We start from the raw sequence: 72,089 nt of genomic DNA on the forward strand, positions 1-72,089 counted from the left end.
CAGCAAACAAGCGGCACCATCGGCGCCCCCCCCTACCAATGCCCTCTCAAGAGCGATGGGAGGCTATACTGGTCAGCTAAGACCCTTTGATGCAAGTTCAGACCGCTGAGAAGACTCATAAGGTCGCCGAGAGCCATGGACTCGACGCCATCTAAGTGTAGTGCCCCATATCGTCATATCGATCAATGCTGACAATAAATGTTTTCCAATCAATTGTCTTTTTTCAAGCTTTTTGTGCGTGTTTGTGAGGATATATGCGCCTTTCTAGCTTAAAGTGATCAGTATAGACATGTAATGATATAATTCATCTGTCGAGAAAATCGGGACATCGACTTGACTCACTGCTCTGCTGACATAACCTCGAGGTTTGAGCCAACTCGCTTCTTTCCGGAGTACGCCGCCATCCATATTGTAGCCATCTCTTTTTGGTTCCAGTATTTATATATTAGAATTCGCTGTCTCTTTGGAGATCATTCCCTTCGCAAAATCGTTCATAGCGACTTTGGAGTCAATAATTATGGTTACAGTTTTGGTGGTGTCTAGCGCCATGTTCCCCTTCATGGATCACTGCCTTGTCGTGGCGGAGGGGCTTGCGAAACTCGATGAAGTCGTGAGCTCTGCTGTGTAGGGCCACCCAAGATAGACAGGTCACGGCAGAGAGTTCTGACAAAATGTGATTCACTGGAGAAGGTAATGGCAACCCACTCCAGTATTTCCTGCCAAGAAAACCCTATGGCCAGTCACAATACCATTATCGATATGGCGCCGGAAGATGAGCCCCCCAGGTTGGAAGGCGTCCCACATGTTACTGGGGATGAACAAAGGGCGATTCCTAGTAGCTCCAGGACGAATGAAGCGGCTGCGCTAAAGCGAAAAGGACGCTCAGTTGTGGATGTGTCGGGAAGCGACCGGAAAGTCCGATGTTGCAAGGAGATATATCACATAGCAACATGGAATGTAAGATCTATGACGCAAGGTAAACTGGATATCGTCAAGCGAGAAATGGACAGATTGAACATTGATATCTTGGGTACCAGCGAGCTCAGCGACCATTATGTCTTTTATTGTGGGCACGAATCCAAGGGAAGGAATGGGGTCGCTCTCATAGTAAACAGAAGAATGGGCAAAGCAGTGCTAGGGTACAACCCCAGAAACGACCGAATGATTTCACTTCGGATCCAAGGTCACCCTTTCAACATAACAGTTATCCAAGTCTATGCACCGACCACTGCTGCTGAAGAAGCTGACGTTGAGAGATTTTATGCGGACCTACAATGCCTTTTAGACCGCACCCCATCATCAGACGTCATTTTTTTCATAGGAGACTGGAATTCTAAGGTCGGGAGTGAAGAAATATCCGGAATTACAGGCAAGTTCGGTCTTGGCGCGCCAAATGAAGCTGGGCAGAGGCTAGTAGAGTTCTGTCAAGAAAACAACCTGACCATAGCGAATACTCATTTTCAACAGCACAAGAGGCGCCTGTACACATGGATTTCACCGGACGGTCTGTACAGGAATCAGATCGATTATATTATTTGCCGGCAGAGATGGAGAAGCGCTATACAAGCAGTAAAAACAAGGCCTGGGGCCGATTGTGGCAGCGATCATCAGCTTCTTGTTGCCAAAATTAAGCTTCGATTGAGGAAAACGCAGAAAACTAGAAGGCCTTTCAGGTATGATCTGGATCAGATTCCATTAGAATATGCTGTGGAAGTCAGGAATCGATTTCAAGAATTAGATCTAGAAGACAAAGAGCCCGAAGAGATGTGGACTGATGTTCGTGATATAATACAAGAAGTTGCTACTAAGGTAGTTCCAAAGCAAAAGAAATGCAAAAAAGCAAACTGGTTATCTGAAGAGGCTTTGCAAATAGCTGAGGAAAGGAGGATGGGAAAAGGTATGGGGGAAAGAGAAAGATACAAGGTTCTCAATGCGGATTTTCAGAAAATAGCAAGGAGAGATAAGAATGCCTTCCTGAACATACAGTGTCAAGCAGTTGAGGACAACAGCCAATTAAGGAACACAAGAGCTCTGTATAAGACAATCAAAGATATCAAAGGAAGCTTCTGTGCTAAGCTGGGCGTGATAAAGGACAAACGAGGCAAGGACCTCACAGAAGCCTCAGAGATAAAGAAGAGGTGGCAGGAATACACAGAAAAACTGTACAAGAAGGACCCGGATGTGCAAACCCAACATAGGACGGTTGTGATTACTGATCTCGAGCCGGGCATCCTGAAGAGTGAAGTTGAATGGGCCTTAGCCAGCCTTGATAAGAACAAAGCTAGCGGAATTGATGGTATTCCCGCTGAGTTGCTTCAAAACCTCAACCACGACGCTGTTAACACACTGCATACATTATGTCAAAAGATTTGGACAACCCTGCAGTGGCCGCAGGATTGGAGGAGGTCAGTTTACATCCCCATTCCAAAGAAAGGCAGTGCCAAAGATTGTTCCAACTACCGCACGATCGCGCTTATTTCGCATGCTAGCAAGGGGATGCTAAAAATCCTGCAAGGTAGGCTGCAGCAGCATGTGGATCGGGAGCTTCCGGACGTGCAAGCTGGGTTTCGCAAGGGCAGATGAACTAGAGACCAAATTGCCAACCTTCGCTGGATCATGGAAAAAGCAAGAGAGTTCCAGAAACCCATTTACTTCTGCTTTATTGATTATGCGAAAGCGTTTGACTGCGTAGATAACAGCAGATTGTGGCAAGCTCTCCAAGGGATGGGAGTTCCAATTCACCTCATCTGTCTCCTCAGGAACCTTTATGAAGGGCAAGAGGCCACAGTCAGAACTGGGCATGGTCTTACTGATTGGTTTCCGATTGAGAAAGGGGTGATGCAAGGCTGCATACTGTCGCCCTGCCTATTTAACCTATATGCAGAGTGCATCATGAGGAAGGCCGGTCTGGACGAGTCTTCAGCTGGAGTGAAGATTGCTGGAAAACGTATCAACAACCTTAGATATGCGGATGATACCACTTTAATGGCAGAAAGTGAAGTGAAACTCAAGAGACTTCTGATGCGCGTACAAGAAGAGAGTGAGAAGTTTGGGCTTAAACTGAACATTAAAAAGACGAAGATCATGGCGTCTTGCCCTGGAGCATCAATGGACAAGAAGTGGAAGCTGTGACAGATTTTCTGTTCTTTGGCGCCAAGATTACCTCGGAAGGAGACTGCAGCCATGAAATTAGGAGACGCCTCCTTCTGGGAAAGAGAGCAATTGTTAGCCTTGACCGCCTAGTAAAGAGCAGAGACATTAGTCTGCCAACCAAGATCCGTATAACCCGTGATATGGTCTTTCCAGTTGTGATGTATGGATGCGAGAGTTGGACTGTGAAAAAGGTGGACCGCCGAAGAATTGACGCGTTTGAATTGTGGTGCTGGCGAAGACTCTTAAGAGTTCCTTGGACTGCCAGAAGATCAAATCAGTCGATATTGTCGACCATAAACCCTGACTGCTCATTGGAGGGTCAAATTCTAAAGTTAAAGCTCAGCTACTTTGGTCATCTGATGAGAAGAGAGGAGTCGCTGGAGAAAGATTTGATGTTGGGAAAGGTTGAGGGTCGCCGGAGAAGAGGTAGGCAGCGAACGCGATGGTTAGATGGCATTCTCGAGGCATTGCAGATGAAGCTATGTGATGTTAAGAAGATAGTGAGAGACCGGAAAGCGTGGCGTGACATGGTCCATAGGGTCACGAAGAGTCGGACACGACTGAACGCCTGAACTGAGCGCCATGTTGATACTGCCTCTGCCGCCGTCCATCAGTTGTTTTTCCTTAACCTGTCATTAATGTTTTACCCAAGTCGTTCATACCCACGACTGGAATGGAGTAGCCTCCTTCGTGTTCCGCCGCGTCTACACAAACGGTGTAATCAGAGCTTTCGAACTTGGCCTCAAGGGTCTTTGATCTTGCTCTTCTCCTTCCTTCATAAAAAGTAGGGTTCATGTTTTTGGTCGCGGTTTAATAGTAAGTGCGTTCGTCACTTTGGTACCTGTGTATTTTTTCCGGGATTCTACCTCGTATAGCTAGGTTACCCAGAATCTCCAATCCCGTGGATGTGGTGGCGAGCTTCCTCATCTATGCATTGCATAATTTCGCGGGGGTATTGCAGACCCCCAGTTTATGAAGTCTTTCTGTAGGGGTCCAGTGGTAGACTTGGTGCTGATTTGCATGCCTGGATCATGAATCCTTCTATTTTGTTCTTTTCTGCCAGCCCTAGCTTAAGGTCGGGACTGGTATACATTGTTCTGCTTATTACAAAAGTCTGCACAATTCGGAACAATTTTTTATATTTGACCCCCGTCTTTTGTTGGCTATACGCTTTATCAACCTAGTCGTCATGGTAATGATTGGGGGAGTTGATTCTATGCAGCATTTCCTCCTACTCTGTCAGAAGTTCGCACTTCAGAGAATGACTCTCCTGAAGGTCCCTCGCTCCAGGTTAGGTCTCCCCTTTTCTCCACCAGTGTTTATATTTTGGTGTGAGTGCCAAAGAATTTGCATTGTGTTCAATATGCGGAATCCTCCGTTATTACATAATTGCAGGTGTTAGATGGAATTTCTCTTTTTTTTCTTTATTTCCTGGCTTTGGTTCATACCATTTCACAAGAACACAACACGAATAACACAAAACAAAGTACATATTGGAAGGTCATCATCAGCCAATGTCAGGCTGGCTTCGTCTCAGTACATTAAAACTCCCGCAACGACAGCAAAGGCTCTACCCTTGAGAGCCATTCAATTTCTTCGTCATCTTTTTCCACCAAAAATGTCTGCTTGTTATTTTATATTCTTCAATTGTTTTTCATCAATAAGTTTTCAAAATTTCTGATTGGTGCTATTATTTTGGCCAAAATAGACTCTTCAGCAAGTTGGTAATCCATTGAGTGTAGACAGAGAAAAAAAGACAAAAACGTATGAAGTGCACATACGAGCGATCGTTTGTGTATTTTATACGTCCTCGTTTTTTTGCGCTGTCTACACTCAACATCTATTATTTTGTCATAATCACCTGTGAAAATTTTCATGCATATAACAATACACCTTGGCCGATTCCCCCAAGCCGCCACATTTCAGAAGGTCACGAAGAAGAAAGAAGACAAGATATTAAAGAAGAAGAAAAAAGCTCAGAATTCAAGAGAGGCAACGCTAGGTACGTCAACATGGCTGTCATACTAATTTCTGCATAATTCCTTCTTCAATCCTACTGTGACCCCAGGCACAAAGGTCGACGTAAGTTTACGCATGTCAGGTGCATGGGGGAGCCTTTTAGGGAGGCTGTAAAGGTGCTTCGCCGGCCTGGGTATTCACACGGGGGAGCGTTTCGGGGAGGGGGTGTAGGAGCACCGCTAGCTGCGGCACCCCCTCCGTGTTCGCGCATTCACACGGGCGGCGGAGTACGAGAAGGGGGTTACTATTGCCAGATGACAAAGGCTCGGCGCTCGCCGTAGAGAGCGCTCATCTGCGCTGTCAGCTCCGCTCCTTCGCCGTAGCCGGTTTCAGTGCGAATTTTGGAACTTTGAACTCGGGTAGTATGGATGGGGCGGAGAACGGACGAGGAAGCCGGATATTGGATTACGATGAAGTAGCGAAGATATTTAATATAAATATCACATCAGTTCAAGGTCAATATAAGAGCATAGAGACAAGGTAGGCATTCAGAGCCACTACAGGTACCGACTAGAGCGCAGATCCTCACTCTTCTTTACATTATTACTGAGTCCCTAGACGAGGACTGCAGTTACTTCAAGAATGAAATGAAGTCAAATTATTTTATTTGTTTCGCTCAATTATACAACAAACGACCAAGAGCAAAAGGCTACCTGCTGCAGCTTAAATATTCTCTGTGTCCATTCTTAAGGCTCCGACCGCGCTTGAGCGTTCGCGGGATAGTAAGATAATTCTAGTTTGTACATACAAAGCAACGTATTATAACACCGTAATTACACACCGCATATGTCAACCGCATTTTACGCATCATGCACGCACTCAATTTAGCAGGGAAAAATGATACATGACATTTGCTGCAAAACTAAAGTAGAGTGCGAAAGAAAGGACGTCAAAACGTCAAGGAAAATTTCATATCAGGCAGGTCAGGTCTCACAGATAATTGCATCTTTTTCTATGGTCATGCAATGCTTCGCAAGAATGTTCATTGCATCGGAAAGTTGCAGCACAATGATTGCGTAGATTAGTGGTGCAGCAGAGTGGAACGGATTAAAAGAGGTGGCTTTGCACTTGATGAGCAGGGGTAAAACGAAATAAAGGGAACATTTTAAGCATACAATAAATGTTACCAAAAGAAGAGCTTTATGCATGCATGAAAGTCTCAGGGTGTGCAAGGGCGCTGACAACACGATGGTAAGTTATGAAATGACGCATCAATCTTCACATCCGATGGCAAGTTAGCAATTATTCGAGCAGTGAGCTTTTGTGCGACATATATTCTCATCATTAACTTTGGTTATTGCATTCCAGACGTGAAGGCTGCACGTGATAAATGGCGGAAGGAAAACTAGATTAGTATTTTTATTGTTGTTTAAAAACCATACTTGCGGTGGACATTGGATGCCGGATGTTTTATTTTACCATAAACACTCTATACAGTATTATGCATTCCACAAGCAGAGACGGTGGCATACCACCCTCCAAATTGCTATGATCTTCTATACAAAGTACTCAAGATTGTGTTATTGTACTTTGCACAACCGACATGCCGGAGTAGTGGATGTTCTTCAGCCATAAAAATTGAAAAGAATATTTCTTCTTAGGTCGAAATAAGCTTTGGCACAGCAAAGGAGCAGCCCTCCCTACTACAACCAGCTACAACGAGCTTCGCGCAGAACGCGACCCGTGAAGGTGCAAGGTGTAAGGCCGCGGATAACCCTCCTCCCGGTGGGAGCTTTTGTGCTAGCCGACAAAAGGCCCATCATCTCGAACGGGCCCCCGGAAGCCGGTTCCGGCGCTCGAAGGCGATTCATTTTCACAATCTCTCGGTAGAGAGGGGTGGGTTTTTCCATCGTGTGAATACCCCTTGAAAAGGCGACACGTTTGTTTCGCGCAGAACCACGGCAATTCTTTAATTTTTCATTAAAATTTCTTCCGGCGCTATTTTTCCCCTTCCATGCAACAGCACCACGGCGGTTACGGTGTGCAGTGCAATCGCCGCTTACCTTTCGCCTCAAAATGGACACAGAGACCCCGGCTTTCTCCACCCGCATGGAAGAGGAGGGAGCTCCAGCCCTAGTCGTCGCAGAACAAGGAAGGCAGGGTGCATGCGACGTGAGTCGGCCTTGATCACTCTCCTGCGGGAAGTAATTACGAGCACAACTGAGCCTAAAATTGGCGCCTGCGTATATAATGCATTCGCAATGTTTTGTTGTCTTCATTTGCTTTCTATACCGCGTGTGTGCTCTTAAAGCTGTGATGACAGAGTTGTTTGACGCATTGCCGTTTTATACTTTTGTGAATAATATACAAGTCTGTGAATCTACTCGCAAAGTTGTGCGCATATTTCAAAAAGCACAATAGAAATCGGAATCGAGAAACTCCTCCCACCGAGAGCGACCGACTGTTTGAAATGCTCGCGTGACGTAACAATAGAATAGACGGCAGAGCATCGTCTGCAATATAGGCTGCAATATCAAAGGACACGTCTCTTTATCTTCCGTGGATGATTGTCACAATGGTCGCCCCTCATGGAGAAGTGCTTGAAGAACACGCTAGTGCACAAAACAATACAGAGTAAGGTTTATTTTCTTCGGCATAGTTAAAACATGGTCACAGTTGGCTGCGCGGTTAAATTCCTGAACTTATCGTTGCACTGATATGCCGCACTACACTGGCAACAATGCAACGACGCGTGCGCAGCCAAATGTAGCCTATCGCCATTCTGTGAGGTTTTCGGCCCGCCACGCCATAGTAACTAACCACGAATCGTCGTGCGATCTGTTTTGGTCATATCACGGGACCATCCGCTGATAAATTCCATCGACGGGAAGGGAGATCGGAGGCTGAGTTAGAACTTGACACCCGATGAGTTAACGGCCTAAACACCTGTTGTTGCTTGTACCTTAACCACGTTACTAAAAGGAAAACAAACAGGTACACTTTATATGTTCCCCCTTCTCATCAGCATTGGCCTTGGCCAGGAATGTCAGCCGGCGTCGAACTGCCAACCCGTTCCACGACGACTAGACCTAGTGCGAATACGCGTGCTTCGGGTGTACAGTTTCGCCAATTACGGAGCACGCATTCACACGTTTTAGCGGTTGTATGTAGCCATCGAGTGTAGTCTTGGCAGTAGTGACCCATAAACTATGACTGCTTACCGCACAAAACGAGTGTACATTGAGCGGAAGCTTTGCTGTGATCCTGTCTGGCGAGCGCAGCCAGCAGCTATTGGCGCCGTTGTGGCAGGCACCCGGCGCATCGCAGGGGACGTAACATCCATGGCGCTTCTTTCAGCACTGTTTTATTTTGTAAACAAATAAAAGTGCAACTGGTGTGCAAAAAAGTAGATGGTTTTGGGGTTACTAGCTCAGCTTGCATTTTATGCTGTGCGAACGAGCAGCATACACCCAGTCATGTACAAAAGCTACCGTAAACAAACACGCTGGGGGCCCAGTCGTAATCCGCGAATCGGCGCATTCCTGCGGAAGTTTAGGGTTCACACAATTACCACTAATTGCTTTATGTTCAGGCGGTATCCCTCACAAGCCACTCGCTCGAAAAATACAAGACGCAAGGTTATGCTCGGGAGTTGGTCGCTGTCGCATGCGCGCGGTTGTGAGAGAGGCGAGACGGAGAGGGCGGCGGCTGGGAAGTGTTTGTTCGGTGCGGGCCATGGAGGAAGGAAACAACTTAGGAGAGGCCCTTGCCATTCCCAATGCATTGCAGAAAGTGTGGCGGAAGTGACGTTAAAATTTGGGGTTAGCCAAGTCCGGCCATTAGCAACGGCGACGCTGTTGCTATGAAACCTCGGGCCACTAGCAACAGCGTTGCTAAGGGCCCTAGGTACGCGAACTGCGTAAACGTCGCAGAGAAAGAGAACGCGGAGGGTAAAGGAGGAGGAGAGACGCTGCAGCGTCCGGTCGCGGCGCGGCTGCGCCGACTTCAAAACAATGACGTCTGGGTCTCTTCTAAGTTCTTTCCTTCCTCCATGGGTGCGGGCAGTGAAGCCCATTGGACTCGTTTTGGGTTTCACGATGGCGGGACAGGCGGTGGCGGCGTATGCTCTCATCGCTGTCCATTTCCAGTCTGCGCATAGTGCTGCAAAAATGCTTTACCAGCCAAAATAATTAGGCTCGACTAACACGCGCATATAACAGCAAGAGGTACCGCTTCGTTCAAGTCTTCTCTTTTCCTCTAATGTCCGCTAGGTGTGCTCTCGCGTCAACGTATGCTTGTTTGGGGTTTCCTCTTATACGGTTTGGAAAGAGCGATCGGAAATAGCTCAGCAATCAGCAAAACAACGCTAACACTTACCATATTTCGCGGCCCACATGGCGGAAGGAACGTTGAACATATGTCATTTCTGTATGCAGGAGCGCTTGTTGGTAAAGCAGGCTCACTCTCATAACAGGCGAATAATACTCTTCTGATTGTATGCTTAAATAATACAGCTAGAGCCTATCGATTTCGACTAACTCGGCAATCTCAAGATGGAAGCCCAAAATAAGTTCGCTGAAACTAAGGTCGCATAATATAGTGAAGGCTTCTCAAATGAAAAAGAGAATATGCAAGTAAAATATTTTGGTGAAGAAAAAAAAGCTTTAAACAGCCACAGTCCACAACATGCATACAAGAGTGCAGCCGACGCCGCGAATAGCAGACGACATGGGAATATGTCGTTCTGACGTTAGCAGTCAATGGTCGCCAGGCAAGGAAGCTGCTTTCGAATTAATAAAACAAGATGTAATTAAAAAATATCTAGCGCTTCGAATGAGCTCAAATTTCAACGAATTATAAATTAGGGTGTCTGGAGTGAAATTCAATATTCAGTTTATGTTCAAATTTTAGCTCTCATGACCCCTTTAAGAAGACCGTTGTAACACTTAGGGTTCTTGCTGTGTGCATTTGCTACAATATTCCTAACGCGCACACGGTACACCTGTCGCTTTAGAAATCACCACACATAAGAGTGAGATAACTCCTGACAGGCTCTCCTCTTCCTGGAGACTGTCATAAGTGGCTGTTCCTGGCACAAAGTATAAATAAAACTATTTAGTTTGCTTGACAAGACACCATCAGTTTGATGTTTGATCTTTGGTACTCACGAAAAAACTTCTACTTTGCCAATGAAGCGGTTTTTTCTAGCTAAGTTTTTCCAGTTTGGTTACTGCTTAAAAGTTTCATTTAGTGCGAAACAATATTCTTGCCGGTTGCCTCATGCTCAATTTTCCGCTCTATAAACTAACTTACCATTACGAATCTTGTACACCGACAAATGTACTCACTCCCCTTGACTCCGAAGCAATGATCAATGCCACAGACCCTTCCTCGAGTCTCTCGAAATGAAGACAGTAATGATGGCGCAGGATTGCTTCTTGAATTTGTCGCTTCACAGTGGCTACACCTGATACCAAGAATAAAGGGTTACGCACCACAAATTAGCCGAAACTTTGTCTTCAATCTGCGCAAGTTATTTGGAGCACTGCTCCAAATAAGTTTCAACGTTGCAACGTTTAAAGGTCATCAATACAGGTACTTGAAGAAGGGGTAATCTAGCGCAGTCGTCACTAGCGTGCCGTTACTTCCCTTTCTATGTATGGAAGGCGCCTTTTATCGTAGGATCTGTAGTTCGCTGATAGGCGACGTGCTTGTCGGTGTTTTGGTCTGGAGACGACCCATAGAGCTGGAATACGCAGGTTGCACATAACTGTGTCATTAGTCAGAGAAAGGGGGAGCATGACTGATTGTAATTTAACCATATGTGACTGGTAGATTAATGCCTGTGTCTAAGCATGCCTACTGAACATGAATATGTAGCCTCAGCTGGTTTAACACTGACGTCTGAAACCTGACACGGCATCAAATATAATAAACTGCAGCAGTGGCGTTGGCGCACAACCGCTAAGCCGCTCGCGCCGTACTTTTCTAATTCTTGCGTCACAACAAAATGGATGAAAGGCTCAGTCAACTTTGTTGTTCCGCTGCCCCTCTTCTCCCAGTGCCGGTGCGTGCTCCTCACAGCATTCCTTGGATTCTCCGTTGTCATCTTTGCTGTCGTCGTCGTCTACTTCTACTTCTTTCCCGCTAAAGAAGAAAAAGGTTCGCGACTTTGCGGTGACGTCACAACCTTTGGCGAGAGCTACCTGAAAGGTGAGATGTATATGCGCTGCCACTGCTCCAGCGGCCATACAAAGCAGAACATGCGGGCTTTTATTTCGCACGGGCCTCGTGTTGCTAATTATTTATTGTTCCATCTTTGTGCTCTATTTTCTTCGCTACCGCACATCGCCGGAAACTCGCGTATTAGTTCAGATATCAGCGAACAGAAGGAAATTTAGAGCTGGAGCTCACTGCAACTGAAGAAGAAGAATTTCTGCGAATAGTTCGTCTCCCACTCTAGTCTCCGGTACCTCGTACAAATGCAGAATGATGTGGTCGCAAGATCCACAGCTACTCACATTCTTCACAGCCATGTTTGGTGTTCTTTCCTTTAACGCCACAGCGTTCAGCCTTATGTACTGCAGGAAACGCATCATTGATGCCGTGCACAAAAAATTACAAGGATGCCTCTGGCAGGTGCCAGTTGGCAGGTGACTTTGACGGGTGGTTGGATGTCACGTCACCAGGGAAACAAAAGTCTAAGAATGTTATCCCATTAAAGCACACATGTCAACGGTTGGAAGCCCTGCCGCCAGCTAGCTTACAAAGTATCCAGCAGATGTAACACTGCCCGCAAATGGACATTTTTACCCCACAAGATAACGTCTAGTTTCAAGCTATTGAAAGCCGATCTACGGCGGGCGCAGGAGCTCTTTACCACAAGGGTATCTGTTGGGTATGGCGTCGTCGCACTCGACTCTTAATTGGCTAGACGACTGTTGTTGCGACGCTTTGCCTTGGGGACCACTTTCTGTTCTCAATAACGAGGTTAACTGACGACATTTCCGACAGTGCAGTGGGAAGGCTTTCAGCATAAAAAAGGAAACACCCCAAGATAATGGAAATATTAGTAGACAATCTTGTATATGCATTTGGTTTGTGGAGTTTTATGTCCAAAAGCGACACAGGCTATGAGAACGCCGTAGCGAAGGGCATCGGAAATGTCGACACTCCAACGCAAAGGCGCGCTTTGCTTTTCGCCTCCAAGAAAAAGCAGCCGCTGCAGCCAGGATTCCATCCCGCATCCATCGGCAAAGTAGTCGAGCGCCCTAACCACTGCACCAACATGGCACATCGTACAAGTATATATATATATATATATATATATATATATATATATATATATATATATATATATATATATATATATATATATATATATATATATATACACAAAAAGTTGATGACAGCTGATAAATAAATGTAAAATGAATCACCAAGACTTTAAAAACAAAACGGTGGATTTATTTCGACGTTTCGACCGGGGTCCGGTCTTTTTCAAGAATGAAATACAGATTACACGGATCTTCCTAAAACCGTTAACAGAGAGAATGAAAAGGGGGAAGGAAACGGGTGAGGCAGAGATGTTACCTGCCGCGGAGACAACAAACAGTATACACACGCAGACCTAGAGAGAGGGGAGAGAGAGGGGGAAGGGGGGACGCGCCCGGCGTAGCACGTTTCCGTTCTTCCTTCTACAAAGAAAGAAGAACGGTTTTGCCATTTGTGAGCGAACATGGAGCGACCGTGCCGCCGGCCCCATCACCGGTGTGTTCCCTCACGGCGTGAATACAAAAGCACAAAGAATGAAAGCATCCAAAGTGGCTCCAGACGCCGCCACACATGACGCATGAAACAGGGGTGGTACACAGATTAAAACCACATGGTAAGGCTCATACAAGGAAATGTCAGGGCAAAACCCACGGATAAGTGAGCATATGCCACTGTTACAGCAACGGAACTATTACTAACAGAGGGCACGCTAGAAAAGCTTGGAAGAGGAGAAATGCAAAGCAAGCTCTAGAGAATTGTAAAGTGTCACATAAAACATAGTAACAAAGACGGATAATAATGGACAAGATACATTTAAAGCACAAATGTCAACTTCGAAATAAATCCACCGTTATTTTTTAAACTCGTAGTTATTCATTCTACATGTATATTATATCGTTATGGAGATAGTGTTTAGAAAAGCCAGGGAAAGGAAGAAAGAAGAGGAGCTCGAGATGTGCGCGCTTTGTGTGACCTTGATTGTTGTCTGGTTTGTGGTTTCCTGTTGGGCGATATTGTATCCGTATGTTCTTGTGGTCGGCGGCGAATTACATTGAAAGCATGTTGGTGAAGGTCCGGTTGGTTCGCTCGGTCAGTCACTTTGTTTGATGGTTTTAAGGTGTAATCTGTTGAAAATGCATTGTGCACAAGTGAAAGAGATATTCCACAACATTTGCGGCAAACTGGGAACCTCGGCCAATGATCAACGCTCCTGGTGGCGCACGGCGAAATATATCAAGGTGTAAAAGGAAGAGTGAGGCCTGGTGTGCTGTAGCCGACGGATGAGCTGCCGTTTCACAATAACGCATGTGATAATCAGTGCAAATAATTATCAAGTGGTTACATTCTTGAGATTTGGGAAAGGGCCCCAGTAGGTATACGCCGATCTGCTCAAAAGGAGATCTTTGCGGCTTCACAGGGCGTAGGAGACCAGGGAGAGCACCAGTGGGACGTTTGTGACTGAAACACTGAATACAGCAACCACATACTCCCAATTATTTCCCGCATTCGTGGCTAATAGAAACGTTCTTGGGTGCGTGCAGTGTCCTCACGGATTCTAAGTGTCCCGAAGTGGATAATCACGCATGGTGCGTTAAACAGAGCATCGTAGGCTCTGAGGAACCACCAAAAGGTAGCAGAGGCCAGTGCCACAATAATCCTTGTACAATTGTACAAAGGCCGCCACGTACACAAAAAGGACAGGAAGCTACAGAGTCCCACGCAGTGGTAAAGAATGGATTCAATTTCTCGTCTTGCCTATGTTCATTGCTGAACTTGCTGGCATCAGGGAACGGAAATAATACCACGGTAATGTAGTCGTCAAAGTTGTCGGCGTCACATTTTGTCGTCGCAACCAGCAAACATGAGAAACAGTCCGCATAAGCGTGCCGGCGCCCGCTTTTGTATGGCACTGTATAATCAAGTTCTTGCAAACAGATTGCCCACCGTGTAAGGCGGCCTGGCGGATCGCAGGGGTTGATCAGCCAACACAGGAAATAATGATCAGTGACCACTGTGAATGGGTGTCCGTGCAAATCTCGCCCGAAACCGCTGAACTGCGGAAATAATCGTGAGGCACTCTTGCTTAGTAATTGTGTAATTGTGCCCAGGTTTACTTAAGGAGCACCGGGCGTAAGCTATAACATGTTCCTTGTCTCAATAACACTGAATAAACACAGCACCGATGTCAACACCACTGATGTCAGTACGCACTTCGGGGGGGGGGGGGGGGGGCACAAGGGTTCAACTTCCAAAGAATCACACGCGATGTTAGCAGAAACTTTGGTTGGCGAAAGAAAGAGTCACAATCAGGTGACCACTTTTAAAGGGTGTCTTTGCGGGGAAGGCACGTGAGCGAGTGAGCAATGTCAGCGGAACGGGAAATTAAGCGGCGAAAATAGTTCTGTTATATACTGAGGTTTTGGAAAAGACTCAACTGCCGCGGTCTTCTGTGGGTCTGGTCACACTCCCTCCCGATCAACAAGTTGGCCAAGAACCAAAGTCTGCCGTTCACCGAAGCGACACTTCTTCGCATTCAGTACGAGAGCAGCGTTTTTCAGGCAGTCCAGATGTTCATTATTCTCATGAAATTTCCGGCCAAAAATTACGACATCATCGAGGTAGCACACGCATACATGCCATAATAAGCCACATAGGATGGCATCCATAAATATGGAATGTTGCAGGAGCGTTGCACAGCCCGAACGGCATTGCATTCAAACAGGCCTTCCGAGGCGTGATTAAAACGGTCTTCTGCTTGTCCTAAGGGTGCCAATATCCAAGGCACATATCAAAAGATGAAAAGTATGACGCGGTGTAAAGGTAATATAGGGCGTCATTGATCCGGGGAAGAGGATACACAGCTTTCTTGGTTGGTTACAGCATTCAGACGAAGATAGTCCACGCAAAAGCGCCATTTACGATCTTTTTTATTGACCAGAATGACAGGGGCAGCCTAAGGACGGCATGACTGAAATAATACCTTTGCGCACCACATGCCAAACCTGTTCACTGATCACCTGGCGTTCTGCTGGGGACACCATACCGCTTTTATCGAACTAGCTGTGAGTTATCTGTATCAATGCGGTGTCGGGTGCGTGTCAGGGGAATGCACCGTGAACCACCTGTCTCCCAAAAGTCAACGATGAATAAGTCCTTGAAGAGTAAAGTTCCCAGCGTCTCAAGCTGTTCGCTAGTTAGAGATTTGCTGATCATTCGGCACAGTTGGGATTCAGGAGCTGGAGCAGAAGTAACTCTGGTAGGCGTCATCATCATCATGTTTATCAGCCTGACTATAACCACTGCAGGGCGAAGACCTCTCGCATATTTCTCCAATTAACCCGGTACTGCGCTAGCTGCATCCACTTGACCCCTGCGAACTTCTTAACCTCAATCGCCCACCTAACTTCTGCCGCCCCCTGCTACGCTTTTCTTCCCTTGGATTTCACTTTGTTACCCTAAGCGACAATCGGTTATGCTCTCTTAGCACTGCATGTCCTTCCCATGCCCATTTCTTCGGAATTTCCGCTAGAATGTCAGTATGTCTAAAATGTCAGGAGTGTCTTTATCGAAGCCACTGAGAGAGCAGCATCACCTTATCTACACGTGACAATCTTTATATTCATGGGCAAAGCCCCTGGTTGCGAACAGCAATAATGGCCCACAGGCGTGAGCCACACTTGACCACCGACATCACGCAGTGAAGAAGAACAATGAGTTTCTAGGCACAGTTGTAATGAAGCATCGCCACCGTAGCATCGAAGGTGTCGGAAGCATGACTAGGGTACAACACTGGGACGCACACCATAGAAAGGGTTAGTATATTGGTTTCCTGAGATACACAAAACACATCCGCCTGCTTTGAGGACTCCTCTAAGAGCCCAGGCAGAAGGGAACTGTCAACGCAGAGCTCTTCGGAGCAACAATCCACCGTAGCGCTGCACATTTGCAAACAATCAGTACAAATGATCATGTGAAGTGTACATCGCGAAAGAACTCCAAACTTCGCTGTAAATATAATTCCGCCAAGGCACACCATAGCCCATCACATTCCCAAAGGGCTCAAGAACTCACCACCTGCACCATGAAAGTTCACATTTCTCTCTCATATAAACATAACTTTACGGTCTAAGTGTTCTTCAAGCGGTGAACTAATAATAGAAATGGATGCACACGTACCCACTAAAGCCATTGTCGCCACGCCGTCGACAAGCACAGAAACAGCATTCTTTAACATTATAACAGATGGAGGAATTTCAACAGGGAACGCAGTCTCCAGTGGCCGCGCTGACTAGTTTTCCGGCACAGGTAATATAGACCGCAGCCATGGCCGTGATGCCGAAAAGCGGCGCGCAGAAGACAGGCGTTGGTGAGAAGCTGCAGTCGGAAGCAAAACAGTAATTGCGTTTTCCATCCGTCTGCGGAAACTCGCATGAAGACAGAAACCATTGCCAAGAAGAACTGTAGAAACGGTTACGTGGCTGAGCTTGGTTGACGGAGCGATCGTAGCGGTTTAGTGGGCGACTTCGGCAGTAACGAGCATTGTGCTCTTCAATGCCTCAACATTGGCAGACGGGTGCTGTGCGGCTAAAACCTTGTTTCATGGAAGGCTCTATTGAGGCAGCGGCCATTTGATAGTCGAAAGTATCCGCGGATCTTCAGGCTGGACGCCGGGAAGAGCGGGCAGGTGGTGTTGACGGACGGAAATCATAAAGTGGCTCGTTGTGCTGCGAGTAGTGCGCTGTAGGAGATTCGTAGCGAGACGGATGATTATAGCTATCGACCCTGGCCGTTAGGCTGTAGGCGTCACTCTGCGCCGCATTGACGAAGTTCATACCAGGCATCAAGGGTGCCTCTCGAGGAACGGTAACGTCAGCAGGCACGAATGGTGGACACCACGCAGACGACTCGAACCGCTGTAGTTCCTCGCGAACTATTTGCCGGATCGTTGAGGACAAGTCCGGGAAGATGTTTTCAATGCTAGCCACAGTTGGAACGTTGGTTGGAAGCCGACTAAATTTTGGCTTTATGCGACGAGTCTTCAATGTCTCAAAACTGCGGACGTGGCGAGAGATCAGAAACCGTGTCCAGGGCATATTTTGTTATCTAGAAATTGTAAACATCGCCAACGATGCCTTTCACCAAATATCATGCTTTACCTTCCTCGGTCATCTGAGCATTCATTGCTTTCCAGAACTTCAAGACCTCCGCTTATAGGTCGTGCATGTTTTTCCCGGTAGCTGAGTCCTGTGTGCGAGCAGCTGTTCAGATCGTGTTTTCCGCGTATGGCAACGCCAAAGCACAGGCGCAATTCGGTGACAAAATGCTCCCAGGTTGTCAGAGAGTACTGATTGCTTTCCAACCGGACTAACCCGATATTTGTCAGAAAGAAAACCACTCTGTCTAGCTTAGCGGCGGCACACCATGATTTGTAACGGCTCACCCGTTGATAGTGGGTCCCCTATTCGTAAACGCCCTCGCCCGCCGCTCCTGTGAAAGTCCGAGGCTCCCGATGGTGTTGAGTGAAACAAGCTCCAGAGCCGGCAGGGCGGTCTCCAACGTGGACTGCAGCGTCACCGTGAGCTGCTGGCCGGTCATCGGCAGGTTGCATGGTTCTGGTGAGTGGCTCAAGACACAAGGCGACGACTCCTGCGATGCTCTAGTTCTAACTGCATTGATTGTGGAGCCTAGGATTTCACCCAGCACCTCCACCATAATGTCTCGCCCGTAACGCGACCATGGAGACGTTCTGAAGATTTTGACAAGCGAGGTTCACACAGCCAGCGGACAGTGACGCAGGCACCACCACCCAAGGTCCAACGAAGCGCGCAAACCTCGAACTCCTCTTCTCCCTTTTCCTGGCTTTTCTGAACGCATATATATTGTGACGCCCACAAATGAAAATAAGAGGAGATGAAGTCGATGAAGAAGCGGCTCGTGCTGGCACTAGAACCTTGCTCATAACATTTTGGTGAGAGGCGCTGTGTAGATGTTCACCAGAAAGCCCAAAGACGAATTTCCAGCTTGAACTGCGCCGAAGTAGCCGCCTTGCCGACATGGTGCCATCTGTGCCTACGATGTCTGTTGACAGCGATGCTCCGAGGTTCGTGCCTAGCAGCTCATGGCAGCATCACCGGGAGCCGCGTACGTTCACGGGCTCATCCAGCGAAGACGTGGATGAGCTCATCTATTACCAGCGGATGAGCCTTTACAGCATGTTGGACTCTTCCGCCTAGCTAGCTAAGGTAGTCTTCGCGCTTAACGACACACCCCTAACGTAGTACAACAACCACGAGGACACTTTCACCACCTGAGATCGCTTTGTAGAGGAGATAAAAAGCGCTTTGGAGATTCTGATGCGAAGAAGCGAGCTGAACAAGCACTCTCTCAAAGAGCTCAGCTTCCTGGCGAAACATGCCCCAAGTTTATCGAGGATGTCTTGAAGTTGTGTAAGCTTGTCTCTGCTCGCATGACTTAAGATGACAAAGTTGGCCATCTGCTTAAAGGGCTTACCGAAGATATTTATAATTTTCTTATTGGCATTTCAATCATTGACTCAATGGCTGACGTGATCCAGCACTGCCGCACGTTCGAGACACTGAAAATGCGGTGCATAACACCCAAGTTCGGACGTGTGGCTGGCGTGACGTCGGTGGCTGCTGACGTAACATTGTCTGACGGCCTGGCCTCCACGATCTGTCAGATTGTTTGCGAAGAAGTGAGCCGCTCGCTAGAACTAGCTGGGGGTTCTTCAGTGCTCCCTCGTCGCATCCGCCTTGTCCGCCTCCTACAACCGCCTTTAATGCAGCAGATTTCAATGAATACCGGGGACCGCAACAGCTGCGGCAGAGCAATATACCGAGGTCACCCCCAAGGCAACAGACCCGCTACTATCAGCCGACACTAACCGGCATGACAACGGTCGACGCGATGCTATCAGTGGCAGCTACTTTCCTTCGCCATCTTTTCCTAGACCTCCTGTGTGCTATGGCTGCGGCAAACCTGGCCACATCTTAAGATGATGTTCTCGCCGCCAAGCATGCCGTTACGGCTACGTCTCCATGAACTATCCTGAGTGGCCCTTCTCGTCGTTTGCACTACCGTCCTGATTCCGGGGACCAATGGCAAGCACCTTTGCGGGATCTTGCCCCGGCATCGAACAGAAGCATGGCACCACCTCCAGCTTCCCGCGCGCGCCGTTCTCCATTGCCCCAGCGCCGCTCACCGCCACTGGAAAACTGGTCGGCGCGACCGATGGTGGGTGAGGTCGCTGGACATTCGCTGCGAGAACAGATACCCCCACTTCTGCTGATGTTACGGAACTTATTCTACGTTTTAGTTGATGGTGTAACTATGATGGATTTAGTTGATACCGGGGCCACCGTATCCGTTATGAGTGCTGCTTTTAAGCGCCGCCTCGGAAGAAAAGTCGCATTTAAGTGAGATAAAAGTGCAGTTTTTGGTGTCAGTGCCGAACCATTGCTTGCTGTTGGAGGGTACAATGTCTTGTGACCCAGGTTGCGTGTTCTGGGCCAGGTGGTTGTCGGAGCAGTTGCAAGGACGAGGCGCTGGAAACCCGACTTTCAAGTGAGATGGGAAAACTTTTATGTACAGAATGTATGATGAATAAACAGCGCTACAGACTAGAACGAAGATTAAGAAGTAAACAGGACGGGGCCTGACTCGAAACGGAAGTTTATTAAAAAGAAGCAGTATAAATATCCAAGCCAAGCCTGACTAAACCCCACATTAAACAAAAACCAAGTCATGATGACCCAGCACACATACCATGTTCAAAAAACCCAGCCTCATAATCTGTAAAGCGATTGACAGTTCACTAACACATGTTTCACCTAATCGCATGACATGCCTGGCCTCAATGATTTCCCGGTTAACCTGTGCCGGACGGGCCTCCGCAATACGTGTCTGTGCTAGAAAAGGATGGCAGCCATCACACCGCTTACAATGCGTACCAGATTAGAGCATCTACCAATCTCTAAGATCTCGTGCTCTCGTAACCAAACATTAATACACCTGCCTGTTTGACCCACATACACTTTATCACAAGATAACGGAATCCTGTATATCACTCCTACTTTACATGGAACATAGGAAAACTCATGCTTCACCCGACACATGTTTCTTTCCCTGACTTTTTTCGCTGCTTTGTTCTTAACTATGTTACACAATTTTGACAGTTTATTTGGTGCCAAGAAAACCATATTAATGTCAAACATTCGGGCTACATTTTTCAAATTGTGTTATAGACCATGCACATATTGCAGGGCCCGATATCGTTTTGTATCTCTCCGTGCAGCCCTCTCTTGCTCTGGTGATCCTGCTCATGACTATTTTACCTTTTTTATCAGTTTATCACATGTTCTAAATATTGTTACGGACGAAGGAGGAAGAAGAGGGCAGTGGCGCGGGCAGAAGCGAGCGCGCTAAGCCCGCTCACAGATTCATACAACGTCATCTCATGACCATCGAGCATCTTCTCTCTGTCCTCTGTTCTCGTGTTGTAATTGCTTGCCGCCACGTAACATTTGGTTGGAGGTGTGGCGTATGTCATTCCCGTCCTCTCCTTGGAGCATCGACGCCTTCTATAAGCCGGGATCATCGACGGAGGGCCCAGGCACATCGCCGAGCAGCTTCGCCCCAGCCCTTCAAGCCCAGACCTGACCAACTACCACCGCCCACCCCCAGCCCGGTCCTGAAGACAAGGAGAACAGACAGACCAATCGGAACCGAGACGAAGAACCCGAAAAACCCGAATTACCCGAAGGAACCGATGACCGATGGACACGAGCACGCAACCTCCGCCCAAGCTGCCCAACGTGACCTCGAGCCATCGGCCCCATGGACTCTGGTGACGGATGGTTTACAGCTCCAGGGGACGCAGATCACCCATGCATCAGACATTGTACCGGCAAGCCGTTCTATTCTTACTTCTTCCTCTTCAAGAATCCAGACACGCCCATCATCATGTCATGGAATCATCATCGGTAAACTTCCTCGTCTACGATCGGGACGATCTCTCGGTGGCCCCGTGTCATGTTACGGACGAAGGAGGAAGAGGGCAGTGGCGCGGGCAGGAGCGAGCGCGCAAGGCCCGCTCACAGATTCATAAAACGCCATCTCACGACCATCCAACATCTTCTCTCTATCCTCTGTTCTCGTTTTGTCATCGCTTGCCGCCACGTAACAATATGATGATACTATGATGTGTGATTAATATAATATTTATACTGTATTTTTCAATAAACATCAGTTACGAGTCAGCGCCCGCCCTGTTTGCTTCTTGATCTTCGCCCTAGTCTGTAGAGCTGTTTATTCATCATGTCACCGTACCAACTCGCCCAGATGTCTCTTGTATTACAAAATTTACATGGTAGCCTTTTTCGTCGGAGAATGACTAGAGCAGCAGCCTCCGTTGTATGACACCCTACACACACTTGTTCATTTTTATAGGGTGGAATCCCTATGTTCCATAGATGAAAGGCAGGTCAGTTTATGAGGGAGTGTCTATGTCACCTCACTTTCCCGCACTCTCACACACACGCACCAACACTGCTTGCAATCGTTGGTGTATTTGGAGGAGGAGGCTGCGAGGGCGATGGCAACCTCTTCTACATGGGTTGGTGACTGGGCCTTGAGCGTAAGGCCATCTACTGTTTTGCCCTTGTGGATGACCGCGGCTTTGTACCAACCCCTAGGGTTCGGGCCGGAGACGTCCACATAGAAAACTCCTGGTTTGCTTCCTCCTCCAAATACATCATAACCTACTCGAGAGGGACTTGTCGGAACGTCCAGACAGGGTGGGCTGCCCACCTAGCTGCCCACCGAGATTCGGATCCCGCTTACCGATCTCTCGTTTGGGCTCCAGGTCACCAAGGTTTTCAAGGAAATGAGGCAGCCGACGCCGTCGCCCGCGCGCTCTCTCCGGGCATTGCCCACGGGACCAGACGTGGACCAGGATTTTGATTTCAGCCCAGTTTAGGAATTTAAAGAAATATGTGAATATTACAGATCCACGCACCACTCTTCTGACCCCGTGCAAAGGGCTGGGGAAGGCTAACGAGCGGGTGCTCCTGCGCCTGCTCACCAAAACAGTGTTGTGCCCGGATACTCTAAAACATTTTGATCCGCAATTCGACGGGCTGTGCTCGCACTGTTTGGAGGTGTCTGACACCTACCACATGGTGTGGGACTGCCAGAAAAACCCATCTTTGCCCCCTATGCTCAACCCCACCCGAGAGAACTGGGAGGCGACCCTGTCCGGCTGCTGCACCCTAGAGGCCCAAAAGGTCTTAACGCAGCGCGCCCGGGCTGTGGCAAACGCCAATGGAGTGCCTGTCTAGGCATCCCACCTAGTGTATATACCTCTATGTAATATATGTTTTCTCCACCACCACCAATCATTGACATGCCCCCCTGACAGGTTCTGGCTTGAGGGTGAGGAGGTGGCCGTCTAGATGCTGTAGATGACATCAGCCGCTTGTCTCTGTGCAGGATTGCACCTGGGCTGAGTCATCGGTCCTGTCGTCACCGGGCTGCATTCAGCGAGGCCACTTAGCCGAAAGCTGCTCCCGTGACTCACCACGGGAAGAAAGGAAAGAATGCACGCCCGCTCACAGTAGCAAGGCTCGACACTTGAAAGGACCAGAATTTGGTCGTTTACCTTCCTTTCGTCCTACTGTAGACGTGTTGGCGGGATCCCTGATTGCCGCCGCGTGACAAACAAGTCTGCCGCCGGCCGGTGCCAGGTGCCATGGCATCTGACAGGCGCCTAGGTTGGGTGCTCATAGCCAGACGATCCTCCTCCGCTCTGGCTTGGGAGGGGTCAATGGCACCTGCTTCCCGTCTCGATCCTTGTCGCCGTTCTTAACATTCGACGCGGTGGTCTCCGCCGTTCGTCCGATCACAATAAGTGTTAAAGTTTCTTATGGGGTGAAGTGTTCGGTGCAGAAATGGCAGTTCTCACCCGATCAATGTACGACGTCATCCTTGTCTCCCACAAGCATGTCACAAGCGTGGCAGCGGGGCAACTTCACCCCATGGCACCACCCTGTGCACCATTTGAGCAAGTGCGCGTAATTATCTTTCGCCCATTTCCACTATTTTATAATAGGAACCGGTGGATCTTTGCCTGGACGACCTCACTTGATACTGTGAGACGGCAGCCCTACCCACGGCCAACCCGCATTAAGTCTCCTTCTTTGTATTGCGGGAGATAGTTCTTCGCCACGGACCACCACGAGTTATTATCAGCGAGCGTGGTCCCCAATTTACCGCCGTCGTCGCGGAGGAGATGCTCCGTTTATGTTCCTCTCATCTTTGCTATTCTTCGCCTTATCCTCAAACCAACGGTCTAATTGAATGCACCAGCCATACGATAACCATCATTTTGTCTATGTACGTGGACGCAAATCAAGAGAAGTGGGACATTACTACCGTTCATTACCTACGCTTTAAACACCGCCCGTCATGAGACCATTGGCCATAGTTAATTTTTTCTGCTCTACGCTAGCCACCCACAATATACCCTTGACACCATCTTCCCGTTTTCAGTCACTAGTGGCGAAGATACCTCGGTAGCCGGAAGAATCTGATTTGCCGAAGAAGCCCAACGGCTTGCCCGCATTCGCATTTTAGCGTCCTAGGATCGCTTGAAAGCACGGTACGATGCCCACCACCGTCACGTCATTTTCTAGCCTGGAATCTCGGTCTTGCTGTGGCGGCCTATCAGAAAGCGGGGTCTGTTACAAAAGCTGCTGTGCCATAATGATGGACAATTTGTCGTTCTTTCCCAACTTAGCGAGTTCAATTGGTTTGGTTTGGCTTGCGGAGTTTAACGCCCCAAAGCGACTCAGGCTATGAGAGACGCCTTAGTGGAGGACTCCGGAAATTTAGACCACCTGGGGTTCTTTAATGTGCACTGACATCGCACAGGACACGGGCGCCTTGCTTTTTGTCTGTACCGAAAAGCGGCTGCTGAGGCCGGGATTCGATCCCGCGTCCTTGGGAACAGTAGTCGATCGCCGTAACCACTGCGCCACCCCGGCGGGGCAGCGAGTTCAATTATCGTATCACTCGCCTCAACAAAACCGACCATCGCTCTGCGAAATGTGAAGTCGCGCATGTCGTCCGTTTCTAGCATTATCGATCACGTGACGATGTGTAAGCCGCCCAGCAGGCTTCGGCTGCGTCGGGCAAAGTGTGACGCCCAGAAATGGAGACAAGAGAAGATGAGGTCGACGAAGAAGGGGCTCGTGCTGGGACTCCCAAGTGGACACAGCTATATCTTCGACGTTCGGCCTGTTTCAGATATAAACCTCGCTCGTAATGTTATCACTTCAGTCGTGACAATATATATTGAGTACGTAACACCCCCGTTACGTACTCAGTACGTAACGGGGGTGTTTATTTGTCGTCTAAAGCGCTGCGAATTCCCCAAGGAACACCAGCACACACCACTGTGGCTTCTGTTTCTTCTTCTCCCCAGCCTCTTCCTTTCCTGATGCCCCGAAGCACGTGACACTTCCCCCTGGCAGATGAAGCCCCATGGCAAGCAGTTTAAGGAAGGTGCCGGGGATGGAACCTTTTTAGCCGAGCCGCATGCACCACCTGGGTCCGGCGTCAACATCGGCCACTTTCGGTGCGGCGTGAAATTACATAGTTCATGTCACTCAGGCGCTCCAAAACGACAAAAGGGCCGCTATCGCGAAACAGCAGCTTCTGGGCTAAACCACGCTTTCGCAGCGGCGTACACAGCAACACTAAATCACCGGGCAGATAAGAGACATGTGGGCGTCGGTTTTCATAACGCTCCTTCTAATGTTCTTATGAGTCCAGGATGTGGAGGCGGGCAACGCGGTGAGCTTCTTCTGCTCGACATGAAGTTGTGGCGATAGAAGGCTCGTTGTGGAGGGGAAAAGGAAGGATGGTATCAAGACAGCTGCGGGGAACTCGAGCATACAAGAGGTAAAACGGACTGTAGCCAGTCGTTTCATGCTGTGCAGTGTTATACGCGTATCTAATGAAAGGGAGGATTTCATCCCAGTTCTTGTGATCAGAGTCCACGTACATTGCCAACATAGTGGTCAGAGTGCGGTTGGTCCGTGCCACAAGTCCATTCGATTGCGGGTGATACTCTGTTGTATCACTGTAATCGAAGGGGCAGAGACGAAGGATTTCTTCGATAACTTTAGCTGTCAATTGGCGCCCACGGTCACTGATCAGAACTTGAGGAGGGCCATAGCGCAGGACGAGAAATCGCAGAAGAAATAGGAATACTTCCAAGCAGTGGCTGAGGGTATTTCGGCTGTTTCTTAGTATCGAGTGAGATGGTCAACACAAACCACTCTCCACCGGTTACCGTTCGAAGATCGCGGAAAAGGACCCAAGAGGTCGATGCCCACATGCTCAAAGAGTGTGGTCGGAGGCGCAATAGGGTGCAGTGGTCCCGGTGGACGGGAAGTAGGGAGCTTGTACTGCTGGCACTTGACACAACTGGCTACATAGCGCTGAATGGTTTGATGCATTTTCGGCCAGTAAAAGCGTTCCTGTGTGCGATGAAGGGTCCGGGCGACACCAGAGCGGGCCGACGTGATATCGTCGTGCATCATTTCAAGAACGGGAATACGGGAGGTTATCCGGCACGGCGAGAAGAAAGCGTGCACCTCCGGTGTTGAAATTCTTCATGTAAAGCAGGCCGGCACGAACACAGAAACGCGCATCTCTGGACTCATGAGCGGCAGAGAAGAGCGGTGTCAAAGTCTAATCGTTGCGTTGTTCTGTCTGGAACAGTTGAGGGTTAAGAGGTTAACATTGCCGAGATAGGCGCCAGATAGTCATCAAAGTTGTCATCATCACTATCAGTTGACGAAAACGGCAAACGTGACAGAGAGTCACAGTGAGGTTAACCTCTTGCAACCGCAATGCCCACCGAGCGATCCGGCCGCAAGGGTCACGAAGATTTACGAGCCAACAGAGCGAATGGTGGTCAGTGACGATGATAAAAACTTTGCCACATTGGTAGGAACAAAATCGAACCACCGAAAAAACCACTGCGAGGCACTCTTAACGGTGTAGTTACGCTCCGCCTTGCTCAACGAACGACTAGCATAAGCTATCACGTGCTGAACGGTGCCATCACGCTGGATGAGCACTGCGCCAACGCCCACGCCCCTAGCATCGGTGTGAACTTCGATGGGGGCAGAAGGACAGAAGTGATGTAGAATAGGTCCTGATGTCAGAAGGAATTTGAGGTGGCGGAAGGCAGAGTCGCAGTCAGTAGTCCAATTGAACGGCGCATCTTTGCGCAAAAGGCACGTGAGTGGGTATGCAATGTCAGTGAATCTGGGCACAAAACGACGAAAATAGGAACACAGTACTAAAAAGCTCCGAAGCTGCTTCACTAACTTCGGTGCTGTAAAGCTGGTTGCAGCCGCAATCTTCTGAAGATCTGGCCAAACACCATCCTTATCGACCAAGTGACCAAGAGCAATTGTTTGGTGTTCGCCACAGTGGCACTTAGAGTTGAGGACGAAGGCTGCTCTCTGAATGCAATCAAGAACGATGGCGAGGCGGCTACTGTGTTCCTGAAAGGTCTTGCCGAAGATCACAACTTCGTCCAAATAGCACGAACAAATTTTCCATTTGAGTCCGCGCAGAATGGGGGTGTCCATGAATCGTTCCAACGTGGCAGGCGCATTGCACAATCCAAAGGGCATTACGTTGTACTCATAGAGACCACAGGGTGTCACAAATGCTGTCTTTTTTTGTCGCTTGGGTTCATCGGTATCTGCCAGTACCCCGATCTCAAGTCTACCGAGGAGAACTATGACGCCGAATGAAGACAGTCGATTGCATCGTCAATACGTGAAAGCGGATATACATCTGTTTTGGTGACAGCGTTAATGCGATGATAGTCCACACTGAAACGCCATGTGCTGCCTTTCTTTTTAACGAGAATAACTGAAGTCGCCCAAGGACTTGAAGATTCCTGGATAGCACCATGTTGGAGCATGTCATGAACTTGTTCGTCAATAAGCTGACGTTCGGTCGGAGACACGCGATAAGGCTTCTGTCTGATCGGGCCAGAGATTCCAGTATCAATCGAATGATGGATGCGAGAATTTGGAATCAGTGGCTGATGATCTCTGGCGAAGTCGAAAACCGAAGCATGCTTGGAAAGCAGGTCAACCAAAATTCGGCGCTCCTGCGCTCCCAAAGATGTGTTTATCATTGCCTAGATTCGAGACTCTGCGAAATCGGATATTTTCTCTTCAGGAGCATGGTTACTTAGTACCGCCACGTAATTCGACACACCTTCCTCGTAATGAGCGAGCCTCATGCCGCGAGGCAACACGGCTGGCTCATCTGAGTAGTTTACAGTCCATAGCAAGGTGTAGCCTCTGGTGACTGAAACTATGCAACGAGGCACCAAGACACTATTCTTTGCACAGGCCAGTGCTGTAGGTTTCACTATGGCGTCGAAATCCTCGCACTAATTCGTGGATAAAATAACTTGAATTAATTTTCTGGACATCGCAGGTACAAGTGTATCTTCAGACACAGACCGCTCCTAAATCGAGCGATGAGGTTTCTACAAGAGCCGACATCTACTCAGCATTAAGCGAGATCTGTCGACTACAGCAGTCTAACGCTGCACCACACTGTTGCAAAAAGTGTACACCTAGAATTACTTATGCATGGTACGAGGCAACACAGTGAATTCGGTTCAAAACGCTTGGCCACAAATCACAACTTTCGCATAGCACACACCGAAAGGCACCAATGATTCACCGCCAACAGCACGGAATACCACAGCTTGATTCACGCTAAACATCACTTTATGTCCTAATTGATTCTTGAATGCTAAACTCATAACATAGACTGTTGCTCCAGTGTCAAATAGGGCCATGGTGTGGATGCCGTCAATGGATACTTCGAGTTTGTTCTTTAACATAAATAGCGGCAGAGGTATTGGGAACGTTGAATTTCCGCCGACATAACCCCCATCAGCCGCGTCTTCTAGTTTCCCGAAGGGGAAGAACGGCGCCGAGGAGACGGAGATTGTCGCTGTCTTTGGGTTGGCGGCGTCAAGCTGCGGTCCAAAGAAGGCGACCCGCTTCGCATCTGTGCCGGGCGGTATGTATCCAGAGTCGGTGTAGGATGAAATTCAGTGTCGAAATGATCAAAAACGTTGGGCAGCGGGCAATGATTTTGTGGTAGCAGGCCCCGCCGCCGGCAATACCGGGAGATGTGTCCGGTCATGCCACTGCTATAACACACAGATTTCTGGCGCCAACGGTCCGAGTAAATGCGTCAGTGGTTCTTCAGCCCATCCGTGGCTGAGAGGTGCTTACATTGTTATGCTGTCTGCTCTTGCCAAAGCGTGACGCATTTAAAGCCGGAGTCCAGGAAGTTGATGGGGTCACGGGTTCTGCTTGCAGCGCGCAACTGTCGTACTGTTGTTCGTCCCGGCATGCAGAATCTTTGTCACGCAACAATTCTTCCCGCACGATTCGGCGTATTAGATCGGCCATGGACTCCGGAGCACTGACATCAACGCTCGCAGGAGATGTGACGTTGGCCAGTCGTCCAAATTTAGGAGTGATGCGGCGCAACTTCAAGGTTTCGAAAGTGCGGCAGTGTCTGATGAAGTCAGCTGTAGAGTTCAAATTGTCATTGCTGAAAAGAAAATCATAGACATCTACAGCGATACCTTTGAGCAAGTGCCCCACTTTATTTTCTTCGGACATTTGAGGGTTTACAACCTTTCACAATTTCACAATATCCTCGATATATGGGGTGCCAGTCTCACCAGGTACCTGGGCTCGCTGCATCAACTTATGCTCTGCGCGTTTCTTCTTCACGGATCCGTCGCCAAAGCACTCCTTTATCTCTTCTGTGAAACAATCCCAGCTGGCAAGTGAGTCTTCATGGTTATCAAACCAAACTAGAGCAGTGCCTTCCAAGAAGAACACTACATTCGCTAGTTTCACGGTCGCATCCAAATGATTGTACCGGCTCACCCGTTCTTAGTTAGCCACTCGTCGACGTCCTCGTCAGACTTTCTACCAAATGTGCGCGGTTCGCGGTAGTGCTGCCAGTTGCTTACCGCAGGTGTTGTTCGATCAGCGTCGCCGTCTTGAGCCATGTTAGATGGTAAGGGTGGCAAACCAACGAGTCGGCTGCTTCGTCGAAGACGAGGGGATCCGTGTTGATCTACAGCGCAAACTCCACCGCAACTGTTACGTACTCATTACGTAACGGGGGTGTTTATTTGTCGTCTAAAGCGCTGCGAGTCCGTCAAGGAACACCAGCACACACCACGGTGGCTTCTGTTACTTCTTCGTCTCCCCAGCCTCTTCTTCCTTTCCTGACGCCCCGAAGCACGTGACAGTATATTATATATATATATATATATATATATATATATATATATATATATATATATATATATATATATATATATATATATATATATATATATATATATATATATATATATATATATATATATAATGTTTTCATCGCAATTTGTTATACATGGTGCAGACTACCGGAAAGTTTATTCTTATTCCATCTTGCCATCTCAAATGGGCAACCGAGTTGGCAGCTTCTCCCTACTTTCTAATACTATTTGATCACGTTAATTCGCACAACCCTTCGAAATCAGCGCTTGAGCAAGGGTACTGCCAGCTAGCACATGCCAGTCCCATGCCTGCGATGTTTTTTCTAATGCCGGCGGCGGATTTTTTAGTAACATGTACTTTAACGACATCGTGTTAAACTGCTGGTGCAATACCGGATAGTTACGGAGCCCTGGCAGCGAAAGGTATGGTTGGTTGGTGGAGTTTAACGTCCCAAACGACTCATGTTATGAAAGACGGCGTAGTGGAGGAGTCCGGAAATTGCGACCACCTGTGGTTCAACGTGCACTGACATCGCGGAGCACACGGGTGCCTTGCTTTTCGCCTTCAACGAAAAGCGGCTGCCGAAAAGCGGCTGCCGACCGTAGTCGAGCACCGTAACCACTGCGCCACCCCTGCGGGGCAGGCAGCAAAGGTAACGAAGTCGAGGAGAGGATAACATTTTACATTTGGAAGTAGAGCATACTTGAGCGAAAACAGGACGCTTATTTTTTTCGAAAAAGTTTTTGCTCAATTTGGCCTTCGCAAACGGCATGTCACAAGTTTTAAACCTATTTTTAATAATGAGGATATACATAGTGGAAATGCGCAAATGGTTACTTGCACAAGCAAACTACTATAATATTGATTTCTGCCCCTCACATGATGCAACATGTGAGGTTATTATATAATGCTAAAGCTGCGCATAGGTTGCGATAGACGACATTGGGGAAGACTTCGGCTAAATTTCGGACGCTTGGGGCCTCTATCTTGCTGTGATACCCCACAACGCATTGGGGTTGTAGCATTTCGCCTCGATTGAAATGCGTTCGCCGCTGTTTAGACTCGATCGGGGGATTAGGTTCAAGAGCTGCCAACTATAACCACTAAACTACCTCGATGTTTGTGCTTAATATAAGCACGCGCTGAATAAATTTCACCTTCGCTGCCTAAACACTCCTAGATCATGTCTGTCATAGTACATCGGTGATACTTTTTTTATCTCCGGACTGGGTTTGCCGGCGCCACGGTTTGGACTGCTCATTGATAAATGAAACAGTACACCATGCGATTGGGTTCTTGAAAATGCCAGACCGGAAACTTACCGCATTGACACCCATGGAGTGCATATCCGTCCACAAGTGTAATACTCATGTCATATGCAGGGAAGTTCGAGACGTGTCTCGGCGCATCGGTCTGTGAACTGGAGCCCCTGTGTGAACCGCAAGACACCGTCACCTGCAACTCAGCGGTGCCATGGTTCGCGGGCAGGTGCGAATGCTGCGACTGGTGCCTTCTGCGTACGCTTGGTGTGTCTGTTCAACTTTTATAGACGCCAACACAAAATGGCATTTGCTTATGCACGCGAATTGTTTTTCCTGTCAACAAAACACACGATAAGTATAGTGCACATGTTTTCAACGCAAAATTAAAGATAGGACTAAAAGATGAGACAGACAAGGGACGCGTCTGTCTCGCGTTGAATTCTCTGAACGACAGCGTTCCGTCCCTTGTCTGTCTCTTCTTTTAGTCCTGTCTTTAATTTTGCGTTGAATAATATGCCCTCTACTTATCAAGATCAACTGGCCCGTCATTCTACAAGAACACACGAGTGCGGTATAAGAGCATAGGCGATCATTTCCCTGTGGTATTTAAAATACGATGCTGATGTCGAAAGCAAGATATGCAAATTATACTGTGCTGGTATAAGCGAAAGACTGCTTAAGTCGCCAGGTGTAACTTGGCCTTTCTCACTAGCATACATCAGTCTCAGAACAAAATTGGCAAGGATCTACTAACCATAAGTTTGGATCAAATCTGTTCAGAACTGGAGCTACTCCCCCACAAACCGTGGTCTACCATTAGTAACTGGGCTCTTGCATTAAGGGCACATGTACCGCTTCAGCGGTGCCGGTGCGATACGAAAAACGGAGAAGAGTCGCTGGTGGAATCTCTGCGACGCAGTCTGATCTCTCGTTGGTGCCTCTGTGAAAAACGGGCCCCACGTCGTGTCACGGTGAAAAGTACGTTCACATGTCGCTACATCTCGCCTTACCGAGGGTCAAGCGCATGGGAAGTTTTTCGCTTATCTTGATACCGTGCTAAGTGTCCACTGCAATTGACAGTAGAGCAGTTGTGATCAGGTTGCAGTACTCCTTCCCTATTAACGACGCATATCTCACCTCGATCATGGCCGGTATTATTCTCGGAGATTTACCTTTATGTTTTCGATGAGGTGCACCCTATTTCTGTCGAAAGAAGGTTAACATATTAGGGCAGTTTATTTAAGCACGTTATTGCAGACATTGCTGTAGACGAAGGAAATGACAGGGATGGCATAAATTGCATATTTGTTGGTAAGGACACTAACCCCGTTTGGTAACCGTCGACGAAAAGATGTTTAGAAGGACTCTTGTACAGTAAAAATCACTCATCGCACCAGTAGTAATAAGTGGCTGTTTGGCCTCGTAAGCGCTGAGATGACGCTAAGATTTTAATAAGAAATGGAGCGTCTCTTAGATGTCTCTTCAAAGGAAAACATTGAAAGCCTACCCTTCCTCTATATGTATTATCATTCTTTACAAGAAATGTGAGGTGTAGTAATCTGTCACACTTTCCCCGGCAAGTATGAGTTTGGACGGTGCACCATCGCTCCTGTCGCATGCAGTCCCTCGGTGCGCATTCAAGTGTGGGATTGGAGATGGCAGGAAAGCTATACAAAAACCCTTCTCGTGGAATATGAGAGATTTCAGGTACAAATTTCGCACGATACTCTTGCGCACGAAATTTCCTTCAAAGAGCCTAAAAGGCATTCGCCTTAAGAGACGTTTAGGGTTTTTTTTCATTACCATGCATAGGATCAACCTGATCGCATGCCCGTATTAATAAAGAGAACTGTTTGCTATGCCTGCGGGTAATGTAACTAAGGGGCATAAACTTACCTGTAGGAATTGTGAGGAACCGGAAAATGGCGACATCATATGTTTGCAGTGGAGTAATCGAAAAAGAGGCATGGATACCGAAGTGAACTAAAATATATATTGCAGTGTGCCGCCCAAATTTTTACGGACAAAATTAAATTGTATTACAAAGTACTTCTTCCCAAATGGCTACATTGGGTTTCAATCACTTCACATAGGTAACAATCACTTTCAATATAGGCTCTGGTTTTGGCGAATAAACAAAAATATTGCTCTCTACTCCAACAATATTTCAAATTTCTTGACTGCACCACCCTAAGCTTTAAAGTGGGCTTTGAACATTTCGCACCTTTTTAAGGTACACCCTTCTCATCCGCGTGCATAGCAGCTATGATGACGTAGATAACGGCAACAGTAACCACCATGCTCGTAATATTGCTGAGATATCCCTCTTATTCTAGTGGTGAGATTATTCTTTCCATCCCTCAGTTGCCTTCCGGCTTCTCAATTTTACAGGTTTCGTCGTTCAAATGAATGCACCGCTGCGAGGGATAACGGCACTGATTATCCCTGAATCGCCTCATACAAGAGGAGCGCTGGAAAGCTGCCATTGTTGTAGCTCAAGTACTAATTCGAAACCCACGCCGGTGGACTTCAGAAAGTCTGTCCAAGCTAGATTGTTGTCGGCGTTCTTTAGCTTTAAAAATGGTCTTGAAATTCTACCATAGAAGAGTTCCCCTATAACATTAAAACCATAGTTCTCAGTTGTCTGTTGAGAACTCGAGAAACGGTCGAGAATCATGCAGATTGCACGTGGTTTAAACGCCGACACGCCATTTTGTAAGGAGAGCTTTTCTAACCTGCTTGGGGTGACAGTAAGCGGATTAAGTCGGGCCTTGGCATTGTAGGGCGCAGACGGTGGTTCCAGGGACACGTCTGCTCGTCGGAAGATGAGCCAGCTTTGCTCCAATGGCCCAGGGCGCAAGTCTACAATGCGATTGGGCAGAAATGTTTGCTGAACAGCACAGCAAGGCTGACTTTTTGGAATAGCAACTGGTCTAGTGCGAGGTCAATGATGGATTAGACAAGCAGATGTATTGTCGGAGTTTTAGTACGCGTAGTCGCTTATGGTCAGTCACAAGTCAAGAATGCAGCGGCGGCATTTCTCAAAGAAACCACTTCAGCTAATGGCGTGGACGGAGAGGAACCATCCAACTTAGTCTCCAAAGTAGTTTTCCCCCTCTCATGCTAGTCGGCATTGGTTTAGCGACCGATTGCCAACCCTCGGAAGAGAGGAAGTAAACTGTCCAGCTTAGGGATGCATGAACATAGGCTGGTGTCTCTGGCTCTGGTGTGGAGCAACGGTCAGAAATGATACCAAAGCCAGAAAAATCCTTCTTTAAAGGATGCTTGCTGCTTCATCATCAAATTTTACGTGACTACTGTAATTGGCTAAATTTGTTTCGAAATTGCTACACCAGGACAATTTATTAATTTAACTAATACTAGGTCACAGAATTATTGAACTAAAGGACCAATGCATTGCAAATAAGTAAATTACTTTACTTACATTAGAATATCCTAACGACTTCCACATATGCAATAGGGAAACATTCATCGAGCAACGATCTATGGCCTCTTGCTGAATATAGTTAAACTCACAAGTGCAGTCTCGCAGCGATGCGGCCGCTTCGGTATCGCCCTTGAAGAGATATCAGGCGAATAGTGCCCGGCTTAGCGTGACGTCTCCCGTTTAATTATGTGCGTTTAGTTCAGTCCAGCAGCGCTTTTATAACACACAGTAGCATTTGGAGTTGCGTTTTTCTCTCGGTCAGGTCAACAAGCTAATGATAAATTTTCCATATGTGCGTGTGTGAAGCACGAAATATAACCACAAAACAATAGTAGTGAAATTATTATAAGCCGCACAGTTTTGAATCTGCGTGTCAAAGGCGGGATAAACATGCCCACATTGCCTCTGTATTATATGGTCAAGTAGAAGAGGATAATGAAGATAACTAATATCTGTGTATTTGCAAGTAATCAGCTCACCGTGAAAAGCGACGCAAAGTCGAGGACGCTGAAGAAACAGTAAAAGCAGAGTATCTGTCTTGTTTCTGAGTTTATTCAAGGTTCTCGGTTTCGCTTTTCTATGATGCTTTGAGCATTTAGCGCAACTAAGGCTCACGTTCTGAAGCCTGTCATCAAGTCTATGGCAGTTTTTAGGGCGCACAAATTCTGTGCGAACTTATATGAATGAAAGTATATTGTGACCCTACTGAAAAATCCTGTATAAAAATCGTACAGGAAATCGTATACAGGTTTACTGTACAGGATCTGGGATACAAGTATGTAGGTTATTTCAGGAAATTCCTGTACTTCCCTGGAAAGTCCGGAATGAAACCGCGCGGAGCTGTGATACTAGAATGGCCTATATGGTTGATGGCCCTCGCTTCCGGAAAGAAACGCGTCGCCAGGCTGGAAAAAGCATGCAATGTTATAAAATAATGCGACTACATTTAAAAATGAAATGGCCTATATCGTTGATGGCCCTCGTTTCCGGAAAGAAACGTGTCGCCAGGCTGGAAAAAGCATGCAATGTTATAAAATAATGCGACTACATTTAAAAAACTTCCATTCCCTTGTCTGGAATCGAACTTGGATCCTAATGGTCTTGTGACGGGCACCTTAACACTACTCCACAGCGGGTTACAGTTACAGTGGTTATTATTAGGTATATGTAGCTAATTTTGCTCTTTCGTATTTTGTATATTTTTCTTCGGTGTAGAATTTGTGGCCGTAATTCAGCGATCGCCCTTTAAACACGCTGAATATTTTGCAAGGCTATCACGAGGGTTTACAAATGTCCCGTATCTTTATAATGCGTCGCTTTATGCAGGCAAACCTAGAGATATCATAATTAGTGCTGATGGGGTTTTCATCGTCTACGAACGCTTCTAAGTTTTCCTACATACAAAGATATTCGGTGCACTAATACTTGTAATATTGGCGTTTTAGCTTCAGGTGCTACCAGCGGAGCCGCGACGTCACTGAATACACTTCCGACTGAGCGGTCTCAATAAGTAAACAGTCGAGAACACGTCGCCCGGTTTGCCGCTATCTGCGCATCTTTCGATGGCCAGCGATGTTTGTTTATTTTTGCTCGAGCAGTTTTTTGCCACCGCTAGCGAAACGATACGTTCGTGCTTCCACTTTCGCGTTAAAGGTGGCAGATGTTCAGTCGCAGATATGAAGACGCACCGCAAGATCATACGAGCTGCAGCGACTGTTGTACGCACAAAAGAGACGTGTCGCGCATATATGCGAATATATATGCATATGCTTGCTAGCGCACACTTCGACGGCTTCGTATTCTTGAGGTATTTGTGAAACGAAGCGTGCTCTTTATATAAACATATTTGTATAATATGTTTGGTATCATGCTTATTTAGTGCACTGGCGTATCCGGCACGGTCATTCTGGTTGAGCTTCGTCAAGAAGCGGAAATACTCTGCCCGGTATCAGTTTCAGAAATGATGCGTTCGTCCGGTTTATGGTTATTTATTATAGGCTGAACCGAAATGAAACCACGCGGAGCTCTCATTCCGGAAATTCCTGTATGGGGCTTGGCCCTTGTTTCAGAAAAAAACATCTGGACGCCAGGCTGGAAAAAGCATGCAGAGCTATAAAATAATACGACTGCATTTGAGAAAGAAAAAAAAGAAAAAGAAAGAAAAAAATTTTAGTTGTGATTCGACCAGCAAGCACACACTTTAACCACTACACCACGGCGAAATACGGCGACTGCGGTTATATTTCTGTTTATGTAGTCAACATTGCTCTTTCGTACTTTGTGTATTTTTGTAGGGTGTAGAATTTGCCGTCGTAATTGAACGATCAGCCTTTAAACGCACTGGATCTTTTTCCTTACTATCACGAAGGATTATCCGTGTCCAGTATCTATACAATGTATCGCTTTCTTGCGGACAAACCTCAGAATGTCACAATTTACTAGTACTGATGTTTTTTGTAATCGGCTTCGAACGCATGCAAACTTTGCTACATATAGATCTATGCGGTGCACCAACACTTGCTATACTGCTTGTTTTAGCTTCACCTGCTGCCAGCGAGCAGCGACGTCAATGGATTTACTTCCGACCAAGTGTTTCGCATACGTAAACACTTGAGGAAGCCACTCCGGATGCCCGGCTTATCTGTGCATATTTGGATGGTCAGCGATGTGTTTCATTTATTCTCGAGCGTATTTATCCTCGCTAACGAAACGCTACTTTCTTGCTTGCACTTTCGCGTTGAAGGTGGCAGATCTTCAGCCGCAGATATGAAGATGCATCATGAGGTCGTACAAGCTGCAGCAACATGTTGCACACGCAAAAGCAAAACGCGATGCGTGTATGTACTTGCTAGCGCACACATCCACGGATTCATATCTTCTAGGTATTTGCGAAACAACGCATACTCCACATGTACAGAAAATTTGTAACATATAATATGTATGGTTGCATGCTTATTCAGCGCGAAGGCATGTTCCGATGTGGTCATTCTGGTTGTGCTTCACGATCCACCCGAATTGTGTTGAGAAGCGCAAATACTCTGTCCCGTATCAGTTTCATTCATGAAGGGTTTGTCCGGTTTCAGTTAAACCGAACAGACCTGTCCTATATATGAGCTCAATAAATGACTGGTCCGCCCTATTTCATATCCATACCCTTTGGGATGTCCTGTATGAGATGTATACTGGAAATGGTCTGTCCTGTATTATCTATATACCGGACCGGTCCGTCCGGATTCAGATTAATACCGGACATGACCTCTCCGGTTTTAAGCTTCATACAGGACTGGTCTGAAATTTATGTGGGATAATACAGGACCGGTTCGAGCCCGTTTGGTGCGATACGGGATTTTTCACTAGGGGAACCATACATGATGATAGATTTCTGAGTGGCGACAGTTTGATGGCGCAAACGTTTTGAGACATTAGGGTCATTTGATTCCTGCCTGATTCAGTCAGTACAGTTCTTGAGATCAGTCCATTCCAGATGCATGCTAAATTCGTAGCCTGTACGAAACTTCACGATGATGTGGAACTGCATACACAGCCATTTGTGGCACAGAAAAAATCGAAGATGCTGACGAAACAGTAAAACCGGAGTACCTATCTTGTTTCTGAGTTTAATCAAGGTTTTTCAAATTCCAAGGTTCGTCGCTTGTAAAACTAGTTTTTCTGAAAAATATTACTCTCATGTCCTGTTCATGATTTAAAAAAGTCAAAATTGATGTTTCAAATACACGACTACCTAGACTGAAGCCGTGCTGTCTACTACAGCTACAATGCCTGCTCAATGAGGGCTTGTATGCCAACTTATGATGCTGTCCATATCTCCGTACCACAGAAAACTGGCACGAATATTTTAATGCAGCTTCGAAAAGCCAAGAACAACCCAAGGCTGGTGCGCCTGCAGGATCATTTCAAGGAAAGCCATATACTGGATTTCCTGACGCCCATATAGCCCATGAAAGTTGGGAATTTTACTTTTCAGTCCTGTGGTCGTTTGGGTTTCCATATCATACATTCAAGGCATGAGTTGCCAACTAGCCCAGTCCGAAGTATCATCAATGGTAGTCTCGTCGCCTGTTTTGCGCGGGGGGTTTCAGGGAAGGCTTTATGTAACTTTAAAATGGAGGTTAAAATTGCAAATTAACTGACTCTCTGCCACGGCGGACACAGCATGATGCAAAATAACTCTAATTAAGGCGTTAATTATTGAAAACCCACTAATTACCTTTTTATTGTTCGCAGTTGTAAGTCAAAATAGCGAGTTCAAAGCCGCTAGCAAGACGCTGCCAATACATTTTTGAAACGAAGCAGAACTTATTTTCGAAAGCGTTTGCCGCGCGAGAAATCCCACGCTTTTTTCCTATGTAACCAGAACTTACCATTACAAATGCGTGCGAAGATCGGTGCAGAAGCGACGTACAATGATGACGTATGCTTTGGCAACGACTCTAAGTTCGGACTGCACGTGGTTTTGCGCCACGTCATATAGGTACAGTATTTTGCCTTGCAAATTGTAACTAGGGAAAGGCCAGTCATTTCCAGCTGCGTAGTTATTGTTAACAGCGACGAAGCTCACAATAAAGCAGGCAGTTGAAATTTGGTACAGTTGCCATTGCATCACGTCATGATCGGACGTGGCTTCTGTACCGAGCTTCCTGCGCGTCCGTTGCGCGCTGTTTCTTTCGCACTGAAACTAATGAGCTGATTTCCGCTGTCTTTCCTTATCTGCTGACTTTCCTTAGATCACTTAGTCTTCTTTGAAACGTCTCATATTGGGCAAACTGGAGATTAGTGTGTATTATGTGGCGAGGGTCACTGCCACCATAGGCGGGCTCTATGTAGCCACATCATCATGCTCTACCAAATCGTCAAATCATCATAGCGAATACTTCCTTGCCAGACGATGAAAAACAGTTCTTGACAGAGCTTGCGCTAGTATCATTAGGTTCAAGCAATGCTTACACCCCCACTTGTCTTTTTGCTTTTGCTTCGTACAGCGAAATATAAATGCTTGCGATGCTAAATACCCATTTTTCGCTTCCTTTCGCAGCCTGCGTAGACAAAGACCATGACCGATCGAGCTTCCGGTATTGCCAGCTCATCTGCAAGCATCTGTGACTACTTCAGCTCCATTTGTGGCCTCTGGAACATCCGTTAGGGATCTGACTCCGGACCTTTATGTATCGTACATTGCGTTTGAAAGAAACAAGGGACCATATACGACCGGGACGCGTCAAAACTTGCCTAATATGCCCGTTTCCCATAGTGCCCACCACTTCAAATGAATAAACGCTATTATAAACATTCCAATAGGCAAGTACAAACCTTTAGGAAGAAATCGAGGCTGCTGGTTGCATATAAGTACAGCCTTTGTCGAATATGTACGGCCCAAGTGGTTCGCGTTTAGGCCTTGTAACGCGGCTCCTGTAAGAGATGCTGGATATAGAAGTAAGCTAGGGAAGAGTTAGGACGAGATTTGTCATCTACGAGATTTCAAACATTGGAGATGTGCAGCGAGTGCAGCTGCGGGGCTTAGAAGAAAAACCTTTGGGCCGTATAGTTCTATTAAAGAATATACCAATATTTTAGGAAGAGCTAAACGCGGCTGCTTGCTGCGGGTCATAATTCACCAAAACTTTTGCCCAAGCAGCAAAAAACAGGGAGAGTGCACAAGGCAATTTGCGCACGAGCACAGTCAATAACGGCTTGATGAGTCGATAGAAAATCGTATCCGAGGATGATATCATGCGAGCAGTTCGGCAGAACAATAAACTCGATGGAGTACAAGACGTCTTGAATGAGCACACGGGCTGTGCAAGATGCGGAGGGGTGAATGTGCTGTGATGAGGCGGTGCGGAGCGAAAAGTCGGAAATCGGAGTGGTCACTTTGCGAATTCGACGGCAGAGCGCTTCACTGATGACGGAGACGGCTGCACCGGTATCGACGAGAGCGAGAACTGTGGCGCCTTCTACAGAAACTTTGATAACATTAGCGGGACGACATGGAGGACTTGAGGAATTCTAAACAAGTGCAGTTCTTGCCCCCGGAACTGCGACTGTTAGTTTCCCTCAACGGTGCTGGTAGAACGTCGCAGCATTGGAGAAAGCGATCGGCGCCGAGGAGAATGTGATCGACGAGTGGTATAGGTTTGGCGATCTTGTGGGACAAATTGAGAACCGGGCGGAATCATTTGCGAGCGTGAGTCGGTATCGTACGGGTAAAGTCGAATGTCAGGCTGTGAAGGTTGGAGGCGCTGGCGACAAAGGCGCGCAACATGGCCCGGCCGACCGCAGGCATAGCAAATCGGAAGGTTGTCTGTAGTACGCCAAGGTTTCATAGGATGTGGGCGCAACCTTGAGGGTGGGGCTTGAAACGAAGGCTCAGCATGCGGCGGTGAACGGTAGGCAGGGACCTGCACATAGGAGCCAGACGTGGGCGAAGGTTGTGGCCTAGCCGTTACTTGGGCATACGTGAGAGGTGCCGTCACAGGCGGCACCACGGGGTTGGACGGCAAGACATCAGCGACGTGTTCTTGCACGACACGGCGTATAGCAGGGGCCAAAGATGGAGCCAGTTCAGGAACGAGGCGGCCCGAGTCTTGAAAATGGGGAAGGAGTGAGATCTGACGTGCGACCTCTTCACGAATAAAATCTTTGATCTTTTGATTCAGCGGGCTCCCTTCAGAAGTTGGCGAACCACCCAGGGCTAATGCGGATACGCCTTCATCGCACACACTGGAGCCGCGCCTAGAAGCGCGCCGCTTGCGGAGCTCGTCGTAGCTCTGGCAAAGCTTCACGAGTTCACTAACGCTGGTGGGATCTTTCGCTACCAGCATCTGGAAGGCGTCCTCAGAAATGCCCTCGAGGATTTAGCGGATTTTGTTTGCTTCCGGCATGGCCGGGTCGACTCGTTTGCAGAGATCAACGACGTCTTCTATGTAGCTGGTAAAGGTCTCATCAGCGCGCTGAACACGATCGTGCAAACGTTGTTCGGCACGAAGCTTACGCACTGCCGGGCGGCCGAACACTTCCGCGAAATTCTTTTTAAATGTCGACCAAGATGACAGGTCAGCCTCATGGTTGCGAAACCAGAGGTTCGCCACGTCCGTCAGATATAATATGACGTTACTGAGCTTGTATGATTCATCCCACTTGTTGTAGCTGCTTACTATTGCATACGATGACAGCCAGTCGTCGACATCTTGATCGGCCGTGCCGCTGAACAGGCAAGGGTCACGTTGGCGCACGACGCCAGCACACATGATCGTGGGTGGAACGGCCGGCAGCGTCGAAGTGGACTCGTCTTGCATGGCGGTCGTAGAGGGTAGTGTACGGCTTCGCAGTTCCAGTTTGGGTGGGATCGTACCCAGCACCTCCACCAATTGTAATAGGGCGTTTATTGACGCTCAGATGGAGAGCTGTGAGGACAGGACCTTGCAACGGCCAGCCCAGCGTACTTCTCCTTTGTCTTCGTCGCACAACGCACAGGTAAATGTCGATGGCTGAAGTGCTGACTATCACAGTACACTAGCGGATACTTTCCCACACGCCTGCATCTCTATATTTCGATCTCTTATGTCGACTCTACGAACGGATAAACGGAACGTACCAAAAGTTTCCAAGATGCGCCTGTGGCTAGTAACAAAAAAGTCACAAATGTAAAACTGCCTGCGTCAACTTCCCTGTAAAGCTATAGCAGCAACGAACAGTAGAGATGGAGGCTATCAGAGATAACACTAAGCAAAACCCGAAGTCAATCTTCGAAAACGGGGCAGCAAAGAATTTCAGATCACAGCAGAACCTGAAATCTACAAATGCAAAGTCATAAGTGTTGTTCCTGCTCTTCTTGGGACACTAGACGCTTGATCCTTTCCTTAATCTGTATTGTTTCCAAATATTGAAATTTTACTAATATTAATTTTTCACTGTCTCTTTAATTTAAATGTATTTCTTATTTACAGCATTTATAAGCTGGACAAGAATTATGAACACGTTGGCATCTGGCCATCGGTCCTCTGACGCGTCAGACGGACTGGCCTGGTCTTACCCGTTGCCGGTTGTGCGAGATCTCGTATAGCGTGCATTGCCAGTAGAGGCTGGCCGCCAATTAAGAGCGCATTGGCGATCTACTTCCTTAGCAAATTCCCAAGTAGCGCAACAGTAATGGACCAATACCTGCTCAGCATCGGAAAAAAGTTCAACAAATGTCGTCCCTTTATGGGCATTTGACAAAAATGCTACCCCAGCCAAGGGTGTCCAAGCTAACTTTAACCAAGGATTAAAATATGAAACATTTGAGATAGGCCCGACAAACCACCTCTGTACAGCTGCCAGCCATCTGGCGCTCCATAAGCAATTTTTTGTTTTTCAATTAACTACTCAGTAATTAGGATAATTTTTCTAATTTACTAACTATTACCTTTAGACAACACATGTGATTTGCAGAGTTGGCGAGCATCTTCTAAAACCCCCATTCTATCTAATTCCGACATAGAAAGCCTCACCTGTATCGTTTTTTCAAGCCCTAAAGAAAGCCCGCGCAATGCAAAAAATATCACGTGAGTGGCGCATTCGTGCGCCACTATTGTGGGGCTCTCAATCGCGGCCCCTGTGAACGAAATCGGCTGCGGCCGTGACTCGACAGTGCAGTCCCAGCGGCAGGCTGATAGGCTGGCGTTGGTTGCAGCCGGCGCGGTAAGCTCGTTGCGATTTGCATCGCCACGCGCATGGTCACTCATGAAGCGGACGAAGAACCACCGCAGACATATCGGCCTGCCGCTGAACGGGGTCGTGGAGCCAATGCCGCAGCTGATTTCGTTCACTAAAATCCAGGTTGAGAGCAGCACAACCGTGGCGCACGAATGTGCCAGTCACGTGATATTTTTGTATTTCGCGGGCTTTCAAGCTTGGAAAAACGATGCACGTTAGGCTTTATTTATCGGAAATAGATGAATGCGGGTTTTAGAAGATGCTCTCCAACTCTGGAAATCGCATCTGTTGTAACAGTTAGTAAATTAGAAAAATTATCTTAATTACTAATCAGTTAACTGCAAAACACAAAATTGCCTCTGGTGCACCAGATGGCTGGCAGCTGTATACAGGTGGTTTCTCTGGCCTATCTCAAACATTGTATTTTTTAACGCTTGGCTAAAGTTAACTTGGACACCCTGTATAGCCACACTAAAACAGATGTAAGACCTATATTTAGCCATTGAAATAACCAGCATACCTACGGCGCTGGTCTTCCAGTGTCAAACCGATCGTCATCATTTTCAGCCTGACTATACTCACTGCAGGGCTAAGGGCTCAGCCATATTCCTCCAATCAACCCGGCCTTGTAGCTAGTTGCATCCACTTGATCCCCGTGAACTTCTTAACCTCATCCGCCAACTTACATTCTGCCGTCCCCTGCTGCGCTTTCCTTGGAATCAAGTTTGATACCCTAAGCGACAATCGGTTATCCCCTCTTCGCGCTACCCAGGCAGCACACCAACATCGCACCAACCCCGGCCCAAAATCGACAAAACTTGGTACCAGCATTGGTGTAACACTTTTTTTTTCAGAAATGACTAAATTCTTATATATTGGTCCGGCTTATATGCCAACATTGCACCTGTCTTGGCACTGCCAACATAGGCTATCAGCTGGCCGTGCCCCTAGTGTCACATATTGGCACGCCACTAGTATTCATTGGCACATGTGCCTTTGGCAATAAACCGGCCGTGCCTCCAGTATCACATATTGGTATTTATTGGCATGCTACAAGTATTCATCGGCACACGTGGCATTGGAACTGCCACTGTTAGGCCACCTTTAGCCATGCAGGTATTTCACCCTTGCCGTTACTGCTGCCATTTGCATAACTGTCCCTCTGACAATTGTGGTTTTCCTATGTAGTCATTTCCCAATACCTCCTTCCATGTCATCTCCCTAAGGAGCCATAAAAACCATGCAATTACTTGAGGCAAGCAAAATATTTTCCAAAAACACTTTATTGAGAGCTCATATACATGTACATGCCACAAGGACATTAGAGGGCCAAAATGCAGTGCAGGAAGCATTGGGTACAGGGTTAACATGGTAGAGGCTAGTAGGTGTAATTGGAAACAGGGCACTAAGCAGCTCATGACCAGGTAGTGCAGGTAGAGGTGATGGGGTGCAGTGTGCATTGGTCATGATGGAAGGGGCTGGACATGTTGAGCAAGGTTGATGCACTATAGCCTTGTAGTACGAGAGGTGTTGCAGGAATAGGAGGCTGAGCATGGGTGCATTCCAGGGCAGTGTCCACCATGGATGGAAAATGGCAGTGGGCTGTGTTGAGCATGATAGTTAGCAGTGAAGGGTCAATGGATCAAGTGATGAGGCTGAGGGGGCGGGGGAAGCGCATGGCCCAGGTAGTAAGCTGGGCACCCCGCAGGAAACAACCATTCAGGGACAATTTGTTGAGGAGATTGGCCCGTGGGGCTTACAAATGGCATCTGCACAGAAGACAAGCATATATGACCATGAGATCTAAACTCACCTTCTTGACACTTATGCAAACACATATTTGAAGTCTGGGTGCTCTATACGATTGAGTACAAAATACAGAACCGCGCTATAGTAAACTCGGATATAGTAAAGTGAAACTGAAGTCCCAGTTCACCTTCCATAGGCAACTGTACATTTTCCCCCGTTATAGTAAAGATGTTGTTGGTAAAAGTCGGTTAAAGTGCTTCTGGCCATGGCGGCGACTCCCGCGTACTACCTACAGTCGCGAGGCCAAGACTTTTTGTATATTTGAAAACAGAACAATAACCCCGAGTGTTCGTTTAGGTGGCTTTACTACTAGCCGTACCAGCAGTCAGAAGAAGCCTACTTTAAAGAAGCCTTGGAGCCGTGAGGGAAAGCGCGCAGCGCTAAAAGAAAAAAGTAAAGCTGTCTACAAACATAGCAAGGAGGCGGCGTGTTCCATTAAGAAAGGAAAGGAGTAAAAGTGCAGCAAGAAATAGGGAAGGGAAAGAAATGGGTCAACATTCCCTGCAATGTCCAGTACAAATCATGAGGCAGTGGTGGTAGAAAGTGGAGGTGCAGCGAGTACTGTCTTACAGCACTTTAGTGCCATGCGAATTTATCATTTATTGCCTTTTAAAAGACAGAAAGAGCAAAAAGGGACACCATGTTCATGCAAGGCTTTAGTTTTTACATGAAATTGAACTTATTTGCATTCGTAATCACGCCTTCATGCTTCAGAGGTACTTCCACAAGATGTAGAGAACTTTTATAATGAAAAAATCACACAAAGAGATGATAAAAGCGAGATGGAGGGTATTTAGTTTTTTTTTTTCATTAAGCAACAAGACGTGTCCAGTAAGTGCCTACTTAACTACTACACAGCACTTTCAGGACCATGTCATCACAGACGACTGATACAGAAAGGACAATGATACAGTAAATATTTTCGCTGGCCGCAGTGGCTTTACTATAAAGGGGTTCTACTGTATATATTGAAGGCCTATTGCCACGCATTCTTCTTTTAGAGCACTTTGCGACAGGTTTCTGCGCCTGCAAGGGCATGCAGCATCTTACGATGTAGGGATGATCAACATATACGCAAAATAATATCCTTTCCAGATACAAAAGAAAGATATTTGGAAGGAAAAACCTGCTTCTGGCAAACCGATAACTTCAGGTGGAAGCTTAGTGTTCATATAAAATTACAGTTCCTGAAAATATGACGGTTCAGGCTCCAGAACTTTCAATTTTTAAAAAAACCTTAAAAACTCCTACAATAGACAATATGGATTACTAAGCATGCAAAACTGGATGATATTAAAGAACACATTAAAGAATATGTTGCTGCAGTACACCAGTTACAGGCACGCATACATTACTGCGGCCAGAATAAAGAAATCATTGCCCTGACAGAATCAATCAAGCTATCTTCAATCAGCTATCTGAGGCAGATGTGCACATCGCAGATATTCTAAAGGCTGTGTACACATATAATATTCTCAAGATCAGTGAAGAATGAGACCCACCTGTGGGGTTTACAATAACCGTACCATTTCAAGTTCCAGCTTTTTAGTTTTCACAGCTTTATTGCTTGCTGCATTCTACTCTAAACAATTGCCTTGCTTGTAATGTACCACGGAATAGTTTTCATACCGTGCTCATTATAAATTAAAGGCTCCAGAACAACATGCGCACAAACAAGAAAAGAAGAACGGGACAGAGGGCCATTCACAACTGATTTATTGTGCAGAATAAAGTACATATATATCTCACTGCCCGCATATGCGCAAGGAACACATTCAGCATCATGTAGTTTAAGATAAGATATGTTCAAGAAGCCGATGCCTCATACCACAGCCTCTTTCTCTGAGAAAGCATTTCTTGAACATAGCTTATCTTTAACTACATGATGCTGAATGTGATGTAGCTGAATGTGTTCCTTGCGCATGTGCCGGCAGTGAGATATATATGTACTTTGTTCTCCATAATAAATCAGTTGTGAGTGGAACTCTGTCCCGTTCTTTTCTTGTGTGCGTGCACTGTTTTGGCGCCTTCAATTTATAATAAATAAACACGAACAAGCCCAACAAGAAGTTCTCCTAATCATACAGTGCATGCTTGTTCAGCTAAAATTATTACAGTCAGCCTGCATAGAGCAATTTATCAAGTACTAGAAATTTACTTTGCATAGGCAGGAAAATGTTATGCTAGATCTGAGTACAATGATATCGTACTTTCTTATCAGCTAGCAGCCTACCAGGTATGCATTTTCCTTCATCACTGCTAATCATATGGCCATACCATCGGCAACCTTCCACGTGCAAGGTTATTTTCAGTTAGGCATACATGGGTGATTTTATGTCCAGGCACCGGGTGTGGTGCTCGGGCATCTGGTTTCTTCAAACCAATTCATAGTAGTTGTTGGTATAGAGAATAGTAATCTGCCTGAATATCTGAGGCCAAATATTATTTTAATTGCTTAAGCACATCTTAAATTACAATGCTTGATGTGACTATAGGATCATAAAAAAACGATACATCTAGCGTGACAGTGATTTTTCATTTTCACCCTATCACAAGTTCCTTGAAAAACCAGTTTAATCCTGAGCTGAAAAGTTGTTTCGCACACGTTTTATATTTCAATATCTATAAAATGTTGCTATTTTGTGAATATATTTCAAAATCGAAATTTCTTAACAGCCTCACAAATTATTTTTTTTTTCAAAAATGGACAATATTTTGTACTCAAATTAAAAATAACATTGTGTCTGGAGAAATAGTATTTTTTGTAATAAAAGAGACATCTGGGCGAGTTGGTATGGTGACATGATAGAAAAACAGCGCAACAGATGTGGACGGAGGTGAAGAACAAACAGGACTGGCGCTGAACTCACAACTGAAGTTTATTGAAAAAACAAATATATAACCCAGCCAAGCAGCACCAAACCGCACAATAAACAAGAAAATCATGATGGCCCCCCACACTCACCACGTTCAAGAAACTCAACCTCATTATTTGTTAAAGCGATTGACGGTTCACTAACACATTTTTCACCCAATCAAATGATATGCCTGGCCTCAATGATTTCCCGGTTAATCTGTGCCGGATGTGTCTATCACACAATTTCAAAAATGTAGCCAGAAGGTTTAATGTTAGTGTGGTTTTCTCGGCACCAAATAAACTGTCAAAAATATGTAGCATAGTTAAGAACAAAGCAGCGAAAAAAGTCCGGGAAAAAAACACGTGTCGGGTGAAGCATGACTTTTCCTATGTTCCATGTAAAGTAGGAGAGATATATAAGATTCCGTTACCTTGTGATAAAGTGTATGTGGGTCAAACAGGCTGGTGTATCAATGTCCGGTTACGAGAGCACGAGAGATCATTAGAGATTGGTAGAGGATCTAATCTGGTTGTACACTGTAAGGGATGTGACGGCTGCCATCCTTCTCTAACACAGACAGTTATTTTGGATGCCCATCCGGCACAGATTAACCGGGAAATCATTGAGGCCAGGCATATCATTTGATTGGGTGAAAAATGTGTTAGCGAACCGTCAATCGCTTTAACAGATAGTGAGGTTGAGTTTCTTGAACGTGGTGTGTGTGTGTGGGGTCATCATGATTTTCTTGTTTAATGTGCGGTTTGGTGCTGCTTGGCTGGGTTATATATTTGTGTTTTTTCAATAAACTTCAGTTGTGAGTTCAGCGCCCATCTTGTTTATTCTTCACCTCCGTCCACGTCTGTTGCGCTGTTTTTCTATCATGAAGTATTTTTTGCAGAACAAACCAGCACATATGCAAAAAAGCACTAATGTCGCTCAAATTTAATGTGCAATGCACGAACTGAGAGTTCACCTAAAATTACAAGTACAATAGCCCTGTGTACATGGACTCGACAGCACCGGGTTGAATCAGCGTTGAGTAAGCAAGGTCATCATTACTCGACCCGGCTGATGTCTACATGAACTCGCTTTCTAGTGAGTAAGTATCGTAACAGAGCGTAACATCGAGATTCGAAGTTATTGTGCAAGTTCTTACTGGTATTTGATCCCACTGCCTTTTACTATCGAGAGCTTCGATTATTTTTTATCGTTGATGAGCGCTAAAAAGCATTCATTTCGAGTGACGCTCGTCGCCGCTCCAGAGGCTTTTTCATATCCCAGAGTTCCCCATAACTAGACTCCCTGACTGGACAGCGTCTACATGCCTTTAGATAAGCGGGTCAAGCGAATTAACCTACCCCCTGCAAGCGAGTTAACGCGACCCTCTCCGCCGCCTATTTAACTCGACCCGACTGTGTATACATGAACCCTACAACTGATTTTTCACTCGACAGACGTACTCGACCCAATTCTGCAGAGTTCATGAATACAGGGGTGGAACGCACGTGTAACAAGTAACAATGATGCTAAGAATCCAATCTGCTTTCGTCTGGCTCATCCAGTTTTCTAAAAAAATATCTTGTCTGACAAAGGAGGATATTTGGAGTTAAGCAGCTAAGCAACACAAGATCCATATGCTTGCTCTAACGCATGACTCCTCAGTGCACTTACAGTTGCAATTTGCTTGGTCATGTGGCAGTTCACTAAACCGTCTGACTAGACATGGCAATAAAAAAACATCGGGGGATCATTTCTACTTTTATTAAGACATGCAAAAGCTTTTTTGTTGTTGGCATAGCATTCAGAGACTGCGGGAGTTTGGCAGCTTCACTTCTGCCTTTGACCATCTTCACACTGCTCTGGGTCGCTCATCTGTGGTTACGCACACAGTCGACACTGGTACAAACGCACCTTTACGACAGCGTCCTTAGCGCGTGTCGGCCTCTGAGCGCAAAGTCATTGCTGATAACGTGGCGATATGCTTCGCCGGGGCGTCATACAGCCATCAAACAGTCCATTTGCTTCTCCGGTTGTTTTGGTCTCCAAGAAAGATGGTTCCATTCGATCTTGCGTCAATTACCGTAGGCTAAACAAGATCACGCGCAAAGACGTCTATCCTGTGCCATAAATCAACGACGCTTTGGACTGTTTACAGCGAGCCGAGTATTTCTCCTCTGGATTTGCGCTCTGGCTATTGGGACCGCTCGAAAACTGCCTTTATAACACCTGACGGCTTATACGAGTTCAACCTTATGCCCTTTGGCCTTTGCAATGCCTCGGCTACTTTGGAGTGCCTGATGGACACTGTTCTTCGTGGACTCAAGTGGCAGACCTGTCTTTGTTATCTGGATGACATCGTAATTTTTTCTACTGACTTTTTTTCTCACCTTCTCCGCCTAAAGCATGTCCTCACATGTCTCGCCGACGCTGGGCTTCAGTTAAATTAGAAGAAGTGCCGTTTTGCCGTCCGAAAGCTCATAATTTTAGGCCACGTAGTTTCTAAGGACGGCATGCTTCCCGACCCCACAAAAATTCGCGCAGTTGCAGAAATTCCGAAGCCAACCTCCCTGAAGCAGCTCCAGAGCTTTATCGGCCTTTGCTCCTGCTTTCAACGTTTCATCTTGAACTTCGCCTCCATCATCACTCCTCTAACCCAGCTCCTTGCCGGCAGCTCCTACCTTTTCGCCTGGACTCCAGCCTGTGATAAAGTCTTCGACACTTTACGCCGCCTTTTGGTTTCGCGAATCTTGTCAACGCCCAAATACTCCTCGGAATTCCCCTGTTTCGTTGCAGCCGTTACCCTGTCCTGCTCGTCCGTTTGACCGCGTTGGCATAGATCTCTACGGCCCTCTTCCTACTACTCCCGCTGGAAACCGGTGGATTATCCTGGCAGTAGACCAACTTACTCGCTACACTGAAACATCACCGTTACCCTCTGCATCCGCAAGAGACGGTACTTTGTTTCTTCTCAACAACTTGATTCTTCGCCACGGGACTCCGAAGGAACTACTCAGTGACCGCGGACGCGTTTTGTTGTCCGATGCTCTTGAGGCCCTACTGAAAGAATGCCGCATCAGTCACCGCACCGCTACTTCGTACCACACTCAGACGAATGGCCTGACCGCACACTGCAACCGTACTCTGAGTGACATGCTAGCCATGTACGTCAACGACGCTCATTCCAACTGGGACCAGGTTCTTCCCTTCGTAACCTACGCGTACAACACTGCGATACAGACCACCACTAGATTCTCTCCCTCCTTTCTTCTATATGGGGCGCGAGCCAACCTGCACAATGGGCGCGCTATTTCCGTACCGCCCTGATGTCTCTTAATCGATGCCACTTTGTGTCTGAATCGATGCCCAGTACGCAGAATGTCATCAGCTCGCTTGTTCGCTTACAACGGAAAACCAGTGGCAACAAAAACACCACCGCGACGCCGGCGAGGCTTGTTCATATGCACGTAACTCCCTGGTGTGGCTCCCGGTCCCTGCCACAACCGCTGGCCTTTCAAAGAAGCTTCTTTCTTTATATCACGGCCCATACCGAGTCCTCCAATAATCATCTCCAGTCAACTACGTAGCTGAGCCTGTTACGCTCTCTGCGGGCATGTGTCGGCGTGGGCTCGAAACAGTTTATGTGAGCCGAATCAAGCCCTATTACGATCCGTCTGTCCTTTCGGCTCCATAAGTCGCCAGGATGGCTCCTTCTCTACCCAGCGGAAAAATGTAGTGTGGTAATCGTCGTCATCATAACAACTCACATACAGCGCGTGCTGGCGCACTCGAAGACCAAGAAGTTGGTCGTTGTCTTTGTGATTCGCTACGCCTGGCGCTCCGCTGCGAATTCATCCTAAGCAGCTTAATCCACCTGGGTGGACTGAATAAACACACCCCTACAATATATTGTTACGGACGACAAGGAAGAAGAAGCGGGTAGTGGCGCGGGCAGGAGCGCTCGCGCTAGGCCCGCGAACATTCATTAAACGTCATCTACCATCGTCATCGGTCATGTTCTGTCTCCTGTCTTCATCGGCTTGCCGCTTCGTAACATTTGGTTGGAGGTGCGGCGTACGGCATCCCCATCCTCGCCTTGGAGCATCGACGCCATCTTCAAGCCGCCACCATCACCGAGGGCCCAGGAACATTGCCGAGCAGCTTCGCCCCAGCCCTTGAAGCCCACACCTGAACAACTACCACCGCCCAGCCCCCAGGCCGGACCTGAAGACAAGAACAGACATACCAATCAAAACCAAGATGAAGGACCCGAAAGACCCGAATGACCCGAAGGAACCGGTGGACACGAACACGCAACCCCCGCTCAAGATGCCCGACGTGACCTCGAGCCATCGGTCCCATGGACTCTGGTGACAGACGGTTGACAGCTCCAAAGGAGGCGGATCACCCACGCATCAGACATCGTACCGGCAAGGCGTTCTATTCTTCCTCTTCTTCTTCAAAGATCCAGACACGCCCATCATCATGCCATAAAATCATTAACATCGCTAAACTTCCTCGTCCACTATCGGGACGATAGCTCGGTGGCCCCGGGTCATGTTACGGACGACAAGGAAGAAGTGGGCAGTGGCGCGGGCAGGAGCGCTCGCGCTAGGCCCGCGAACATTCATTAAACGTCATCTACCATCGTCATCGGTTATGTTCTGTCTCCTCTCTTCACCGGCTTGCCGCTTCGTAACAATATATATATATATATATATATATATATATATATATATATATATATATATATATATATATATATATATATATTACACACACACAAATGAAGGGGAAATGAGGGTACTCGTTATAATACATGAACGAAAGAAGCCGACAGTCGGTGAGGCCAAGGAAAGCATTGGGGATTGTACTTTTTTTAATTTTTACTTCATAATCACGTAAATTAGTAATGTATAGTGTTTAGGGGAAAGATAAATAAACACAAAGTAGAAAGAAAAACAACGTGCCGATGGTGGGAACCGAACCCACGACCTCCGAATAACGCGTCCGGTGCTCTTCCAACTGAGCTACATCGGCCGCTGTCCCCCTGTTACTTTCTTGGGTATTAACGTTGTCTGTATACGAACCTTGAGAGTGTTCACCAGCGCCACCCTCAACTATTGCGGTGGACGTGGAACGTCCTGTGTTACCGCCAGCGTCACGTAGAACGTGATCACGAGTGAGGGCGAAAGCTGTGCTAGAACCCTCTTACGCTACCTATGGCTTAAAGACTGCCAGAACCGAGACCCCCGTAAGCTACAAGCAGACAAATGAAGGGGAAATGAGGGTACTCGTTATAACACATGAACGAAAGAAGCCGACAGTCGGCTAGGCCAAGGAAAGCATTGGGGATTGTACTTTTTTTTTTTAATTTTTACTTCATAATCACGTAAATTAGTAATGTATAGTGTTTAGGGGAAAGATAAATAAACACAAAGAAAAAAGAAAAACAACGTGCCGATGGTGGGAACCGAACCCACGACCTCCGAATAACGCCTCCGGTGCTCTTCCAACTGTGCTACGTTATATATATATATATATATATATATATATATATATATATATATATATATATATATATATATATATATATATATATATATGTCCAGCAGCTTTCGCAACCGAATTCCGCAATGGGTCAGATTTGTTTTCATACTTCAGATTCCAGGCGCTAGGATACATCTCGTCTCGCACAAGAACGCTGATCATCAATTTTTTGTTAGTGCAGGTGTTTCAGTTTGAATCGAGAGTGTGAATAATATTAAATGTCAATTTATCACCAGTATTGCATATTTGTTTCCTTCACTTCAGCGCCTGCCGACAGAACAGAAGATTCGAGTTATTACTGAGAGTAAGATTGGGAATAACTGGTCCTCATTGTCCGTTTAACATTGTCTTCCAGTGTTAGATAAAGAATGCACTAGCCATCTGACTGTGGCTCCACTGCAGGAAAACGACATCGGGGATGTATTTACACACCATCATTCATTCTTCATCCATCCAAGTATAATTTAGGACTAAGAAACATGTCACATGCGGCACTCGGGCTCATTTCGCCCTTCGCTCTAGGACGTGGACAGCCGCTCGAGTTGTCCGACCGCAGGAGGCAACGTCCATCGCCTTCTTCAGGGTTCCCGAAGGCGCTTCGGCTACCAGCCGACCAGACGCTTTGAGACACATCGCATCCACTGGTTTGCACTTCCTACGCCAGCACATTCAAGGTGGCGTTGCCTGCGCCATAGAATGTCAATCGTTCGTTAAGGCCACTTGCAAACCGGAATCTGCTCCCTCGTAAGGTATGGACGCAAGAGATTAGCGACACAGGTACGGTGTACACACATCGTATAATGATTCAACCGGCCTCACAGTAACAGTGAGCACACGAACACAAAATCACTCCTAATAATGTTTTCTTTGGTATGAGTCATACAACGAATAAGGCTAACTAAAGGCGTCTCAATAAAGCTTTATAAGGCCGTAACAAGCACAAAGCGTGGCGCTACTCCAAGTAACAATCTGTGATTACTTTTCGTGAGTCGGTAATAATCTTCAGCCGGTCTTGGCCACCTGCTGGCAGCACTACACTTGGATACAACTCATGAAAAAATCGCTTTTTGCCGCTGAAACGTGTTATGTCCGAACAATTTGCCAAAAATAGTTCCAGCACGTCCGCGCGTTCGGAAAGGACCGCTGGAGGATAGGGTGTGGTTCCTCCGAGAATGTGTAAGAGGACCAGAGCTTTTTTACTGGGGCATCAGAACAAGAGGGTACAGATCCTTATCTTCCCGAAATGAAGAGACGTGTCAGCAGTAGGATATTTAAAGTCGATAGCTTTTGTCTGCAAACAGAACGGGCGTTCTCTCATCACCTCATCCCGCTTCTGAGCAATGGACCGGGATTGCGAGGCTGAACGCAAGCAGCTACCGTCGCCGCGGGGCTCAGCAGCAGCACGCCGTCATGTTGTGACTGCAGTGCGGTCGATGCATGGCTGCTTTAACTGTTCTCAACGAGGTAGCAGTGGATTTCGAGAAGCTCCCGCATGTGCACCACATCGACCATTAAGGCACAGATGGCTTTAGCAAAGGTGTGATTTTTCTGCGCTCCCGTTTTACTGCGGGTAACATGTCTGGTATATGTGTGCCATATCGGCTGGCCGACGCCGTTGCAGGAGCCCGCGGGGACATTGCGGCTTCTTAGAAGACGAATAGGGTATCCTGGTGGTTTTGCGGTTGTCTGCCGTCGGCCCCGGCCAAGTGCGCGGTGTGTGTGTGTACACGTTTGAGTGTGAGGTGCTTGTAGGGCCGTTGCGCGGAGCCAAAGCAGCTGAACGGAGCCACACTACGCCGCTCAATGCCCAATGAACAAAAAAGTTTGGATTCACCAGCTGAACGGATCTGGAACAGGAAAAAGGGAATTGAGCCGGCCACGAGGGCTCTTTTAGAGTACCTTTCCTGTGCTCGCATTTCATTACGAGCTAACTAGGTGCCTTTAATGAACGTGCTTGTAAGTTTACACATATGTTCTAAATATAAAAATAAAGCTTAAGTTTACTCCTCTCCTGAAGAACTGCCATCGTCTGCCTTCCTCAACATCTTGCGGCGACGTCCTAGGCCCCGCTCTTGCGATCATATGAAATTACCCTCTTCAAGACAATTGCCGCGACTGATTCGCATGAGGTCGTGAATAATCCCCTGAGATTTGCTGGTTTGAGAACGCATGGTCTGGTATACGAAAGGCAGGTCCCCAAGTCTTATTCGAATGAATCGCTGCCTCAAGAAAATTGGTTGAAGCTAAGGCGGAAGGGCCTCGTTTGAAGGAAATCTGCGGTTTTGTTAGTTGTACCCGATCTGTATGCTTTGAAACCCTGTGAACTTTAGGTGTTCTTATTGGTACATTTCGAATTCTAGTAAACATTTTCTACGTCACTTCGCTATCATATGCAAGCCAAACTAACTAATGAACAGCAGGGTGAAATTCTTCATTCGCTTCGCTGCCTTCAGGAAGTCGCGAAAATTTTTTCAACAACAGTATTCAGCCAGTATCAATTTACAGTTTGATGGCGACAGAAGTCAACATTTCATGTTTAGCAAGGATAATTTGCTCTAAACCGTTTGCTGCGGGTTTAGTGCGAAGCACGTTAGAGCTTCCAAAGTGTAGCTGACGCTGCACAGTCTATATCTACTCAGGTGGCACGCCGCCGCAACAAACCTGTTACCAGTGTTGGTGCTTTGGAATGTGTCGGTTAGGATGGCAATATGCTTATAGCCACTTGAATACCTAACTATTCTGTGATTTCCTTAAAGTTCTTCTTTATTACTTTATGAGGTTTAACGTTCCAAAGCCAGTCAGGCTTTGAGGACACCATGGTGGAGGACCCCGGATGTTTCGACCACCTGTGGTTCTTTAACTTGCGCTAACATCGCACTTGATCGCACAACCGCATTCATGGCACTATTACCAGGTACAGTAGTGATGAGTAGTATACTGTCAATATATGTTACTGTAGAATTTCGTGCCAATTATATGTACTTGGTATCCATGATGCTGAAAGGTTGAGGGAAAAACCTTGAAGTGTATTTTGGGCAATGCAGTGAGCTAAGCAACGGGAAATGACAAGTATATTGTTAAGAAACTGAATGCGAACGGAGTGAATTGGGTAAAAAACAGAATTAAATGGTAATTCCCAAAATCTTTAATTGCTAAATACGATTATGAAAAGTAGAAACAAAGTGTCAGAAATATTCACTGGGAGTTAGAACATAAAGCAATATATCACAGGCGCGGACATCTCTTGAGCTCAGAACCATGTGTCGTATATTTCAATTGTTTGCAACAACCTTCTCCCGCTACGGCAGCATTCTATTGAGTGAAGCAGGATGCACGCCGCAAGTATAATCATGTCGTGTCGCTTATTTTTCTTTTAGGTCACGTATGCGGAAGCGAGGCAATTAGCTGCAAATGATCTATGGGATTGCTGCTCTTTCGAACCTTGAAAGTGTGTCATTTCCGCAAAGAGGCAGGTACTTGGTGCAGCAACACTAGCCTCTGTAGATGCGCAGCTTCTGTCAAAGGGCCAATATACAACCTTCACGGCAGAGCCGTGCCTCCGCGTTTTGTGTGCACGCCGAAAGTTGCTGTATTTCTTACAGCTTGCATGTAACGTCAGAAGTTATGAGAGTTAAGGCTGCCTAGTCGGGTCGTACGTCATGTGCCTTTTGTGATTCAGATGCGTGAATGGTTCTTAAGTCTAACTGCAGCACTTACACATCTTAATTGTAATATATTCATATTTTGGCTTTATTCAATGTATAATTTACATTAGTCCTGTTTTGTTTGTGCAAACGGGAAAGGAGTAAGACTAAAATTGTCATCCTAACTTTGCTTCAGTTTTTGGTAGTATTGATGCAATTCAATATTTTGAGAAAAAGTATAAATTTTCCAAACGCAGTCACAGATTAGCACAAATGCAAACTTCAGCTACATGCAATGCCTTGGTCACTTTAATCCAGCTTGCCATGGCACTTTAGTGGCACCTGCTTTGAGACATGAAGTGAGTTAAGTGTGAAGCATACTCTAGACGATGAGAGTGGAAGGCGAAGCAAGTGAAGGTCGAGACGTTGGTATGTAAAATGGAGATGATTATTCCTCATGCAAGCAAGAGTTATTCATAACTCTGACGATTTATGTATCATATAATGGGTTGATGAGAGGCAGCAGTTACTTGGCATGATGAGCAGAAACAATTTGGCCTACTCGTGCCTTTCACTCTCACATTCGACAGCCAGCTGTTTACAGTTTTAACCTAATAACCATCAATAGAGTGCAATAATTACTGAGAGAAATCCACTGTAAAACCCTTTGCACAACAAGTGTCATCAAGGAGAGTGAGCAAGCTGCATAGTTAGATTCATGGCAATTAAATTTAGCATCCATCATTTCAAATGATATTTGGTGTATCAGGAAGCAATCTGATCACCATGTGATAATCGGCGCATGATAAGGTAAGATGACTAAAACATCAGCGAAAAGATAGCAGCAAAAGAGGGCGATCGGCTGGAAACACAAACAAGATCCAACTTGGTCATATAAAACGAGAAAACTAGGGCCCTACAAACTTGTAGACCTTCATGCTCAAACTTCATCAGCTTCTTTGTAAATTCGTAAATTGGAAAGAAAAGGCGCAGTATCCGACATTTCTCAAAACCTGAATTGCGCTGTTTAAGGAAGGGTCATCGCCTAAACTTCAAGCCTTCATGCTAACAACTGGACAAATTCAAGGCCTTTAACAGCTCATGAATGGCGTCCGCCCAAAGTATGCGCAATATATGCGCGCAAGATTCGCCCGCGAGATTCTGCGGAATGTCGGTAGAAGTTGGGGTAGACACCCGATATATTTAGTGAGAGGTAATGACAGTCAGTGGTGAGAAAGATAGAGAGAGAAGGGGAGGGTCTGTAGAGTCTCTTACTCTATCTCTCCCCTTTCTCTCTTTTTCTACACCTCTTAATACCCTTTCCGCTTCTTTTCTCTTCATATTTCCTTGTCTTCTAAAAAAAATAAATGGAAGGAATATTGTTAAAAGTGCTTATCGGAACTGTGATATCAAGCACTAAATTCAATGTCACAGCTCGTAGGTTGAAGACACCGGGTACCCGGCACAGTAGCCGACATCTTAGCAGTTGGTTCAGGCAGAAACGAAGGTGCAGTATCTCATCGGTGGGGCCTACACATTTGCAAATGACGGCATACAATTGCCATCGATTGTAACAAGCAGGATACGTCGGTTATCGGCCGGGATACAATTGGAGGTACACGGTTGGAATCCCCATCACAAACAGGGCCTCCAACTTGAATAGCAGGCGAATTCTACATCACTGAACAACACTGAACTCTTCACAAAGAACAGCTGCGTCACAAGTATAACAAAAATTATGCGTGTTTTTTTTTTTTTTACTTTTCCTGCTCGATAGCTCAATTCTCAAGTACGGCGACGGCTTTTCGGCCAAAGCAGCCCATTACGTTACGGCATAAAAGCAAACTTGTAGATGTAAGAGAGGGACTGATGAATTAATCCTTCAAATCACATGAAACGCCAAAAAAGGAGGCAACGGATACAGCTAAGCAATAACGCTCCAACTGTACCAAAGCGTAAGAGCATATGTATATGCTTTTTGAACAAAATATTTCAGATACAAGGAAACTACGTCATTATTGAACCTGTGTTAAGTTTAACGGATGCTTTTGAAGTGTACACATTATCTGATCTCACTTACTGCGCTGCGCTCATGAATTATGTCGCAATGACGAGGTCTGCATCATATATTTTATATCCTTGTCTACAATTAGTATAGTATACAGAAGCAGGCCAAGTACTCTACACCCCACGAGTTCTTCTAAACTGCCCTGGCAAGCGGTCATCCGTCACTGAATAATGGGATCCTGACTGCTGACTGCTGCGTTTCGATGGAGGCGAAGCGCAGAAGCGTCCTGTACTGTACGATGTGAGTGCACGTTAAAGATTCCCAAGTGGTTGATATTACTCCGTAGCCCTAGACAATGGTACCTTTTTCTCTCTTCGCTTTCGCTAATCCCTTTCCTTACGGCGCGGTCCAGGTGTCCACAGAGCGAGTGCAACATATAGTGCGTTTTTTCTTTCCTCTAAACTAATTAATATTACCAGAGTCTAGCTCAAAAGGCGGCCGTTACAGTAGCAAAGTGAGCTGCCAACGAAACGAAAAAAATCTAATGGTGTAAGTCGGCTTAAGTGCAGTACTCTGAATGCATTTCTCAATGCTATGGAAGCGATAGACACAAACCAACGACGCTCGTCGCGACGAGAACCAAAGACCTACTTCTGGACTAGCTCGCGACTTTCTATGGGACTATAACCCTCTGCATTCTTTCCCTAAACAAATTTCCTTATTATATATGTTGACTGTTTGTGCCGACACAATCTGATGACATGCTCTGACGACACGCCCTGTACAAGCCACTATTGAGACGAGGTGAGATGTTTATGGCACGTAGGCTACTAATGAGGCAGGAACTGTTTTCACATTATTAAAAAGGGCACTCATCAGAAGCTCCGACGTAATAGACATTCATACGCTCGAGCTGGAGGTCCGAATTCCTTTGGTAGGCCTCGGATGGAAGGATGCCATGCTCGTCAGAGAAGATCTCCCAGGGCTGAAAATGGGTAGACATGTCACTTATCAGAGCGCTTTCACAAAAAACCGTGACGATAGGCATAAAACTTCACATTGCGCCCAAGGGTTCAAGATGGGCGCGGAAAACAACATAATTTCAAATGCCAGGAAAAGCGACGTGCCTCATTTTTTTTCTTACGAAGGATCTTAAGGAAGGACCGTAAGGAAGGACCAGAGCCTTCCTTACGAGCCCTATGGCTTACAAAGCTCAATGCTCGCGAAACATTGGCGTAGCTTACCAGCACGCCTGCCCTACGTGAATCGCATCGCTCTTCAGGACCACACCACCGGTTAAGTATGCTTTGAATGCCTCTTCGAATGCCACCGATACCCATGTACCGCTTCTGACAATGAGTGAAAGGCTGAGGCAAAAAACTATAACCGCCGGAACGTGCCGTCAACCCATCTGCAATACCAGAGAACACCGTTTTGTATGTCGGCTGTGATAATGATGGGATAATGAAAGCAGCCATCAGTGCAAATAGAGAGGTCAAAACTGGCATAGGTGAGCCTTTTTATAGCCTTGCGCCGCATCATCGCTCGCTTTCTCTTCGTCTCCTTCAATACGGTCACTAATATAAGTGGTGAACCCTGAAACAGCCAGTGAAAGCGCTACAGCTGATCCGACCCTCAGGGAGATGCATTTTTGAGCCTGGGTATAACGTTTTAAGTTGACGTAGCCGATGCAATGCGAAGGGCCTGCGATAGCGCAGGAGGAACTACTTATCGTGTCGGAAAACATCCTGAAGCACCGTGTTCTTAATTTTTTTTTTCGAAAAGTTTGCCACAAGGCATAAGTTGAAAAGGGGGAATGGGATGCAAGAGATAGAAAGTTAAAAGAAGGAGTGAAGTCCAGTTGCGCTTATGTATTCGAGAAGGTTGGCAGTGTAGCGATTGTCCATTGTCCATTTCTTATAATCACAATCACGATTCCACCGCAGGCCCACCTCCATGATTATCCGTTGCCTAATGTGAGTCGTTGATGGACACGTCCACAACAAGTGACGCACATCGCAGACGTCAGGTGGAGTGTCACAGTGAAGGCACCTGTCAGTCACTGGTAGATCTTTTTCCCGCCATTGATGTCGAACAGATGGGGTTCTTAATTGTGCGCGCAGAGGCGCACGTGGCACACGTAGCTAGCATATGTCTAGCTCCTTCTACTTTCATTTTTTTTCCCATGTTTATTGCCTGAGGGCATAAAAATAATGTTATAAAGGATCAAGAGTATGATCAAATAAATGAAAAAAGTTTGGTTGATGTAATGGAGAAAAGGAGTGAAGTTTCATTTCGCCGATGGAGCTGTGCTATTGTTGGCGTGCCCTAAGATAATGGCACATACCCAAGATGGTGATTGGCCACAAATGAGTCCAGTAAGCATAGAAAATATGCTGTTGGCTATAATAAAAAATACATGAACACACACACACACACACACACACACACACACACACACACACACACACACACACACACACACACACACACACACACACACACACACACACACACACACACACACACACACACACACACACACACACACACACACACACACACACACACACACACACACACACACACACACACACACACACACACACACACACACACGCACACACACACACACACACACACACACACACACACACACACACACACACACGCACACACACACATATATATATATATATATATATATATATATATATATATATATATATATATATATATATATATATATATAAGTGAAAAATTGCTTCATACTGCTTCTAAGTTTATTTGGAGTCGAAGTTTCGGCAGGAGCCCTGCCTTTCTCAAGGCTGAGGGTACATGATTCTTGTTCGTCTTCTTATAGCGTTGGCAAGAGGTGATACAAACAGAATATGGGCACATACAGGTGAACCAGCTGGACACGCACAACACACACATACACACACAGGTGCGGATAGGTATTGACGAAACTAGTACTAGAATACAACTTTGAATTCGACAATGAACACTACTTACAAATTAATGGCACCGCCATGGGTACAAAAATGGCCCCTACTTATGCTAATATCTTCATGCATAGCATTTAATTTCAATTTTTACTTACTTCCCCTATTAAGCCCGCCCTATACAAACGCTACTTGGATGATATTTTCATAATTTGGACTGACACAGAACAATCACTCCTACATTTCATTGAAAACTTCAATCTCCTCCATCCTAGCATATCCTTCACGCACACATATTCCCCAAACAAAATTAACTTTCTGGACGTTGAAATTGCGGTTCATGAAGGTTCGCTCACCACAAGCGTATACAGAAAACCCACGGACCGACAACAATATTTACATTTTCAAAGCTGTCATCCTCATCACTCAAAAACAAGCATTCCATATTCTCAGGCTCATCGATTCAAAAGAATTTGTTCCCAAGATCAGGACTTCGCACGAAACGCAAAACGTATGCGGGAAGTCCTGATTAAACAACGGTACCCACCAGATATTGTTGACGACGCCATAAAAAAGGCACATGAACTCAACCAAGAGGAAATACTGGAGGGACGTCCACGAAAGGAAAACATAGATCGTCGAACAAGCTGGTACTCACCTACACGAGTAACCCCCCCCCCCCCCCCAACGTGAACAAAATCCTAAAGAAACATTTCAACATTCTAGAACAGAGCGAACGTCTCTCCAATATTTTCACGGCTCCTCCCCAGGTTGTCTACCGACAACCGAAAAACATCTGCAACATCCTAGTCCACTCAAAAATAGGAAACAACCCGCGGTTGGGGTGCCGGCCTTGCGGAAAGAGTAGATGCCAGGTGTGCAGGCACATGCAGACATCAAGCTGCGCAACAAGCACAGTCTCAAATGTTAGGTGGAAAATAGATGGTAACTTTGATTGCGATGCCTCAAACGTTATATATCTCCTACAATGCGGTGTATGCCGCATGCAGTATATTGGCCAGACAGCTACCCCTCTAAGAATGCGGTTTAATTATCACCGTGCTCATGTCCGCTCTCTACCCAACCTTCCTTTTTCAAAACATATCAACCAGAAACAGCACTCATTCGACTCAGTCAAACTAACAGTTCTTCATGGGGGATTCAATAATACACGGGAGCGGGAGCAGCGTGAGTCATACTTTACTTATAAGTTTAGGACAATCAATACTGGGATAAATGAAAACATTGGGACAATGTTGTCCTTACGAGCCCTGCAAGTTTAATGCTTAGCACATATATCAATCATTATCCCTTGACAGTTTTCCTCATTTTTTGTTTCTGTTTCCTCCCCCCTCTTCCCTTTTTTTCCCCCGCTTCTTTGATACCCTCCACATCCCACTTCTCGTAAAAACCTTCTTCATGCTTGGCGCTCACATCTTTTAGCGAAAACCTCAAAGTATTTCATCATTCTACTGTCCCACATATTTTTTTCTTCTTTTCTTTCTTTGAGGTTCATCTCTCGTCGCGAGTTGCTCGAACTTTACTCGCCGCTGTCAGGTTCTTCTAACCAACAATGTCCACCTGGTTGTGGTGCCTTTTTTTTTTCATCACGCTTGGCGCTCCCTATCTTTTAGTGAGAACAAGAAAAATAATTTTTTCACCATCTGCAGCAAACACGTTCCCCCACCTTTTTTTTTTTTTCCGAGGTTGTTCCGCGGCTGCCTGTATTGTATACAGATGGCTCCCGGCGGCCAGTGGGGTGGATGACCCTTTGGGCCTAGCCTGCTCTCCGCACCTGTGTGTGTATGTGTGTGTTGTGCGTGTCCAGCTGGTTCACCTGTATGTGCCCATATTCTGTTTGTATCACGTCTTGCCAACGCTATAAGAAGACGAACAAGAATCATGTACCCTCTGTCTTGAGAAAGGCAGGGCTCCTGCCGAAACGTTGACTCCAAATAAACTTGGAAACAGTATGAAGCAATTTTTCACTTGTATGTAACCTCTAGCAACCAAGTACGTCTATTTACTTATGATATATATATATATATATATATATATATATATATATATATATATATATATATATATATATAGATATATATATATATATATATATATATATATATATATATATATATATATATATATATATATATATATATATATATATATATATATATAATTGCATTACTATTCAAAAAAGGCCGTACTCAACAGCAAAAAAGATTAATTTCACCTAAATAAGAATCTGAACAGGAGAAACAGCAGAATCGGCACACCTAGCAGGGAATCATAACAAATTTGCTGTACAGCAGAGCGAAATGTTCAGCTGCTGAATCCCAGCAGAGTAGCGCCAAAAGAAAGTAAATCTGGAACAATCAAGCATGTATACAAATTTTACCAAGGCATTTCAAAGGAGAGTTTTCGGAGGGAGGCGAAACAGCGCGGCAGGACAGGAAAAAATGTTTAAATGTATCAGAGTAATTGCAGTATGATCACGATCATGGCTGAAGGCGAACAGCCAGATCTATGAATATAAAAGTTAGAATCAAGAAACACCTCGCCCTGACGGGAAAGACACCTGAATTCCATGCATACTTGAAATGCCGCAAGCAGTCATAATACAAAAAGAGCGCATTTCAGGACTTCATCCAAAGAAATTGTTTGAATCGCGCCGCCTCCCAAAAATGGAGGTAGAGACGTAATCACAAGATAGGGTGATTCAAAGAAGCTGACGGAAGAAAGTACGGAGACTTGTTCACTGTATATGCACAATGGCTGGGAACCCACATAAGTTTAATTTCACTGATATGAGACAGCGCGAGGTCATAAAGCTGCCGACGCAAAGTAGATGCAATCTAAGAATTCAAGACAGTACAAAATGATAGAGCGTCTGTCGCCACAGTAAAGTTGCCGTGATGTAAACAAACTCTTCGGGTGGCTAAAGCAATAGCTAAAGATTCCTAATAAATATGGTGCTATAGTAAGGAAAGCGAAGTAAAAAAGCCTAATCAAGTCGAAAAGAAATATTTCTAACCCCCGCTTTTTTCTTACGCTGTGCAGCATCAGTGGTAAATACGACATACAATTGAAAATGTCGCAGGTGGTCGTCGAAAATGAAAACCAAGGCAGACACGAGCAAAGAATTTCCATGATTGGTATAAATATCATAGACCAAACTAAACTGGGATAGACGAAACCTGACTCGTGAAGGACAGCACACATCTAGTTGCAATGGAGATAAAAGCGACATCACATATACGACCTCGGCCTTACATACCGAAAACAAAAGCTACGAAAAATAAATATTGTCAAGCAATGAAGATTGTTACAAAATACGATAGGACGAATTGTAAAAATTTATAATGGACTATACCGTAAGTTGCTGAAAACGGGAATGCAAAGGAAGTACTCGAGCCTCAGAGTACAGGACATTTATTGCCGTTCAAGAGAAGTTGTGGAAGCTTCTAAGGAGCCGAACCTGTGAAAAATACGCAACCGAATTCCAGAATAGGGCGCAACTAGTTTGTACATCATAACAAGGGCAGATCTTTTCATTCTATATCTCCTGTGGCTTATGCGACGCTAGCCCCTTATCTCTAAGCGTGCCGAATATGGGGTCTCCCAACTCCCAAATACCTAATAGTAACCTGATATAAATGCTCTTGGGTATTCCTTGGGAGCAGAGCACGATATTTGAATCGCTATTTGAAACTCTTTCAATGTTTCTTCTTCCTGTGAAAATCCAGAAAGCGCCCAGATGAGACACGCATTGTACGCATTGTCTCCAATAACGCGGGAACTTCCACATTCTTTCTTCCCGTAATAAAATTGAGGATGCTGCCGAGAAGCGCAAGCCTAATTGTATTCAAGGAATTATATGCGGAGGGAAACCAAATATATTTGAATCTCGACCCCTGATTTACCAGGGCTCTTTACTAGCACCTTATTTTTTTTTCAGCGTTTATCTTAAAGGCTCTCTAATCTGTAATAATTTTCATAATCGGTGCTTTGCATGTGCCCTGATCATCGCTTGTGTAAATCTCAAATACATTCAGTTGGGAAAAACAGTTATTCATGCGCCTAATCATTTAAAGCACATTTGCATTACCGACTAAATTATTGTATGCTCGGCTCTAAGATTTATTTTCAGTTAGTGATTACAAATGCAGAAATCGCGGTAATATTATTAAATGCTGCTCACCGAAGGTTGAATTAGCTGTGCAGCTGAAGAAAAATATAAAACACACAGCAATGCTTCAATAAGGTTTGAAAAGTAAATCAGCCGCGAGGGAATACATTCATAGCCTGCCCTCAGTACTGAAACTTTCTACCGTCGACAAATGTAATGTATTGCTTATGTGGAGGGCAAAGAAGAGCACTTGATAGCGTCTCGCCTTGGTATGAGACAGTTATTGGTGTAGAGAACGAGAAAACAAAACGAGAAGCATACCTATTATGAAAAACATCGACATTTTAATATCGGTCCGCATTCATATCAGGACAATAACGCGTATTTTATTTTTGACTGCATTGAGCAACATTTAAAAGTCAAGTGAATATTGCCACGGAACAGGGACAAGGCCGTATGTACAAACAGGAATAAAAGCGTAACTGCATGAAAATCACCGTTTTATTGTGATTAATTTAGGTCCGCAAAAGTACTCAGCAACTCAGTGGCGGCGATAGCAAATAGGTGTTTATTGCTTACATTGAGCACACAACTGAAACAATTATACCATCAAGGACGCGGTATTTATATAGTATTCCATGAAAGGGCTGCATAAAGCACTTCAACAAAGGATACTCTCAAGCATAACTAAAGCTGCCTGTGCGACCTCTCTTCATGCGAGGGAAGAGAGGTCGCCAGCCCAGCCCAGTGCATCAAGTTGTAGCAAATTTGTCTCCCCCAAAAAGAAAAGCAACATTTGACAGGGCGAGGGAATCAAGCATTCAAAATACAATATATATTTAGTCACTGCGCGTATCCAAGGCCAATGTACAAGCTTATGAAAAGGCACAGGGGATACGAAGCTCGTCAGCTAGTGCATCAAGGCTGGCATCTCCAGCCTGTCCCCCGTACAAAAAAGAAGCGCCCGTGACAACGCTGCAGAAACCGTGCCCACCATGTCTTTCTAACTGGTCAGACAAGTACTCCGAGATGACGAGGTGCAGGTTCCGCAGTGCTGGATACATTGCTCGAAAAGGAGTCAGACACGCCTCATGGAGGCAGCGATGTGCTTTTCCAAAGAACGAGGCCGATATCTTCAGGCGCTGAGGTGGGATGTCACACACTTGACTTTCGATGTTTGGGATACATTTGACGAAGAAATGAGAGTGAAGGTCCTGCATGTTTTGCATCTTGTCATCGACATGCCGCATACTTATCCGGCCTCTGAACACAACGGCCACTGCCAGATAGCCACCCTGGCGGGGATCGCAGACAGCCATCATGTCTTCGGCTCCGAACCCCAACTGCGGCAGTTGTGGCACAGTCAGAGCCCTTTACTGCTTGCTTCCACGCGAGGTGAGCGGAGCGAGGCCAGTCAGGAAAAGTGCAGGCGTGGGAAGGGCACCATGTTCGTGGTCATTTTGCGAAGGTCAGCATTCAACTGCCCAGGAAGCCTGATAGGGAAAGATGCTCGATTAGAACCCTCTCACAATAGGAATGTATTCCCACATATTATGTTGGGCGGTCATCTTGTGGGGCAGTAGAAATTACACCGCCCATGAGCCTGCGAAACCTAAAATGTCAATAAAGTATTGATGTCGCCTGCTTCAAACATTTCGTATGCTTAATTGAAGTTTTACTTTAAGTACTAAAATTGCTTTTCCTGTTACGCGCCCTGGCCACCTGCAGCAGCCAAGAAACCAAAACACTTGCATCAAATATCTGCACCACCCTGTAGGGTATTACAGCGATACAAAAAGGAAGGAAAAGGTTACGTATGCTATATATGGTGGGATATTAAAAAGAAATACATGGCAAAAAATAATTATTGAACGTATTTTATATGCCTATGCTATTCATGCAGGTGCAATAAATGACGTCGATATTCAATTTCTTGCTTGTAACTGAAATATTGTTAATTTCACAGCTACACGGACATGACGTGTTTTCTTTTAAAAAAACTGACATGTGGTAGTCACTGCTGCCGCTGCAGATGCAGTGCGTCTCGAAACCTCCTTCGCTTCCTGTAATTAGCTGGTGTATCTAGTATGGTTATTGCGAAGAGGAAGTAGTGCACGAGGAACATTCCAGACAATGACATCGTGATCGCTGCGCGTGTTGGACCTGACTGTGTTCGCTGTCGCTGTGTTCGCCGCGGATCTGTCCAGTCCTGCTGATCGAGCCCTGCCGATCTGCTCAGTAAACCCCATCTTACATTATTATTATATTTTACACCTCAGGCATGGAAGCCGAGGGCGCTTTTTACTTACATTTCCTGTTTCAATTATTTTTGCTAGAATAGTGCGGTCACATGCACTTCATGAAGGCACATTATCCTGTTTTGATTATGGCTAAAGGTTTTGAAGAAAAAAGCTTCGCGTGTGCCGTATGCCGCGACATCACAGCCAAGGCCTGCTACTCAGCAGGTGTTCAACTCCTCCTCATTAAAAAAATAAAAATCAGTCTCCATCTAGAAATAGAACCTCCACTACTAGGATCCTCAGCCTACCGCTTTACTGCTGCGTTGTGCCACGCCCCGGGTCGTGAAGCACGCTTCATAATTTCGCTTGTCTATCGTGAGGATGACAGCGAGATTCCTTGTGTGACAGATACTCTAAAATAAAAAAGTCTAAAATAAAGTCAGTCAATTAGGGTGACGTCAAGAGTTTGACGTCACTCATCTGCGGTCAGCTATGAGGACCAAGCGGGAACGAGTGTTTCAACGCCACTGGGTGGCGCTTCTTGCCTTCCGCGAGTAACAGATGCTGCGCCTTTCCTTTCTTGTCAACGAGTTATAGAACGCCGGTGAACTTTGACGCGCTCGACAAGGAAGCCAAGGAGAGTTTTGCTGCTGGCGAACGATGCAGAATACTGGAGAAATTAACTTCTTATCCCTAGGTAGTCATTGCTTTTCGCTGCGTATATCCAGGCATAGCAGAGCTAAGGCATCTTTATTTTTTAATAACTGTTAAGACAGCTATGTTTCCTGTGAGACTCATACTGAATCGATCACAGCCGTCACTAGAAGCAGGCGGTGGAGGGGTGTGAAACTCTGCGGGTTCTTCAGGAAATGCATTGGTTGGCTTATTTACAGAAATGCAGTAATGAGCGCAGCTTTGAAACACTCACCAAAGGCATGTTATCACACCCGACATATTTGCAGAGACTAAGTTGTTAAGATCTCAGTAAGTGTGAGTCGCGAGCCACTGGGTCGTTAAGCAGATTTTGTCAAAGGCTCCGTTGTCCCTGCAGACAGTTGCGTCGGCATTTTTCACCAGATGGTCGATGGACATGGTGACATTGCATGGCTCGACGATGTAGTCCGAAACCTGGAGGTAGGAGCAGAAAGCCACATGAGAACCGGGCGCGCTCACACAGGCGAAAGGAGAATATCTTGAGAAAGTCCCTTGGGCGATCAGACAGATTCAAAGGCGCGCAAATAGTGTCACAAAGACAATGTCACACCTTAAGGGAAGGGACCATGCTGAAGGTGTTCATGACGTGGTCCGAGTACTCCTCGCAGATCTTTGAGATGAGTAGAGTACCCACGTCACATCCGGTGGTACCACGCAGGAAGTGGGCGAACTGGCAACCTCGCGGGCATCCGCAGTTCTGCGCTTCCCTGGGAACGACGCCGAGCACGACCTCCAGCAGTTCGGCACCCTCCGTGTATTGGCCCTTGGCCCAGTTGTGGCCTGCACCACGCTGGCCTGAAGGTATTTAAAAGCGTGTGTTAGGACATGTTCTTAGCCGAATCATACTTAAAGGGGCGAAGAAACTCCTCTAGATATACGTACTGACCGAATTAAGGAGACGAAGAGAACGAATGCAGAAATTAAAAAGTGGGCCCTGAATAAAACTCCTCTTAGGATTTTCGGGCTCCTAAGGAAAAAGTAAGAATAAAGGAGGTTATAAAAAATTGCTCGAGTGGAAGCCGCGCCCGTCGACAGAAGCCTCGGCGACGCTATCTTGCGGAAGGCAGGAAAGCCAGCCAGTTGCTACTGAGCGCGCCTGCTGAGTGCACGGAGAAGGGGAGGTTTTCAAATGCGTGGCATATAAGACAATCAACACAAACATTGTTGTTTATGCACGGCTAACGGCTTCACGAACCGTGTAAAAACGACACCAGGAGTCACATTTCACGAATTCAGATCATTATTGCTCATTCCGAACTGACCGTGCTCCTTGCATTGCGACTCGTACGTGCAGGCATATAACGTTTGCTTCTCTTTTGCTTTTCCCTGAGACGCGAACACTTTTGGAATGGGCTGTTCGTCGCGAGGGCTGGCAAACAAAAGGCTGAGGCCACCTGTGCTCTTCTCATTTTTCTCCAGACTTCTTTGATTGGACTGAACAAAGAGCATAGTTGCGCATGCGCTCTGTGACGGATCTGTTATGCCCGTGCGGCTACAGGCGCCGATAATCAGTATATATTCTCAGGACAGTTTCCTCTCTGTATTAAAGTGTAGAAAGCTGATGAGACTGCGCGCCATTATTACGGGAGCATTTACAGATCACTCTATCGAAAAGGCGTCATTGTACCCCAAAACTAAACAAAAAGCTTGTCGGAAAAATTATGGAGGCCTTGTGTTGTGCTTGTGAGGTACTGGAGTCGTACTGCGTGCATAGGAATGACTTGTTAAGGCGGACAGAGAGTGAATAAAGTTGGATTATAAGTGGATTAAGGAGGACTAGATGGAGGAAATGGGTTTAAGTTTCATTCAGTTAATTTTTTGACTGAACCGAACAAGCGGCACGGTTGCACTGGTGCTCTCTGCCAGCTGTTACTCCCAGTGCGGCTATAGGCATCGGTAATCAGATAGAGGCCCAATGGTGAGTGAATGGTTAGAGTGTAAGGGGCTATTAGTGCGCACTACGTTGTATTCAACGTTATATTGTTAGAGTAGGGCAGATTAAGTTGTATTAGTGTAGCTTAAGCTAGAATAAGGCAGTTTACGTGGAAATGAGGGTGATTACTTTGGATTAACCTAATTTATGGCGGATTACATTTGATTATGAATGACTATGCTTGATTAAGAATAAATACGTTAGACTGAGGCTGACCAATATGAATTAATGTGTGTTATGTTGGATTAAAGGTGACTTATTTGGTCTATGGTAGATTAAGTTAGAGTGATGAAAAATTGATATCGAATTCATAGCACCTAGGCAGCAACCCCCTACTTTCAACGAAACAAATAAGTATTCGACAAATATAGGTCAGAGAGGAAGTAGAATTTGATATCATTCCGACAGTTTATTTAAAAGAGCATATAGTGCTACGAGTGCTACGAGTGCTGAACTCTTCGCCAATGAAAAATATGTTTCCTAAGTTGAATCACCATATCATAACTACAATCCGTGGGCACGCATGTCTACAAGCTCCGTAAAGGTGCAGTCGAGTTGTACGAAAACCGGGATTCATAACGTAACAAAAGATTGGAATATGTCTTGTACAAATACCAACTGATGTCCTTCCATTCAATGTTTAACTGCTAAGAATAAATGAAACTTCAGTATGCCCCATAAGGATCATGGCATTAACCATGAGTAGTGTCAGTGCTCATAATGTTTAAAAATAGCACATGCAAGGATGATATCAAATTGCGGTTTGTTGCATCATCCAAACCAGGGGAATACTGGTGAATAACCTACTCCGAAGAGATCATTCCTTGTTTACGCTTCAACAGAGTAGCACTCCTTGATTTTTATTTTCTACTTGTTTTTCTATTTGCGAGTTTTGCAGCTGCTTGCTATTTCCCTCATAAGTATATTTCGACCAGCAAATTCCGTTTGTCACAATAGGAAAGTTTAACGTTCGCATTTATATCAGCAATTCTGTGTAACTGTGTAACCCACCATAATTAATGTTCTT

The 72,089-nt window shown here is 46.2% G+C and overlaps 1 protein-coding gene and 1 pseudogene across 2 annotated transcripts in view; one reads left to right on the forward strand and one right to left on the reverse strand.

The window, feature by feature from the left end:
• The first annotated feature begins 11,126 nt into the window (after positions 1 to 11,126).
• On the forward strand, positions 11,127 to 39,976 carry LOC146182900 (uncharacterized). Its single transcript, XM_084608294.1, has 3 exons — positions 11,127 to 11,325; positions 31,193 to 31,336; positions 39,574 to 39,976. Exons 1-3 carry the CDS (start codon positions 11,127 to 11,129, stop codon positions 39,639 to 39,641), a joined length of 411 nt encoding a protein of 136 aa, XP_084464420.1. The 3' UTR covers positions 39,642 to 39,976.
• Positions 39,977 to 66,528: 26,552 nt separating this feature from the next.
• The window catches only part of LOC146182901 (tubulin beta-4B chain-like), a 14,818-nt pseudogene continuing 9,257 nt past the window's right edge, over positions 66,529 to 72,089 (reverse strand). Inside the window, exons 3-5 of the transcript XR_014708395.1 lie at positions 69,680 to 69,924; positions 69,344 to 69,543; positions 66,529 to 67,668 (exon numbers count right to left, since the gene is read on the reverse strand). The product of XR_014708395.1 is annotated as a tubulin beta-4B chain-like (transcript). The remainder of the gene's footprint in view (positions 67,669 to 69,343; positions 69,544 to 69,679; positions 69,925 to 72,089) is intronic.

This window comes from Amblyomma maculatum, chromosome 7 (assembly GCF_055883805.1).
Source record: "Amblyomma maculatum isolate TAMU_Amacu chromosome 7, ASM5588380v1, whole genome shotgun sequence".
Taxonomy (NCBI): domain Eukaryota; kingdom Metazoa; phylum Arthropoda; class Arachnida; order Ixodida; family Ixodidae; genus Amblyomma; species Amblyomma maculatum.

Excerpts from the sequence above, each read along its gene's own strand:
- LOC146182900 (XM_084608294.1), top strand. The coding sequence starts at position 11,127 with ATGAAAGGCTCAGTCAACTTTGTTGTTCCGCTGCCCCTCTTCTCCCAG. Across the intron at positions 11,326-31,192 it reads TGGCGAGAGCTACCTGAAAG|GGAAGTTCGAGACGTGTCTC; the intron begins GTGAGATGTATA and ends TGTCATATGCAG. Across the intron at positions 31,337-39,573 it reads GTGCCTTCTGCGTACGCTTG|CCTGCGTAGACAAAGACCAT; the intron begins GTGTGTCTGTTC and ends TTCCTTTCGCAG.